The 71,901-nt window shown below is 44.7% G+C and overlaps 1 protein-coding gene and 1 long non-coding RNA gene across 2 annotated transcripts; one reads left to right on the top strand and one right to left on the bottom strand.

The window, feature by feature from the left end:
• The first annotated feature begins 32,616 nt into the window (after positions 1–32,616).
• RCN1 (reticulocalbin 1) lies at positions 32,617–46,030 on the top strand. The gene is made up of 6 exons (XM_025928343.2): positions 32,617–33,044; positions 37,681–37,874; positions 38,881–39,059; positions 40,779–40,839; positions 43,543–43,742; positions 44,887–46,030. The coding sequence occupies exons 1-6, from the start codon at positions 32,791–32,793 to the stop codon at positions 44,992–44,994; spliced, it is 996 nt and encodes a 331-aa protein (XP_025784128.1). The 5' UTR covers positions 32,617–32,790; the 3' UTR covers positions 44,995–46,030.
• On the bottom strand, positions 45,661–49,797 carry LOC147576573 (uncharacterized). Its single transcript, XR_015240932.1, has 2 exons — positions 49,613–49,797; positions 45,661–47,085 (listed from the first exon to the last, which is right to left on the bottom strand). It is a non-coding gene; the product is annotated as an uncharacterized LOC147576573 (long non-coding RNA).
• Positions 49,798–71,901: the final 22,104 nt, after the last annotated feature.

Here is a 71,901-nt window from a genome sequence, read left to right as displayed (position 1 = left end):
ATGTCATCATGACAAAATCTTTATGCCTCCCCCCAGTTCATCCTTTAACTGCCAAGGCTTCAGGAGGGCACAAGTATTGTGGCCTCTTGGCAGCCTGGGTCTGAGAAAGAAGCAGACTCTGATCCTGACTCTCCAATCTTCCAAAGCCAACTAAATAGACAACTTTATTTCAGCCCAATTGCCAGCTGATCTGTGAGCCACTCTCTGGCACACTCCTGGAACATAGTAGGTGCTCAATACATACTGTTAGATAAATGAATGAGCTAGGGAGAGGGGACTGCAGAAGAAGCTGAAGGAATGGTTTTCATAGAAGATTCTATGCAACTCAGAGGGCTTTTTGCTGATTTCTGCTCAGAACCCAGCTCTGGAATGCTCAAGGATGCCATCTGGGATCAGTAGAGATGTATCCTTGGCAGGGATATCAGCATTCTTACTTCAAGGGACTTTGCAGGGAACTGACATCTGTAAGGGGGCAGAGTAGGAAAGAAATACCATAGCTGTGAGGCAATTTATGGAAGATATACTAATTTTTGAGTCTATATGTGATATCCCCTAGGAGTCCTTGACTAACTCAGCATTTGTAGGGGGCTAAGGTGGTGACAGCATAAGAGTATAAGAGAAAGAGTCAGTGAAATTAAGGAGGGGGGCTACTATTACAATGAGTCCATTTTGTGCTCTAAAAAAATCTGTATTGAGAGTGAATTATGTGTTCTATCCCATGCTATATACTTCAGATATGTTATTTTGTGCAATTATCACAGCAACGCAATTAGGTATCTCATTTTACAAATGAAGAAACTAAGGCTTGAAAAGGTAACTTACATAAAGGTGATGGTTATGGGTCAGCTTGACTGGGCCATGGGATGCCCATATATTTGGTTAAACGTTATTCTGGGTATGTTATGTCTGTGACGGTATTCTAGGATGAGATTGACATTTGAATCAATATACTAAGGAAAGCAGATTGCCCTCCCCCAATGTGAGTGGACCTCATCCAAGCCATTAAAGGACTCAACAGAATAAAAATGCAGAGTAAGAGAATTCTTTCTCTGACTGTCTTCAAGCTGGACATCAGTCTTCTCCCACCTCTGGACTCAGTCTGGAACTATACCATTGGCTGTCCTAGGTCTCTAGCTGCAAACTTAGTGGCTGCAAACTTTGAGACTTTTCACTGTAATCACATGAACCAATTTCTTATAATAAGTCTCTTTATATTTGTATACAAATTTGTTTAACTTTAACTCAGTAGTTCCCTGATGTGTGTGTGTGTGTGTGTGTGTGTGTGTGTGTGTGCACAGTATTATTATATTCTGTTACTCAGGAGAATCTAGACTAAAATACTAAGATCATGCAATTATATAATAGACACTCTTGGCTGAGACACCCCACTCCCCTTGCTGGTAGGACCCACCTTCCACTATGAAGACTTAAATTTCCAAATACTCCCCTTATCAGCTTCTCATTCAGGGCACAGGCATGCAACCCATGCCTTGTCATGTGAACCTAAAGGAGAGTTTGGAGGGAGGTAGTCCTGCAAAAGAGTTTCTTTCCTAAAAAAGCAGCCAACCAGGAGGAAATAACTCTATCCAACTTGGTGGAGGATTTCATCTGCCTGGTGCCAGAAACTACAGCAACATCTTGCAATCAGAAGGAAGACATTGCCTTTGTGCTGAGGAAGGCAGAACAGAAAAAAAAGTGTGAATTCATGACATTACTGTAGAGCTGCTGGATTAACCAATTTTGAAATCACTGGCCCTCCAGATTTTTTATATGACATAATATTCTTATTGTTTAAGACCCCTTTAATGTCAATACTACCCAAAGCAATCTACACATTCAACGCAGTCCCTATCAAAATAACATCAGCATTCTTTACAGAACTAGAACAAACATTCCTAAAATTTGTATGGAATCAGAAAAGACCCTGAATAGCCAAAGTAATATTGAAGAGGAAAAACAAAGCTTAAGGCATCACAATTCTGGACTTTAAGCTGTATTACAAAACTGTAATCATCTCCACAGTACAGTATTGACACAAAAACAGACACATAGATCAATGGCATAGAATAGAGAACGCAAGAATGGACCCACAAATATATGGCCAACTAATCTTTGACAAAGTAGGAAAGAGTATCCAATGGAAAAAAGACAGTCTCTTCAGCAAATGGTATTGGGAGAACCGGACAGCAACATGCAGAAGAATGAACCTGGACCATTTTTTAACCCCATACACAAAAATAAACTCAAAATGGATGAAAGACCTAAACGTGAGAAAGGAAACCATCAAAATCCTACGGGAGAAAACAGGCAGCAACCTCTTGACATAGGCCACAGGAACTTCTTATTTGACATGTCTCCAGAGGCAAGGGGAAAAAAAGCAAAAATGAACTATTGGAACCTCATCAAGATAAAAAAAAACTTCTTTACAGTGAAAGAAACAATCAACAAAACTAAAAGGCAACCGATGGTATGGGAGAAGATATTTTCAAATGACATGTCAGATAAAGGGTTAGTATCGAAAATCTATAAGGAACTTATCAAACTCAACACCCCAAAACCAAATAATCCATTGAAGAAATCGGCAAAAGACACGAATAGACACTTTTCCGAAGACATCCAAATGGCCAACAGACACATGAAAAGATGCTCAGCATCACTCATCATCACAGAAATACCAATCAAAACCACAATGAGATACTACCTCACACCTGTCAGAATGGCTAAAATTAACAAGTCAAGCAACAACAGATGTTGATGAGGATGCAGACAAAGGGGAGCCCAGTTGCACTGTTGGTGGGAATGCAAACTCGTGCAGCCACTCTGGAAAACAGTACGGAGGCTCCTCAAAAAATTTAAAATAGAACTACTGTATCACCCAGCAATTGCACTACTAGGTATTTATCCAAAGGTTACAAAAATGCTGATTACAAAGAGCACATGTACCCCAATATTTATAGCAGCACTATCAACCATAGCCAAATTATGGGAAGACCCCAAATGTCCATCAACTGATGAATGGATATATAATGGAATACTACCCAATGATGAAAAAGAATGAAATCTTGCCATTTGCAACAACATGGATGGAACTAGAGTGCATTATACTGTGCAAAATAAGTCAGAGAAAGATATCGTATGATTTCACTCATATGTAGAATCTGAGAAACACAACAGATGAACATAGAGGAAGGGAAGGAAAAATAAGATAAAAATAGAGAGGGAGGCAAACCATAAGAGACTCTTAAATACAAACCGAGAACAAACTGAGGGTTTCTGGAGGGGAGGTGGGTGGGGGGATGTGTTAAATGGGTGAAGGGCATTAAGGAGGGCACTTTTGGGGATAAGCACTGGGTGTCATATGTAAAAGATGAATCACTGGGTTCTACTCCTGAAGCCAAGATGACACTGTATGGTAACTAACTTGAATTTAAATAAATTTTTTTTAAAATGTATGCCCAAAAGACCCTTTAAATGGAAGTCTGTTTCCTGCATCCAAAATCATCCTAACCTAATTAGCTGATTTAATTTTCACTGTACGAACTCACATTAAAGGGCATCAGTTTATCTAGTCACAGGTATAATTAGAGTTTCAACTCGTATTCTTCTTTATTTACAAATAGTCCAACTAAACGCTATGTCTATACATCTATGTCCATATCCATCCCTGCATCCCTTCATCCTTCCATCCCTCCATCCCTCTATCTATCAATCATCTATCATCTATCTGTCTGAGTTCTGTGATAGAAAAAGTTTGGGAAGCTGTGATTGGAGCATACTATAGCTCCTCTGGAGAATCACAGTGAACATTAACGTGGGAGAGCCTCTGAGAAGTTCTACAGTAAAGAAACTTCAACTCAGTATTTCTCACGTTTTTGTTATCTAATCACAGAACACTTTCTTTGAGCACACACTGTAACAGCAACCAAGTTTGGGAAACACACAAGTGACTGGGTAACTCTCTCTCTCTTAAGATCCCACACACACACTTTAAGAGGGCAATTGTTCCCTCTGAAGGCAGCACTTGTTATCCTGAAGCACTCAAGCAAAGCCTCCAGCACAGAGAGGCCACTTGGAATTTGCTTAGCAGATGTTTACATATAGCTGATGTTAATTTCTACACAAAAGGTTTGTTTATGGCCTTGACTTACTGTTTAGGATTCACAACTACATTCTAAGACCCTCGAGTCTGGCCCGTCATCCTGCTTGAGCTAACCATATTTGACACAAACAGTTCCCATTCAGGGTGGCCCTATCCCCTGTTTACACCATCCACAGCCCAAGAGGCAATCTCGTGCTTGTGTGTGAACATAAACTTCAGATCACATGCATCCTAACACTACTTCATGAGCAAGAAATTATTACATCTGGTTCATTGACATTTACTTCTGGGAACTGTTTCCATCAGATTAATCCGTTTATCTAAATGATCTTCCACTCACTTCACTACATCAGAACTCACCAATACATTTTCTGTTGATGCTTTCAGTCCTCCTTTATGTGGCCCAAGATACAGGGTCATTATTGCCTGTGGATCTGCAGACTGGACCCTGATCCAGTCTGCTGTGAGGTGCGAGGGAGCCCAAAATAACATGTACCCCATCAGTGTTCAGGAAAGGGGAGAAAGAGTCAGACAGCTAAATGTGTCAGCGTCAGCCTGTTACTGAGAGTGCTTTTGGGAAAAGTGACTTCGACATGCAGGAGCAAACAGGCCTTGTGCTAGGACAGATAGTGTATGCCACAGTTTTAACAACCAAGCAGGACTCTCGGCGGCTGGTAAAAAAAACAAAGGTTTATTTCTGATTCACATGCCCCCCGTGGCTGGCTGAGGGTCTGTGCCATGTCATCTTTACCCAGGGACCCAGCACTTGGAGCACTCACTACCCGGAACGCTGCCAGTCATCACGGCAGAGGGGGAAATATGAGTGGGGAGACACACACCCACTCTGGGAGCTTCTACCCAGAAGCGATCACATCGCTTCTGCTCAAGTTTCATTGGCCATGTGTGAGCTCCATCACCCAGACCCCTTACCTCTGAACCCCAGAGCCAGACAGATGTGTTCCTCTAGAACAGGCGTCACTGGAAAAGCCGCAGGCTGCATCCCACAAAGAGCAGAGCCAGGCAGGTGCTCTCTGCAGACACACAGATCCCAGAGCACTCGATGGGGCTAAACAGAACTCCCCGTCAGCTGACAGGGTGGACATGGCCAGGCAAAGGCAATCAAATCACACTAAGACTTTTGCACAACAGGTTATTCCTTATGGTCTTCTTCAGTATGAAGTTCCCCCTTTCACTCTTGAACCCCTTCTTCTTCGACATGTCCTCCACCTTCCTCATAATTTACTTTCCCATCACTCTAGCCTGCTTCCTCCTTCTCCAGTGACAGCAGTGAACCGCACTCCACTGCTGGGCACCCAGTGACATGAGCCAACAACCCAGTGGCTGAATCACAAACAGCAAAGGTGATGTTTAGATCAGCGTGAGACAGGCTTTTCTGTGACTGGCCGCCATAGGCTTCCTGTGGGAGCACTGAGCAGGTAGATAAACGAAGAGATAATGTCCCGTGTGCAGTAGGTACAGTAGCTGCTCATTCAATGTCAGTTTCCACCTTCAGTACCTTTGCTTCTTCTGGTCCTCTCATGGCATGCCCTGTGTTTTTCTTTTTCTGTATCCAGATGCCAACTATTCCTCAAATGTCAAGCTTAGGTCCCACCTCCTCAGGACACGTTCATACCTCTACAGCCAATGGTGACTCACCGTGATGCTTTGTCTACATCCCTGTGCTAACCCTTGGAACTCAAGTTGTTATCTGACTTCCATGTGTGAAGATGGACTCTACAAGTTACCTGGAAGCTCTTGGAGGGTGGTGGCAATGCCTCATATGCCCTCTACTCCCCTGACAGAAACCAGGACAGTGCTGGATGCAGAGCAACTTTCTGACAGATAGTTTCTGGAATGACTTGGTATACAGGCTGTGCGGGGTGGTTGGCGAGGTTTGCTCCTATCACAGCGGGCAGGGGAATGAATGAGCACCAGCCCGGGCAGGGTGGACACTTGATCATGCCGAAACCCAGGAGACAGTCTCGACGTGAGTCCATGACTGTGGGGTAAGAGGAGACTCTCTCTTTCGGGAAAACATGTCGGAACTGCCAAGGGGGAGGGTTACTCAGCTGGAATCAGTAAGGAGATAAAGGAAATCTCACACAAATTTTATTTTAATTATTACATTATTCATTTCTCCCAGGATTCTGGGTTTTTCATTTGCTTGCTTTTACTGGACATTTTTTAACAAGCAAAGAGGTGAATTTTGCCCTGTGAACGACCTAGGAGCTGCAGCTGATTCTGGCTTGATGTCAGTGACTTTTAATGAGGTGCCAATGGCAAAGTGACTCTCTTGCCTAAGTTTTGATGTACCAGTAATAACAATTATTATGAGCCAGTTACTATTCCAAACATATTATTTGTACTAATCCATTTGATTTTTACAAGAACTGTACAAAGCAGGTGCTATGAATGTCAATGTCTCAGAGATCAGAAAGCAGTGTAACAGAGAGGTTGGGTTATTTGGCTAAGGTTACAGAGCCTGGAAGTGCTGCAACCAGGGTTTGAACCCCTGTACTCTGCCCCAGAGCCCAAAAAAAGTAAGATATTACCTCTACACTGAAGGGCGAGTGGGGCAAGAATGGGAGAACTTGGGCCTTCTGAAATCAATCACATAGGGCATGGCCTTGAGAGACAGACAGCCTGGGTTCTTTACTGTCTACTAGAAGTTTCATTTTAGGCCAGTTGCTTCACCTTCCTAGGTCTTAGTTCCTTCATCTGCAAAGTGGGGTTAAAAGAAATTAATATATAAGGTGTCTGGCACATAGTAAATGCACAGTAAATGTTAGGTATGAATTGTTCTCATATTCTCTTGTCTCCTAAGACCAGAGTCTTTATTTCATTCAGACTGCATTCCATCTGCCACTCTTCTCACCCAGTTCTGTGACTTGCAAACACAGGAAAAGAGAATCTCTGATGAAATGGAGTTTCCAGGCTGGCCAAGCAGTGACTAGATCATCAGGCACCTCTGTCCAACACCTGCAGTCAGAGGTTCATAGGTCCCTTGGGAGACTCCAGATTCCACCGCTTTAGCTAGGAATAAAGATGTGGCTGAGAAGAAAACAAGTTCCTTGGGTATTTATCGTTATAGTTCGTTTATGCTTTTTTTTTTTACCTTCCCCCTCTCTGGCCCTTAATCAGATATTTCACATTTGTTAATAAATCCAAAGTCCAATGACAGAGCTACAAACAGCAAACCAACCAGTGTTTCCCCATGGCTACTTCATAAAATGACAGAGACCTAATCTAGCTGCAAAGAGGGGCAAGCCGGTTAAATTAGTTTTTTTACAAAAAGAGGAACTCTCTTCCATTGTGTTTTACCTCCAACAATATTGAAGGCAATTTAATAGCTTTATATGCAAACAGCCATGTCTGGTTCTCAAGTAATTGCCTTCCCTGATGTAAACACTGGTTTGGGCTGTTCACTCTTCACCCAGAATAGCTGGGTGAGCGGGTGTGGTCTGGAGAAAGAGAATGCCTGGGTTTGAGCCCCACACCTGCTATGTGACTTTGGGCAAGTCACTTGCCCTCTGTAGGAGGCCACTCAAAAATAATCATGTCCTAATTCCTGGAATTCGGGAATGCTAATATGGGGGAAATTTCGCAAGTATGATTAAATTAACACTTTTGAGATGAGAAGATTAGCCTGGATTATCTGGGTGGGCCTTCAATGCTATCACAAGCATCCTGCAAAGAGATGTAGGAGTTTATGCCCACACACGGAAGGCAGCCAGTGACATGATGGGGGAAGTAGAGAGACAGATCTGAAGATGCCATACTGCTGGCTTTCAAGATGAAGGAAGGAGCCATGATCCAAAGAACGAAGCTCCAGGAGCTGGGACAGAGAGGCAGCAAATTTCCCCCTAGAGCCTCTGGAGGGAATGGAACCGCGCCTTCAGCCCGATTTCCATCCAGTGAGACTGACGTTGGACTTGCAGCTTCCAGAACTTGGAGGGGAGAGGACATTTATGCTATTTGAAGCTGGGAAGTTTATGGCTGTTATAGGCAGCCCTAGGAAGTGACCAGAGCCTCTAGGAGTCATGGTCTCCATGACCACCAGACACAGGATGGGACAGGGCCAGGCAGGTGATGTGGAGGTGGGGGCTGTGACAGAGGTGCTAAAAAGTGAGATGTGGAAGCTGGCTACAAACGCCATAGCAGGGCAATTTCCTGGTGACCCCGGGCAGACCTCCACACATCTGCTCAGCACTTCTTGAGGCCCTCGTGTAACTCTACACAAATCCTAGTGGTATAGACTCTGCAGCCAAAATCTCACTGCGCCTCTAGGTACCTGGAGCAGGCTATTTAATCCCAACGGCTCGGTTATCTGAGCTGTAAAACAAGCTAAATGAGGTAATGGTACAAAGGACTTGGTGCCTTACCTGGCACAGAGAGGTCCCTGAACAAGGTGGGTTTCCTTACGGTCCTCTCAAAGAACAGAGAAGCAGGAGGGGTTTCTCTGGGATCTTCCCCTCCACCCCCTTCCAGCTGGACACCAGTGACAGAAGAAAATGACCTGAACTGTGATTCCTGTAGCTGTGTGAAAGAGTAGCACCGTGGCCACGAAGGTCAGCTTGCAGACCGGGAATGGCCCTTGATGGTGTTCCCGTCAGCCCTTCAATGTTCACTGAACATGTTTGTTGAGCATCTACTACATGCCAGGACTGGTCAAAGCTCCCAGTGAAAGCAGAACAGTATAGCACATGGCCACTGCCAGCTCCAGAAGTGTTTTGTGCAGATTAGAAAAAGTTGCCCTCTCTGGGCAGACACAGCCCTGTTGGCACACAACTTGGCAAGCAGGAAGCCCCTTTGCATAAAGGAAAAGGTGTCCCCTCATCCAAGTGGACACAGCCCATGCAGGGCTCATGGTTTGACCAACAGAGTGAGGACAGGTCCTGTGTACCCTTCATCCAGGTGGCCTGGCTGTTCATAAGTGTCCTGCTAGATGCAGTGTTCCCCTAGTCATGCTTTACAATTTTTTAATTTGAATATAGTTGATACATGATGTTACATTAGTTCCAGGTGTACAACATAGTAAGTCAATTTCTCTAGGCTTTATGCTATCCTCACTACAAGCACAGCTAACGTCTGCCACCATATAACACTAGACGATACCAGACTCTGTTCCCTATACTACACCTTTCATTCCTGTGACTTATTCATTCCATAACCATCAGCCTGTATCTCCCACTCCCCCCTTCACCCCTTTGCCCATCTCCCCACCCTCTTCCCTCTGGCAACCATCAGTTTGCTCTCTGTATTTATAGGTCTGATTCTGCTTTTTATTCGTTTGTTTTGCTTTTTAGATTCCACATATGAGTGAAATCATATGGTATTTTTCTTTCTCAGTCTGACTTATTTCACTTGGCATAGAACCCCCCCTAGGTCCATCCATATTGTTGCAAATGGAAAGACCTCATCTTTTTTTATGGCCGTGTCTTATTCCATTGTATCTATACATCACATCTTCCTTTTACATTCATCTATTGATGGACACTTGGGTCGCTTCCATATCTTGGCTATTGTAAATAATGCTGCAATAAACACAGGAGTGCATCTATCTTTTTGAATTAGTGTTTTTGTTTTCTTTGGGTAAATACCCCATGTGGAATTGTTGGATCATATGTTATTTCTATTTTTGATTTTTTGAGGAACCTGCATATTGTTTTCCACAGTGGCTGTGTCAACTTTCATTCCCACCAACAGGGCAGTGCATTTTTCTTAAAGCTAAATGTGCTCTGTTCAAGAGCTTCTCTTTGATTCTCTCCTTTCAGATAAATGTCCTTCCATTTATGAAATGAGGGTAATAATAGATGGCCATCGAGAAGTGTAGATGGCACTTGTGGGTTTTATCTCTTTTGTGAAATGTTCTTACCTCACAAAACTAAGTTGGCAACTTTGTCAGTTCTCTGGGACATCTTTCTGGCCTGCAAATTTTATAGCTTTGGAAATCACCAACCAATGGGAGGCGTTGCATGGTAAGAAGCCCTCTGTTCAAGCAAAGAAAAAGTCATTGCAAAACACAGAGCCAGGCAAGTACTCTATTAACATCAGTGTCCCTGAGCTGCAGCGATCTGCATGACATCTCAGAACTGCTGGGTTGCTATGGTTATCACTATACCTCTGTAATTACCTAGGACGTTGCTGTCTTTGTGACACATGAGGCCCATGCCATGCAGATATTAAAAAAAGAAAAGATGTTTGCATCTGAGAAATGTACATGTGAGCAACAAACGCCACTACTGGAATGCAGCCGCATGCACACATGAAAACATTCATGCACACAGGAGAAGCACTGCCTCTTGCATGCTTTGGTGATTAGATGTGCCTCATGTGAAGACCACATAGCTGTGAGGAGGCAGGCCTTGGCTCCAGAGCTTAATCTTTCTCTTTGAGAAAGACTGAAAGAAGCCAGGATTCTTTCAATTGCTGGAAGCAGAAAACTGGTCTCAGTGAGAGGGGAGTGAATTGGCTCACCCAACTGAGAACGGAGTGTTTCTGTCAGGAATAGCTTGATCCAGGGGCTCAGTGACAGTAACAGGATCTGGCTTTCTCCTCATCCCCCTGATGCTCTGCTTTCCCCTGTGATCACTGGGCACAGGCTCTCCCCTCAGACGGCCTCACCACGTGGCCGACTGGCTGCCAAATTTCTAGCCTTGGATCCACCAGAAAAAAGGAAAGCTTATCTTTCCCAACAGTTCAAACAAACAAAAGTTCTGCGTCTGGGTCTCATTAGCCTGAGTTAGATCATATGCCTATCCCTGCACCTCCCACTGTAATCAGGGGCGTGCTGAACCCTGAGCTGGGTTGTGGGGGAGCCATAGTTCTCTAGAATATGGTCAGGGTCAACGGATGTGGACAGCCTAGCTTCCTTTTACACCTAAAAGGAGTGGGTTCTAAGAAGTTAGTCCCCAAAGGGACATCGCCCATGCTGCTCATTCTCCCTTTGCCTCTGCCCGCCTCCTCCCTGATCTGTTCTCCCCTTTGAGATGCTGCCCAGTAGGGACTTGGTCCCCAGGCCCCTTGCTGGCTGGCCTCTGATTGAATCAGATGACGGGAGGCACAAGCAGGAGATCTGAGGGAGGGAAGGAAGAAAACGAGATGAAGGTACTTCTTCCCTGCTCCCTCACTGCTTGCTCTAGGACCTCCCCGCACCCCATTCTCACTGGGGCAAATTCATGGGACTTCTTCCTCCTGCCCTGTCAGCCTCCTGCTGCTGTAGTCTCTGGGTACCTCAGTGCCCCCTGTTTGTTCCTTTGACCCTGTACATATATCTGTTCATGGTCCCCTAAAGTTTTTTCATTAAACCAAGGGTCAGCAAACTCTGGCCCATAAGCCAAATATCTACGTCCCAGTCTCTTCTTGCAAAGACAGTCTTACTGAATGGAACTCAGCCTCACCCATCGCCCATCACTTAAGTGCTGTCTGTGGCCAATTGTGGCAGAGACTATGTGACCTGCAAAACCAAAAATATTATTATCTGGTCCTTCACGGCAAAAAAATTACCGACCCCTGGGCAAACCATCGGTGATGGATTTTGTTTCCTGCTGCAACCCTGCCTATTACGTTTTCTTATAAAACTTAAGAGGAGAGTGCTACTTTTGCTGGGAGATTTGCATGTAAATATCAATATAAAAGGTCAACGCTGCTGGCTCAAGGGGAAACCACATAGGGCAGACAGAGACATAGCAATTTTTGTTCATACAGCAAGCCCTGCTCTCTCTCAGCCCTTGAGATGAGGGGGGCAGGACAGAGGGTGCTTCCAGGGCTGGCCCCTGGCCAGCACCCATATAGACGGCGCACCTGAGTGCTCCAGCTTCATCAGAGCATGCCGGCGAACGGGAAAATCAATATGTAAAGAACCAAACCGAAATGCTGGAAGAAAAAGATGAACATTGCTAGGTTTAGAAAATAAAAATGTTCTAAACAGATAAACAGTAAGCATTGCGCTTTGATTTGTACTGTTTTCCAGTCCATAAAACCCTAATATCCACCGACGTTTCATTAAGAGCTTCTATGCCACTCGGCAAGCCTGCGGCAGCTTGAACAGATTGCTGCAAAAATGTTATCCGAGCCGCAGACCCAATCTTTAGCAATGTTTTACATGGGTGCTAAATGGGGGAGAAGTCTGATCAATCATGAACAGAGCTCTAGTTTAGGGGAAAAGTAAATGCTAGAGTTAAATGAACAATATCTATCATTCTGCAATGCAGTTCTTCCAGTCAATCAAAAAAAAAAAAAATGCTAGGCAAAGAGCATTTATGGGAGTGAGGGGGAAAAAAACCCCAGCAATGAACATATGCAACCATATCCTTTGGCTTTTCAGAAACAGGGAGGATTTGTGTTGTGAATAATAACTCCAGTGAAATAAATGTTCAAATTATGTTGGAAAATTGCTCATTTGGACTCCTAGCCTTTCGCAATCTCCAAAGCTAATAATACTCCAGTTTATGAAATCTCTAACTAATATATCAAAACCTCTTCGTCTGTTGTCATACTCAGTCCCCCAGTGGCCCCACTGAAAGTTTTCTGAATGATCAGCCAGCACTGAAGCCACTACAGGGGACACTTTCCTTTAATGATCTCCATTCTGTGACTGCAAGGAAGAAGAAAAAGCCCTAGATAAGAATGCAGCAACCCTGAACTGGATTCTAGGCTAAGCTGAGAAGCCTTCGACAAATTACTGAATCACTCTCTGAGTGAGCCTCAGCTTCTTTATCTATAAAATGGGACCAACTCCCCCTGCTCCCTGCCACCCAGGTTCTTATGAATTCATCTATTTCCATTTGATGAATATCTTCTAAGAATCTTTTATGTGTCAGGAAAGTGCTGGGTGGGGAGGAAGGTGCAGGCCCTGCCCTCGTGAAACTCGAGTGCTGAGAAGAGAGGGCCAGTGACAGCATGCTGCAGTAAGCCTGAGAATAGCCATAGAGACAGGTCTCTGGAAGCACCCAGGAGGCACCTGCAGGCCAGAAAGAGCTTCTGGAAGGAAGGGATCCCTAAATGAATTCTTGAGGAATAAGTCAAAGAAGAGGGGTGGAACGGAGAATATTATCATCACAAGGAAGACGAGAAAGAAAGTGGCCCCTTGGAGGTACTTCAAGCACCTTTGCATGGCCACATCCTGAGGTTCAAGGTGGGGTGTCACGAGCCCAAGGAAGGAAGGAAGGAGAGCTAAGCAGGACCCAGCTATCAAGGGGCCTCCTGGTTCCGCTGCGGAATTTGGACTTAACCTTAAAGGCAATGGGGAGCCCACTGAAGGGTTTCTGCTGGGGGAGGCAGCCTGATTTGCTGTGTTTGAAGAAGGCCATTGTCACCCCCCAACAGCTGCCAGGTGGAAGAGTGAGAGAGGAGGCTGGAGGCACAGAGGTCCACAGGCCAGAGGCACTGGCAGCTGCGGAAGAAGATCCAGGGAGCGGAGATAAGGTAGAAGACGCCTTGTAAGAGGCATGGAGTTGACAGATCAACCTGCTAGACTGGTGGGAAAAGGAGAGGAAGGTATGAAGAAGGACACTAGGATTTGGGCTTGGACAAAAGGGTAGATGCTGGTACTTGTCACTGAGAGGGAGCATGCTTGACCATGGTGCCTGGCACAAGGTAAGGTACACAGTAGGTGCTCAATAAATGTTTGCCAACTCAAAGCAGAATCCTTATTCTCATTCCGCTCCTGCTGCCCCCACCCACTGTACCTCATTCTGTACATCACTGCCTCGTAAATCTTCTTAAAATACCAATTTGTCTGTCAAATTGAAATGGCTCATTTAAATGGCTTAGGATTTCCCCAGGCACCACTCAAAGCCCCTCCGCTCCGCCTCCCTAAGCCAGCTCGCCCACACCGAGCAGTCTTGTTTCTGTTCTACTTCAGCCAGGCCGTCCACACAGTAGCCCCATGACCTGCTGGCCTTCAGGTCTTTACTCGGGCTGTGCCTCCTCTCCGGAGCACCCGCCTCACCTCTCTTTTATTCTGCCACTGCAAATTCAAATCAGAGAATCACAGTGGAGACGAGGAAAAGAGAAAGCAATTCTCTCTGTACTCCTGTTAATTCTGTTAATTCAAGACAGGCATAGTTCTTTGACATCCAGGCGACTCACAGGTCTGAGGTTAAGGAAGTTACGAAAGAATAGAAAACAAGAGGTAAGTTTATCTAGGTTACAAATAAATTGGCTAATCAGACGAGTCTTAATACATCCTCCTAGTACATTCCAGACTCTCGGAGTCCTTTTGATTTTGAAATGCGTTTTTAAAGCATGAGTGGATTATGATTGTCAGGGGGAAAAAGCAGTTTTCTTACAGGCCTGAAGCTGTAAAAACTGCTATTCCTGTTCTTTCCACAAATGAGCCCACTTTAGTATGTCCCGCTGGGAAATGAAGGCAATTGCTTTATGCCTGGGAATTACCAAAGATTTACTTGAAAGCACTACCTCACACTCAGTGGGAAATAAGTCTAAATGAAAGGGAAGACAATTAGCCCAAATGTGCCAACTGCAACGGTGTTGGCTGGCTGGTTGGTTGATTCTGAAAGCCCATTTTTGTTTCTAGAATCAAAAGTTGCAAAAACAAACAACAAACAACAAGACCCCCAGTAGTCATATAGTCCAAAGATGAGAAGCCCATGGGGCAAACGCAGACAGGGTTACTTTGAAGGCCACCCATCTTTGTGTTTGAGCCCTTCCCAGGACTCTGGGACGAACTGCAATCCTTTGGGCCAAGAAAGCCACAGAGCTCCCTAAAACAACCAGCAGACCCAAGTTCTGTCCACCAGGCTTCCCCATTACAACATGACCTACCTCCTGCCCCAAGCTGGTTCCACCCCCTTTCCAGCCACGAGGGCAGTATTTCTCAAACTATGTCCACGAACTACCTGTACCTGCTTTAATACATCCCATGCCTCCTGGGTCCAAATCACTGAAGGTGGGTTCATTCTTCAAGGCTATGTGTGTGTAGTCAGACTAGCAAGGCTCCTTTTTTTTCTCCCGGTAAATTGGCATTCTCCTTCCATTGCTCTCCTTATCCAACTTAGAGTATCCAGTCCATTGTTTTATTCTAAACATCCTTGCAATTCTGTGCCCTACAATTCTACTCTGTTCCCCCAGGAAACTCACTCCTCACGCACCTCAATAGTGTTGTCAAATCTCTTCTACTCTCTTCAAATTACAATTTCCTAATTACCAATCATACAACCTTGTAGCAATCCCCTAATTCTCTGAAGACTTAGATGCTACCAAATGAGAATTCTCTCCTCCTCTAGATACCAACACACACACACACACACACACACACACACACACACACACACACACCAGTCTTCTCTGGCCCCATCCTTCACCTTGACTCTGGATCCCACCCGGCCTTCCTTCTCAGAGCCTTACACTTTCATGTGCCTCCTCTCACCTGTGTTCTTAGTCATATTCTCTTAACTGAACTCTTCCCTTGGCTTTCCTTTCCCATTATAGAGCATCACTAGAGTAACAAATTAGTGTGGGGCCCTCTCCAATATCCAACTTAGAGAATAATTGCATCCATAAGGACATGTTCTACATTTGGATACCACACTTGAATGTTCACCTGATTGTTGCCTATAAATCCTTAATAAAATGAAGAATATGTTCAATACAGCTTTTAACATTTATGATTATGGAAATTTCCAAATATATTAAAAAACAGAGAAACTAGTTTAATGAACCACCATGTACCCATCACCCAGCCTCAACAATTACTACCATTTTAGGGATGTATTTTAAAGCCAATCTCACATATCAAGTGATCACAATATGCAACTCCAGATGATAAGGGCATATTTCAAAAACATAACATCTACCAATTACTACAGCTAAATAATTGACAGTGATATTAATCACCTAACATACAATCCATGTTCCATTTTCCCAACTATCTCAAGATGTCTTTATAAGTTGGTTTGTTCAAAATCAAGATTCAGTCAAGATTCCCATATTGTATCTCACTGTTGTGTTTCAAGTTGTTTTCATCCTATAGTAGTCTCCTTGCCTTTATTTTTTTAAAAGGTTGATTTCGTGGGCCATTTGTTATGTAGATTATCCCAAATTCTTGATTTGGCTAATCATATCCTTACAGTGTTGACAACTTGTGTCTCTATTCCCCACATTTCTGGTAAAGTGGTAATTACATCAAGAAATTTCATTAGATTGGGGCGCCTGGGTGGCTCAGTTGGTTAAGCGTCCAACTTCAGCTCAGGTCATGATTTCACGGTTCATGGCTTTGAGCCCCACGTCAGGCTCTGTGCTAACAGCTCAGAGCCTGGAGCCTGCTTCAGATTCTGTGTCTCCCTCTCTCTGCCCCTCCCCTGCTCACGCTCTGTCTCTCTCTGTCTCTCAAAAATAAAGAAAAATGTTTTAAAAAAAAAGACAACAGAAAAAGAAATTTCATTAGATTTGGGTTCAGCCTTATTTTTAGTAAAGTACTTCATAGATAGTGCTTTTTAAACAGGATGTGGTAGAGACCACTTTTAGAAAAACTCTTCCTCATCTAACATCCTCTTCCATCTATCAACCTTTCTATCTCCTCCCCATCCACAGCCAAATGTTTCCTGAAAGTGGCTGTCTTCACTTTCTTAATTTTTTTTAGCTTCTACCCACACTTTAACCCACTCAGATCTGGCTTCTGTCCCTGTTGCTCCTAGAAAAAGTAATGACCTCCATACCACCAAATCAAACAGACTTTTTTTTTTTCAATTCCTATTTTGTTCCAGTATAAAATTTAGGAGGTTAAAACAAGAATTTATTTTTCTCCCTCATGGTCCTGTGGATTGACTGAGATCAGCTGGGAACTTCTCACTTGGCATCACTCAAAGGGTTGGAATCATCTTGACATTCAAGATGGCTTCTTTCCTCATATGTCTGGTACCCAGGCTAGAATAGCTAGATTAACTGGGGATTGGCCAGGCATCTCTCTCTCTTCTTGGTCTCTCTCTCTCTCTCTCCCTTTCTCTTCCATAAAGCATTTCACAGTTAGTTTGGACTTCTTCACAACATGATGGTCTAAGGATAAACGGACTTTTCACTTGGTGGCTGGCCTTCCTCTGAGTAGGCGTTTCAAGAGACCAAGAAACACTGCAAGGATTCACATGACCTAGTCTCAAAAGTCACATAGTGTCCCTTCTGTGCAGTTTATTGGTTGAACGCAGACAACCCTCATTCAATGTGAGGGATACTACACAAAGGTATGAATTTCAGGAGGCATCCTTCATTGGCGGGGCGGGGGTGCAGGCGGGCATCTTTGGAGACTAGTGGTCATACTTCCTCTTTGACTTTTCAGCAATTATCAGAGCCTTTGGAAACTATCTGTTTTCTTAAATACGCTAGTCCCTTGTTTCTATAACACACCACATTTCTTCTCTCTTTCTGCCTCTCTGACAAAGGTCTATCCATGGTCTTTGCAGGCCTCATCTTCCTCTGCCATTATCTTCCAGGCCTGGCCCTATGCCTCTTCTTTTCTATATCTCTTCTCTCCCAAAGCCATTTCAATGTCCACAGTTTCAATTAATTCCTAAAATGTGAATGATGAAAGTATTAATAGCTCCAACCCAATCTATCTGCTGAGCACCATACCTCACTATCTCAAAATCTCCCTTTGAATATCCAAAGGTACATCCAACTTAGCATGTCCAAACTGAACTCCAAATGGACCTCTACTCCCAACTGGGGCCTCTTCCAGAATTTTCTATATTGTCTAATGGCACCACCATTTCCTCCTTTTGCACAGAAATCTGAGGGTCATCTTCAACATCTCTCTTTGTCTCTCCTTTATTGGTTCAATTTATTCTTTCACCAAAAGACTGTTTCTGAAATATTTCTGCCCCCTCTCCCCCACCTCCATCTTTTATCACCACCTACTATCCACGCTACCATCTCACACATGTCATCTCTAGGGCTATCCCTTGAAGAAGGTGAGATCCAGGGCACCGCAAGGCAGTGCCTAGTTCACCCAAAGTTCTGGCCCTTGAAAGGAGGCCATTCTGTATTGGCATATTTTATTGGCCCCTTGAGATATTGTTAAGGACAGCAACATCAAAATTGAATTTTAGTGATGTTGATTACATGATATTCGTTCTGTTGCTTCCCATCCTAAGTGCAGGGCTCAAGAAAATGCTCCATATTCTCTACCCAAAGGAAAGGCCTGCTAAATGGTCTCCTTGCATCCACTCTTGTCCCTTTAGAATTTCTCACACTTAACTGATTGAGTTACCCAGACACCCCTAGAATTTCTCCATGCAGCAGCAAAAGTAACCTTTTGCAAAATGAAACTATGGATCATGCTCTCTGATTAAAACTCTCTAATGGCTTCCAACTGATCTCAGCATAAAGGCAGAAAGAAAAAACCCAATCCTTAACATAGCCTCCAACACAAATAAGAGACATGGTCTGTCCCCTTCTTTATTGTTATGATGTTTTGACCACAAGTAAGAGAAACTTGAACTCAATAAGGAATCTCAGGAATTATATAGTCCATATAACAGGAAGTCCTGAGGTAGGGTGGCCTTCAGGACAAGTTAATTCAGCAACTCAGCCTATGTCAAGGAAAAAGGTTCTTTCCACATGTCTCCTCCATCCTTGGTGACAGCTTCATCTGCAGGAGGAGAGGATGGCTGAAGCTGCCCCAGGCTTCACATTCAGGTTTGACAAAATTCAGAGGGACAATTAAGGACCCACTTTTCTTTTGACTCACTCTTAGGAGCAAGGACACTTCTCTTGGAAGTCCACAGGAAACTTTCCTTCTCTTCTCACTTGCAAGAATCAGGGCACAAGCTGATAAGTAAACCACTAACTGGGAAGGGGTACACCCCCCCTTGAACTGGGAGTGAAGTTAGTATCCCCTGAGGCAGAAGACTGTGTTGGGGGATGTCTAGATTCCTGAACAAAGTGGGGGTTCTGTTGTGAAAGGAGAAAGGTATAGGGCATGCTGGGTAGACTCTGCAGTCTGATCTCACTCCAAGTTCCCCTGCTTCTCTCCACCGCAGCTACATGAGTCTTCTTTCACACCCTTGTCTGTACCTGCTTCCTTTGTTCAGAGTCTGGTACATCCCCAGGAATGCTTCCTCCCTGAGGAAATACGAAGGATCCTTCCCGTCTCAGCTAGAGCATTACCTCCCCTTGGATTCACCCCTGACCTTTGCAAGATCAAATCTCTCTGCCAGACAAATGCTCTTAGAGCCATGGACTTCTCCCTTGTAGCACTCACCACTGCTGCAGTTGTACATAATTTCTGTGATTATTCCATCAATATTTTTCCCCCATCAGACTGAAAGCAGGGACCATGTCTGATTTTCCTCACTATTGGATCATCAGTGCCCAGTAGTGTCTGACACAGAACCACAAAGAAACAAAACCCAAAATATCATGAGTGGCATGAAAGAGTTTGAAATCAAAGGGAACGATTTTAGTTAAGGTGACTTTTACCTGAGTGTCACATAATCTGTGGTCCAAAATGGGAAACTTTTGAGAGTGAAAGGGGGCTCAGTTAATAGTTAAGCCAGGACAACAAGGTAAACCAAGATGTTTCCACGAACGCCAGGATAGGTGGTTACCCTCTCTGTCCCTCAACATTGTCCCAGACTTCTTTTGTTGTTGACGTTGCTGTTGGTTTTTTTGTGGGTGTTTCATTTGTTTGTTTGTTTGTTTCAAGTTTTTCCAACACTTCTTCAGGAAAGAATAGGGGAGGCATGCATTTCCAAAGGACTACACTGATGTACCTCTCTTGGGATTTCCAAGGTGACCTTGTTTTTCTTGGTTTATGTCTCTGAACCTTTGGGGCACATCATGCAACTAGAGCACAGACTCCTAGAGTATCCATAGTTTGCATATTTTTTTTTCTATACGTCATGGTCATTGAGAAATCTGCTCTGTCACCTGCTGTTCATGGTAATGTAAACGGGTACACCTTTCTGGACAGCAGTTTGATAGTTTATCTTCAGAGTCTTCAGAAAAGGATATACCTAGCAATTCTACTGGTAGGAATTTGTTCCATAGAATGGATCAGATAACACTCAAAAATATTTGTATAAGAATTTACTATAAAAAAGGTCCCCCAATTGTTCATCCTTCCCTGTGTCCACACCATTTGCCCATAATTGTGCTGAGCCATTCTACTCTGTGCAGTTGGCCACATGGCCTGCTTTGGCCAACAGGATGTGAGCAAATATGCCACAAGCAGAGGCTTGCAAAAGTGCTTGCACATTTCTGCTTAGCCGTTGCTCCTCTGAACAGCCGTGAGAACATGCTTGGGCTAGCCTCCTGGAGGATTACTACCTGGAACAGACCAGAAGTGCCCTGGCTGTCCAAGCCATGAGCATCCTAAAGAAGCCAGTAGCCAGCCAGTCACAGACATGAGCAGGTCAAAATGAGAAGGACTGCTCAACCAGCAGGCAGTTGGCTGCAAAGGTGTAAGTGTGCCCAATGGAGAACAGCCAAGCTGAGTCCAGATCAGCTGAACACCCCCCCCTCCAATCTTGCAAACCAAACAAATATTTATTCTGGTATGCCACTGCAATTTTATCAGTTGCTCACTACATAGCATCATTGTGTCAATAGATGATACAATTGCAGTGCATCCAACAATTGAAGAATGGACCAATATCATGCAGCCATTAGGAATGTTGTGTAGATGTATACGGACTTGAAATGTTCACAGTAGACCGATAAGTTACAGAAGGAATGCAGAACATTGTATATAATATGAGACCATTTTCATAAAACATAAATGTTTGTACCTGCAAATGAAAGTGTCAGGTCTAATATACAACAAGATGCTGACATGGTTATTTCTGGATGATAGAATTTGAGATGATTTGCATTTTTTGTTTATCTGCATTTATAGTTATTCTATAAGAACATGCGTTACTTGCATAATTTTTCATAAGGGAGAAAAATATTTTGTTTGATTATTCTTTGGTTTGTCAGTAATAATCCTGAATGCTTTTTGGGTTCTTTTTGCAGATAAGGTCTTCAGTACTCTATTTCTACAATATCCTGTGCAGGAAACTTGGAAACATTGCCTCTTTCAAGATTCACTAGGGAGTGCAGGTAGTAGAACATCCTTTTCTAATCCCTCCAACAAACCTGAGAAATAAAGCTCTGCATGTGGGGGTGGCTTTCACACCAGCCCCAAAGTTTAGAAGAACCCTGTTTCCAGCTCCCCTGCTGGAGCCAAGATACTGTAGAGCTCCCTCCCCCAGAGACAAGGGCTGGGGAAACTGGGAGCAGAGGAGTGCACCCAAGCAACTTCCGACCTACAGGGCTTAGTGACAACCCTTGAACAAACAAAAGGGAACTTTTTCTAAATTCCTAGTAACAGGGTATCAAATTTCATACATTCAGAAAAAGAAATTCAATGCCCCAAGGCAGGCCAAGCATACCTAATGCTAATTCTTCCAAAGACTAAAAGGACTTTTTCTTTTCTTTTTTCTTCTTTCTTTTCTTTTCTTTTTTCATTTTTTTCTTTCTTCATTTCTTCCCTTCCCTTCCCTTCCTTTCCCCTCCGGTCCCCTCCTCTCCCCTTCCTCCCTTTCTTTCCTTCCTCCCTTCCCTCTCTCCCTCCCTCTCTCCCTCCCTCTCTCTCTCTCCCTCTCTCTCCTTCCCCCTCCCTCCCTCTTTCTTTCTTTTCTTGCTTCCTTATCCAACATTTTGTAATGAGACTCTCATTTAAAATCAGCCCTTGGGGCGCCTGGGTGGCGCAGTCGGTTAAGCGTCCGACTTCAGCCAGGTCACGATCTCGCGGTCCGTGAGTTCGAGCCCCGCGTCAGGCTCTGGGCTGATGGCTCAGAGCCTGGAGCCTGTTTCCCATTCTGTGTCTCCCTCTCTCTCTGCCCCTCCCCCGTTCATGCTCTGTCTCTCTCTGTCCCAAAAATAAACGTTGAAAAAATAAAATAAAATAAAATAAAATCAGCCCTAGTTTATATAGCAACTCTATCCCTGCATTCTCCTTGCCAATCCTCAATTTGCAATAAATCGCACATCCACTTTTTTTCTGCCACAAGTGCTGCTGTTGCTCACACCTGCTTCACAAAGCTGGTGAAATCACACGTCAGGCTGAAGGATTCTATAGCAGTCATATAATAATAGTATTATATGTAATCCCACCCCAGCTGGGTATCCTTAAAACCCTGGATTTCTTTTTCTAATTCCTACTGATTTCCTCATCCTTTTCCCTAATTTGAGTAGATCTTAACCTTTTCGATCTTTTTCATGCCCAAGCATCTCTGCTCCCTTCCTCACACACTCTGTGGAATTGACTCCTCACATGTGAGATCCAAGGACTGGCATTCCTCCTTCTCCAACTGTCTCCCTGCCTCCTTGTGTCCTATGAACCCCCCCCCACCCCCCACCCTGCTCTGCTCCAATCTTCCTCCAAAGCTCTTGGTCCCAATCAACAGGTTTCCCCAGGACAGAGGCTCTTTAAAAGCTCGGTTCAGGGGATCAAGCAGAGTCCACGAGGCACTCCAGATGATACAAGATTCTTCTCAAATTAATGCAGATTTTTGCCCTTATGTCAATCTTTAGGTGAGAGTCTCTAGCTTTCACCTAATTTCCAAAGGGTTCTAGTGATTGAGGACTTTGCTTCATCAGTTACCCACACTTTCTTGCATTTTCAGGCTCTTCCCTTCTGACAGGCATCCTCTTCCCTATCTACAAACAACCTAGGGCCGTGGACAAGCATGAAATACAACTGACAGGTTGACAGGTTATGCCAGGTCTGCTCAGGCTGCCATTACAAAATAGCACAGGCTGCGTGGCTTTAACCACAGAACTGTATTTTCCCACTTTTTCGAGGCTGGACGTCCAGGATCAGGCTGCCAGCATGGCTGGCATCTGGTGAAGACTCTTCCTGGATTGCAGACAGCCACCTTCTTGCTGTATCCTCATATGGTCTTTCTTTGGTGTGTGCATGCAGGCAAGGGGTGAGAGGGCGATCTCTCTTCTTCAGCTTTTCTTCTTGTTGTAAAGTCAGGAGGGACAACCTCCAAGCTCTTTACTTGTTGAAGCTGAAACAGGAAACCCTGAGAGGGGCTAGTTTTTGATTGCCTGTCTTTGATTGTCTTTCCCTGACTAGTTTGCTTTGACGGTGAAATCCAAGGTTGGTAGTAACAGTCCATCCACCTCAAGGATACACTTTATATTAGTTGAATCCGTTTAAATTTATTGAGACTTGTTTTATGGGCCAGAAGATTTTCTTAGTAAATTTTGTACACTTGAGAATAATGTGTATTCTGCTGTTGTTGGGTCGTTTTTTAATTTATTTATTTTACTTTTTTTGTTATTGTTTAATGTTTATTTATATTTGAGAGAGAGAGAAAGAGAGAGAGAGAGGGAGAGCATGAGCAGAGAAGGGAAAGAGAAAGATGGAGATAGAATCTGAAGCAGTCTCCAGGCTCTGAGTTGTCAGCACAGAGCCAGATGCAGGGCTTGAACCCACGAACCTCGAGATCATGACCTGAGCCGTTGTAGGATGCTTGCTTAACCATTTAACTGACTGAGCCCCTCAGGTACCCTGGGTGTTGTTGTTGTTGTTGTTTTCTTTTAAACATCAATCAGGTCAAGTATTGCTAGAGTTTCAAATCTACTATATTTTTGCTGATTTTCTGCCTATTGTTCCATTAGCTGTTGAGGGAGAATTTTTAAAAAGTTGTTGACTATAATTGTGTATTTGTCTATTTCTCTTTGCAATTTTTTTCTCCATTTATTTTAAAATTTTGCTGTTAGGTACATAAACATTTAGGATTGTTAGGCTCGCTTGCCTAACTGACCCCTATGTGATTGTGAAAGGACTTTCTTTACTCTTGGCAATATTCTTTGTCCTGAAATATACTTTATCTGATATAAATATAGTCACTCCAACGTCCTTTTGATAAGCATCAGCATGGTCTATTTTTTTCTATCCTTTTACTTTTAACCTATTTGTGTCTTTATATTTAAGATTCACTTCTTGTAGGCGGCATATAGGTGGGTATTGCTTTTTTACATAATTTGACAATCTCTGCCTTTTAAACTGGAGTATTTACACAAATTACCTTTAATAAGATCATTAACATGGTTAAGTTTGAGTCTATCATCTTGCTATTTGTTTCTATTTGTCTCTTCTGTTCCAGGTTCTCTTTTTACTCTTTTATCTGCCTGCTTTGGGATTGAGTACTTAAAAATATTTTTTTAATGTTTATTTATTTTTGAGAGAGAGAGAGACAATGTGACATTGGGAGGGGCAGGGAGAGTGGGAGACACAGAAACCAAAGCAGGCTCCAGAAACAGAAACCAAAGAAGGCTCTGAGTTAGACCCCAACGTGGGGCTCAAACCCACGGACCACGAGATCATGACCTGAGCCAAAGTTGGATGCCTAACTGACTGTGCCACCCAGGTGTCGCAGTTGAGTACTTTTTATGACTATTCTATGACCTTTGTTGGATCATTTAACTCTTTGCTTTCACAGTTTTGTGTTGCTTTAGGGTTTAGAGTATACTTCACATTAACAATGGAAGTTGAAGAGTTGACTGCTAAAGATTAAGACTCATGGAACCAAAAATGACAATATTTACATAGCTATAGTGTGTGTGTGTGTGTGTGTGTGTGTGTGTGTGTGTGTATACATAACAACATTAAAGAAAAGACATGCATGCTTCACATCATAGTGATGGGTCTGGAAAGGTCAGAAGGGTCTTCTATTGCCCTGCTTTCTATAAGGACCACAGCCGAATACAATTTATCTCTTGGGATCAGGAACCACTGTGTGTATACAGAACTCCTCAGAAATAAGCAGCCCCAAAGGGCACCTCGCCAGTCATGTAGCCATATATATTCTTGCTACATGGAGGCAGACTCCTCCAGGAGTCCCAATAAATGATGGTACGAAGTTGTAAAACTTGCACCCAAGTTTCTCAGACCCTTGGTTTCAAGGCAATACTACGATGGAGTGTGTTTCATGACTTGATTAGGGGTCATGTTTACGATGCAGACACATTAGCAAAATGGCTCAGATTAATTCCTACTCCACTGGAATTAAGCCTTACAGCATAATCTTTAATATATCATGGTCTACATCAAGTGATAATACACCACTTCATGTGTAATATAAGAACCTTGGAACAGTGGACTTCCATTTCTCTTCTCGGGTCCTATATCCTACATACAGTTGTTATTATAGGCTTCACGTATGCATGTTATAAACCCCAAAATACATTGTTATTATGTTTGTTTGAGCCATCAGGTACATTTTTTATCTTTTAAATAATAAGAAAAATGTCTTATATATTTATCCTTTCAGGTGAACCATTTCTGGTGCGTTTTGTTTCTGTGTGTTCAGCCAGATTTCTAGCTGGTGATGTTTTCCTTCTGTCTTTTTTGTTTCTCTAGTCCTCTTTTACTGCTTTCTTTTGCATTAAGTGAATGTTTTCTAATGAACATTTTCAGTCCTTTAATGATTTTTTTCCCTGTATATTTTTTGAGCTACTTCCTTCGTCCTTGTGCTAAGGCTTATGTTATACATCTTAACTCATTAGAATCTACTTTAGATATTAATTCCAATGAAATATAGAAATGTTAATTCTATATAACCCTTCTCTTCCCCCCCCTTGGGCTATTATTTTTACATGTATTACATCTATATATATGTTACAAACTCAACAATACATTGTTATAATTATTACTTTGTATCATTTTATGTCTTTTAAAGGAGCTGAGAAAAGAAAGAACAAACATATATTTGTAGCTTTTGTTATGTTTACCTTTTATTTGCCATTTCTGGTTCTTTTCATTTGTCCTATGGATTTGATTTATCACCTGGTCAAATATAGCCCAATATAGCTTTGTTCCTACCCACTGCCTTTATATTGTTTGCCAAATATGTTACATATCTATATGTCATAGGCCTAACAATACAACTGGACACATATTTTACATACACACTTTAAAATCAGTTGTGAGAAGAAATATGCATTTATACTGTCTTTTATAATTACATTATTATCTTTACTGATGCTCATGTAGGGGTGTGTGTGTGTGTGTGTGTGTGCGCACGTGTGTGTGTATTTGAATTGTTGTCTTAAGTCATTTGCTTTTTGCCTGAAGAACTTCCTTTAATGTTTCTTGTAAGGTAAATCTATTAGCAATGAATTCTCTATTTTTTTTTTTAATTTTTTTTTCAACGTTTTTATTTATTTTTGGGACAGAGAGAGACAGAGCATGAATGGGGGAGGGGCAGAGAGAGAGGGAGACACAGAATCGGAAACAGGCTCCAGGCTCCGAGCCATCAGCCCAGAGCCTGACGCGGGGCTCGAACTCACGGACCGCGAGATCGTGACCTGGCTGAAGTCGGACGCTTAACCGACTGCGCCACCCAGGCGCCCCTGAATTCTCTATTTTTACCTATCTGGGCATGCCTTTATTTCATTATCACTTTTGAGACGGAGCTTTGCTGGATACAGGATTCCTGGTTGATTGGCTACAGGATATGGTTCCTCTCAGTGGCCATTTCTGTTGCCTATATTTTTTTTCCCTGTATATGGGTCATATTTTCATATTTCTTTGAATGTCTTATAATTTTTAAATTAAAAAAAAATTTAGGGGCACCTGGATGGCTCAGTTGGTTGAGTGTCCAACTTCAGCTCAGGTCATGATCTTGCGGTCTGTGAGTTGGAGCCCCGCATCGGGCTCTGTGCTGACAGCTCAGAGCCTGGAGCCTGCTTCAGATTCTGTGTCTTCCTCTCTCTCTGCCCTTCCCCTGCTCATGCTCTCTCTATATAAATGAATAAACATTAAACATTTTTTAATTTTTTTTTTTATTTTATTTTTTAAAATTTTTTTTTTCAACGTTTATTTATTTTTGGGACAGAGAGAGACAAAGCATGAACGGGGGAGGAGCAGAGAGAGAGGGAGACACAGAATTGGAAACAGACTCCAGGCTCTGAGCCATCAGCCCAGAGCCTGACGCGGGGCTCGAACTCACGGACCGCGAGATCCTGACCTGGCTGAAGTTGGACGCTTAACCGACTGCGTCACCCAGGCGCCCCTATTTTAGAGAGAGAGAGAGTGCAAACAGGGGAGAGGGGCTGGAGGGTGGGGGGAGAGAGAGAATCCCAAGCAGACTCCATGCTCAACACAGAGCCCAATGCAGGGCTCGATCCCACCACCCTGGGATCGTGACCTGAGCCGAAATCAAGAGCCAGACACTCAACTAAATGAGCCACCCAGGCACCCCTGAATGTCTTGTAATTTTTTTTTTTTTTTTGAAAACTGGTTATTTTAGATAATGTACTGTCACAACTCCAGATACTCATCTTCCTCCTCCAGGTCTTCTTGTTGTTTGCTTGTTTATTTGCTTAGGAACTCGCTGGACTCTCTTAGAGAAGCCTCTTCCTCCACATTGTGAAGGCTGTGGCATTGCTCCTTTGGAAATGCTGCCTTAGACATGCACACAGTCACTGTCACCCTGGAATAACAGTGGTTTAAAGAGAGCTCTCTTTGACTATTTCCTGGGTCACAACCAAATTTAGACACCACTAATTGCCAGCTAATTGCTCTATAGTTTTAGACAATGTCCTGGGGCAAAGACAGCTCCCCAGTCTGATCCCATTAAACTCATAATCCTTGCCAAAGTTTTTGGGGATCAGTATTTGAGGTGGTTCTGACCCCAGGAGGCACCTAGCTGTCTCTTTTCTGGGTTCTCTCTGGTAAACTTGCTGGCTTGTGATTTCATGTGTGTTCTTGTTACTAATTAGCATCCTTTCTTTTCAACTTAAAGAAGGCCCTTTACCATTTCTTATAAGGCCAGTTTACTGGTGAGCTCCTTTAGTTTTTGTTTGCCTGAAAAACACCGTATCTCTCCTTCACTTCTGAATGATAACTTCCAAATTCTCATTTGGAAGTTTTTTTGGCTGTTTGTTTGTTTGTTTGTTTTCCAGCACTCCGTTCTGGCCTGCTACTTTCCTGCTGGAAAATATGCTGATAATCTTATGAGGATTCCCCTGTAACATGTTGTTTTTATGTTGCTACTTTTAATATCCTCTTCTTGTCTTTAACTTCGGACATTTTGATTGTAATGTGTCTTAGCGTGAGTCTCCTTGGGTTCTTCTTATTTGGAATTCTCTGGGCTTCCTGGGTCTGGACATCTATGTCTTTCCCCAAGTTAGGGAAGCTTCAACCATTATTTCTTCAAATCAGATTTCTGCCCCTTTTTCTCTCTCTTCTCCTTCTGCGAGACCGATAATGAAAATGTTACTCTATTTGACATTGTTCCTAAAGTCTCTTAAGGGATCTCCACTCTTTTCTACTCTTTTTTCTTTCTTTCTTTTTGCTGCTCTGTTTGGGTGAATTCCACTGCTCTGTCTTTGAGTTGACTGATTCTTTCTTCTACTTCATCTAGTCTGCCGTTGACCCCTCTAGTGTATATTTCAGTTCATCTATTGTATTCTTGAGCTTTGTGGCATCTGTTTGGTACTTTCTTACATTTTCCAGCTCTTTGTTGAAGTTCTCACTGTGATCATCCATTCTTCCCCCATTTGGTGAGCATCTTTATGACCATTACTTTGCATTCTTTATCAGAGATAAGTATAAATTCCTTATCTCCACTTCACTACAGCTTTTTCTGAGTTTTTAGTTTGTTCTTTCATTTGGAACCTATACTTCTGTTTTCTTCATTTTGCCGGATTCCCTGTGTTGGTTTCTATCTAGTAGATGAAACAGTCCCCTCTCCCAGTCTACACAAGGAGTAGCCTTGTGTAGGAGATGAACCTTGTCACTCAACCCTGCCTCAGCTCTTTGTTGTCTTTTAAACCTTTGTGCGTGTCCAGGGAGGCTATTATATATTTAATGGCTCCCAGTGGTTGAGGATGTACCAAGACTTGTCAGTGTCTCAAAGGGGGAGGATCTCAGCAGCTAGATTCAGACTTACTGGAAACCAAACCCTCAGGCAACAGCTTTTAAAAGTATGCAAATATAGGGACACTGGGTGGCTCAGTCGGTTAAGCCTCTGACTTCAGCTCACGGTTTGTGAGTTTGAGCCCCGCATCAGGCTTTGTGCTGACAGCTCAGAGCCTGGAGCCTGCTTCGGATTCTGTCTCCCTCTCTCTCTGCTCCTTCCCCGCTTGCACCCCCCCCTCAAAAAAAAAAAAGTGAACAAACATTAAAAAACATCTTTTAATAAGTGTGCAAATATATATAGTCCTGTGGGATCACCAGCATAAGCCCTACTGGCCACCAGAGCCAAGCAATGTAAATGTGTCCCCTGGCAACAGCCACCAAAATGGGGCACCGGACATGGGCACCCTCCAGGAAGACACTGGCACTTTGGATTGCAACAGAAGGTGAGACTAAAGATAGAGCCTACCCTCAGAGTTCTCTGGAAAGGATCACAGTTAGCACCTAGATGCCTGTTTAATTAGAACGTTGCCCCTAAAGTCTCAGTCTGATGACGATTAGCTAATACGCCTCTTTCACAGAAAGACTGAGCTTCTGGGTCTGTCTCCTCTTGCTCTTTCTTCCCTGGGGTGTCAGCTGGTTAAGAACTCTGTCTCCTTTGTTCATGGTCCTGTGGGACCCACTAGCATAAGTCCTGCTGGCCACCAGAGCTAGGTGATGTAGAAGTGCCCCCCAGCAGTGGCCACAAAAATTGGTGCACCAGATAGGGCCTATGATGGTGACACCAATTATTATGGTTCCACGGGACAAGGGTTGCAAGCTCCCTGGTCTTCAGAGCCACGTGATCAAGAGAGTCCCAGGCCACAGCCACAAAACTCAGGGCACCACATGTGTGTAAAAGCTCCCTTCTGGGAGACTCTGGTGCTCTGGGATGCTTTCATATAGAGAGGTGAACCCCCTTCACTTAAAGTCTGGGTGCAACCAGCCATTCCTGAGCTGGACCCAGAAGCTGATGAGCCTGAGCCCTTGAGCTCTTGAAGAGCAGTTTCTCAGCTCACTCCCAGTCTTGTGGGTCTTGGGATGCGAGCCCCATTGGTTTTCAAAGTTAAATGTTTTGCAGGCTTGTCTCTCAAGTGTATGTTGTAAAACTTGGGATGCCTGATGTGGGGCTCACTGTGGGTGAGCTGTTTTCTTTTGTTGTTGTTGTTGTTGTTTTTTACTTTAAATAAATTGAGTTTTTGAAATGGTAAAAAAAACCCTAAACTCCAAATAAATAAGGTCTTTTAACAAGTAGCGGGGGATGGGAAGAATAGTTATTTTGTCATTTTAGTTTCCATCAAAAGAAACAGAAAAAGTGTATGCCATCCCAGGGGAAATTATATAAGCTCTTCCGGGTTTACAGCAGTGCTGGAATTCTCTGGTGATTCTCACAGGAGCCAAGATTACCTCTGGAAAAATCTAACTATTGGAAAGCACTAGTGTCTGGCAGAAAGCCAACTAGGATAGGGCAAAGGATGTGCTGTCCTCAATCCTGAGAGTCTGGATCAATCCCAGGGGCCCAGCCTGCCTGTGGCAAAGCCGTGAATAAGCAAAGCAAAGACTATCTCCAATCCCCACCCACTTTCCTATTCCCTTCCTAATCCTCCTCCTCTTGATCTTTCTGTGCCTCCTCCCACTCCTCTTTCTCCCCCCTACTCAATTCACATCCTGCTTGTGTGATGAGCACTGAAGGTACAAAGCCACCTACTCAGGGCCCTTGCATTTTAATAAGGAGCTCTTGTACACCCAGAGTAACGTTTCTCTATTGCTAGAAATTCAAGCCTCTGTACCGGCGGTGGGAAATACATCTGGTCTCAAGCACCACACTTCCTGTCCCACGAAAAGTCAGCTCAGGTTTGGTGAGGCACCGAGGACTACATCCCTGCATCTCACTGCGGGCAGATGGGGATGTACAGCATCACCAGGATAATACCTCAAACTCCTCTGCTCTGTGCCAGCTCACACAGAACCTTGTTCTCCCCTCATATATCCACACCCCTGCTGTCTGGCTTAACCCACCTACCTTCAGTCTCTGTTTAGATGTCCTTTTCTCTAGGAGGCTTTCCCCAGTGGATCCCCAAATCTGGGTTCTGTCCCTCTGATGTACCCCCATAATGCTGAATGCCTTCCCCCGCAGCACTTATCACACTGATTTGCTACTTGGTAAACCAGTACCCATCACAGCCCTGACATTTAACAGGTGCTTAGTTTATTGAATGAATGAATGAATGATCTATTCACAAACCCTGTAGCTGCAGAGACCATGAAGGTCTTATCCTGCATCGTACCTTCATCACCCAGGCCAGTAATTAGGCCATGATGGGCATACAATAATTATTCATTAATTGATTGAAAGAAGTCCTCATAAAAAAGGTACTTGGATCTATGCCAATAATGTCCTGGCATCCTTCTTACAAGAGCAAGAGGCACAGCCCAGTGACCTTTTCTAGACTATCAGGATGGGGAGACAGAACAAGATAAAGGAAATGCTCCAGGAGTACCTCTGTCCAGGGGGCTCCTCTCTTCGACCACAGGTTTAATTTTCTAGGGATGCTGAACCTGAGGCACAAGAGTAGGCCTTCAGACAATCCATGAACATCCTGAAACTTTAATCAAACATTCATGTCAGTAATTATATGCACATTTTCCTGGAAGGAGGCCCTTGGTTTTCAATGAGTCTCCAAAGGCTATGACACAGAGTCATTGCTCTAGACCTGTACCATCCAGCATGACAACCACTGGCCACATGTAGCTATTTAAGTTTGAACATACATGAAAATTTCAAAACCTTAGTTACACTAGGTACATATCAAGTGTCTCAATACCCACTCCACTATTGGACAGCCCAGAGATAGAACATTTTTATGGCTGCAGAAAGTTCTACAGGACTTCTCTATATTGGTAGCATTACCCAGCATTCAATGTATAGGCAAGATTTGTTTGAATTGCGCAGTGTTTTTGTAAAATGAGTTACCGTGGTTCAGAAATGGAAACACAGACCTCTGAAATCCTGATTTGGCGGGGGAGGTAACGGGACTATCTGCCAGGTTGGGGCCTGTAGTCCTGGCAGCTGGTATACACGGGGCCGCTCAGTTTAGCTGGCCCCTCGTCATATCTACTTGTTGGGCCCTCCCCAACATTTGGGTTTGTGCCCTCGTTTCTAGTGGACCTCAGCCACCCAGGTTTCTTTCTAGCCTCTTGTGTTTGTAACTAGACTCCAAGTTTGGGTAAGTGGGGATGAATTTGGTTTAAGAGCGCATCTTGGGGTTGAGGTCTAGGGCTGGGGTACAGGCGCCCAGCTGGAAGTTGGGGAGGGGCAGCGCCTCGTTCCTTTCAACTCTCCATAACTGGAAGAAGAGAAAGGGAATTTTACCCTGAACATCTGTTGCTTGACAAAGAACTTCCCTGTCTTCCTAGGAGCCCGGAGTCCCCAGCCCAGCACGCCTGGGCCCGCCCCTCGCGACGAGATCGCGGGGAGGGGCCGAGGAGAAACCCGAGCCCCGCGCCCACCGCCCGGGCTGGCGACGTGGCTCGGCCTCCCCGGCCTCCCCCCCCCCCCTCCCCGCGGCCCGGCGGCCAATGGGCGCGTGAGCCGGGCTGCCCGAAGCTTCCCTGCCCGCGGCCCGGGGCGCGCCCCTTCGCTCTGGCGCGGGGCGGGCCCGTCCCCTCCCCCGCCGCTGCCGCCGCCGCCGCCGCGCTGGGAGCCCCCACTCCCCAGTCGCCGTCCTCGTCGCTCGCTCCGTGCCTCCCCGCGGGCCGCTCTCCCGTCCTGACGATGGCGCGTGGCGGCCGCGACCGCCTCCTGGGGCTCGCCCTGGGGCTGCTGCTGGCGCTGGCGCTGGCGCCCGGGGCGCTGCGGGCCAAACCCACGGTGCGCAAGGAGCGCGTGGTGCGGCCCGACTCGGAGCTGGGCGAGCGGCCGGCCGAGGACAACCAGAGCTTCCAGTACGACCACGAGGCCTTCCTGGGCAAAGAGGACTCCAAGACCTTCGACCAGCTCACCTCGGAGGAGAGCAAGGAGAGGCTGGGGTGAGGCCGCGGTCCGGGCCGCGCTGGGGGGCGTCGCAGGTGCCCGCGGGGACACCCCGGCGGGAGCCACGCGGGACGCGCGCCGCAAAGCAAAGCGAAAGCGAAATCGGGCGCGCGGGCGGAGGGCGGGGTCCGGCGGGTGCTGCGGAGGCCCGGCTCGCGCTGAATTGCCCGCGGGCCGGGGACCAAAGCGTGGGGACAGCCGCCGCGCCCGGGCGGCGGGGAGGCAGGAACGTGGCAGCGGCAGCGGGAGCCAGGGCGGCGAGGGCCCGCCCCCTCCCCTCGGTTGCATCAGAAGGGAGGGGAGAGTGGGTACAAAAGAAGAGTTTGTGCACAGTGGCCTTTTAGTGACATGAGTTCTTCCCCACCTTCCCAGTTCCCCTCTTCTCCCCCAATTCCCGGGGTGGAGGTTTTGTGACACTGCTAAGAAGGTCTGCAGGATGAACACAAATGGATCAAAGCTGAAGGAGCAGATGAAGGAGAGGGTAGATTCCTGGCGGGTGTTCTTGGGCCGCGGCAGGGGTGTTCTTGCCTCCTGCCTAATAGTAGAGATAGTAGAAGTGGGGATATACAAACCTTGGTGAGAAGATAGGGACATTAGGGGATAGGGAGTGGGAAGTGGGAATGGAAACCAGTTTCTCTTTCCAGCAGATGTCTGCGGAGGCACCCAGTCCTTTGGCAACTGAGGGCAAAAAGCTGGAGGGTGTGGTGGCAGATTGTGAATTTCACAGTTGAAGGCAGTTGAATCAGGAACCAAACCTGGAAAACAAAACTTAGGTACATCTCAGTGCACCCTCTCCGGGTCCCCTGGGGACACACTTGGTCATTGTGCAGAGGTATCTGGGAACCCTTCCATAGAGGAATCAGCAGCCATGGCCTGGTCCCAAGTGGAGGCTGGCGGGGGGGAGGGTCCCAGTAGCCCTGCCTACTGGGCACCAGGCCTCCTGGAACCTGCTTCCTGGGAGTGGAGGATCTTTCTGTCCTGATACATGAAAAAGAACAGCCATCCCTGTGCTGAAGGGGGCCACCAAAGGCCAATGTGGTTGGTTAAGATATGAGGCTAAATTATACCTATTGTGTGGGTGCACCATCTGCCCGCCCTGACAAAAAGATCTTTGGACTTCAAAGTCACCTCCAAACAATCACCTTTTATTTTGCCTAGAAGTACTTTTCTCTTCTTGTTCAGGACTTCACAATGGGGGCCATTGATGAGTTCAGTCTATTGTATTAGCTTTGAAGCACTTGGAAACTGATTTATTCTGGGACCCTGAGAGGCAGCACTGTCACCTACGAGGAGGAGGGGAGGTTTTGGGATTTGGAGTAGGGAACTCTGCAGTTTGCAGTCCTAACAGCTTCCAGTTTAATGCCTTTATCATGACCATAAGCCTAGTGGTGAGAGCTAGTGCTGGTGAAGTTGCTCTGCATTTGGCCCTGGTAGGGACACCTTAACTTCGTTCATGTATTCATGCAACAAACATTTCCATGGCTATTGTGTGCCAGGCACCGTGTTAGATGCTTGGCAGATACCAAGATAAAACCTTATGCTCTAGGCCTCAAAGTACTTCTAATTAAAAGTAGAGGAGGGGAGCCTGGGTGGCTCAGTCGGTTAAGCAGCCCACTTGGGCTCAGGTCATGATCTCGCGCTTCGTAAGTTTGAGCCCTGCGTCGGGCTCTGTGCTGACAGCTCAGAGCCTGGAGCCTGCTTCGGACTCTGTCTCCCTCGCTCTCTGCCCTTCCCCCGCTCACGCTCTGTCTCTCTTTCCTTCAAAAATAAACATTAAAAAAAATTTTTTTTAATAAATAAATAAATAAATAAAAGTAGAGGAGAGAAACACAAGCAGACACTAATGTGTAATTGCTATGATGGCGGCAGGTAAAAACCACAGTGACCACACTCGGGAAGAGGAGCCCCTAGGGCTTCAGGTTGGAGAGCGGGGCTTAGGGGTTTGGGGACACCTGATCAGAGATTGCGGGATGGCTCAGAGGTCGCCAGGTGCACAAGCAGAGGAAGGCATTCCTGAAAACAGCCTGCTTATAAAAGTTTTGAAACCTGTTCTGGGGGATGAAGGCTGTTGGGACAGTAAAGGGACAGGGCAGAAGTGGGAGGTGGGAGGGGACCTAAGAGCAGAGCAGGAAGGATCTCTTTGAGGTAGAGATTAGGTGTTATCCTGTACGTAATCAAAATGTCACCATCCCAAAAACTTGTTAGTAATATCATACAGGCAGGAGGACAGAGAACATAACTGAGGCACAGGTGGAGAGACCAGGGGCAGGGGAGTGGCCACGAGTGCCTTAACCAGGCACAGCTAGTCCCGAGGGCAGGAGACTGTGAATCCAGGCACGTGGGAAGTAGAACAGTCAGTGCTTGCTCTGGACTTAACGTGGGGTGGGGAAGTGGTCTCTGGGGGGACATCTGGTCTCTGGCCTGAGCTACCAGACAGGCAGTGGACACACACTCACCTGTTAGGTAAATCCAGGCTGGAAGGTGGGTGGAAGGTTGGGACGTAATGGAACATGAAAAGCCACCTTTCTGCCCACAGCTCCTGGTGCAGCAGTCCCCTCTGCCCCCCAACCCCCCGCCCCCAGTCTTGGGCTGGATCCAGGCAGTCACCACCTGACCTTAGATTCTGAAAATGTGACAGTTCTAGGGCTTCTGGAGATAGCTAGGCCAAGGGGCTTGCAGAGCGGAGGCCCACAGGCCACACGCAGTCACAAACATGCTATGAGCTCTTAGAAAAAATGTAAATTACTTGCCCACATTTAAACTGAGCGATTTCACATACAGACCCTGATTTCTGGTTTCTCTTGACACCGTGGACTTCTATTCCCATGTGGCATTCATCGTCTGGAGCAGAGATGGGCATCTCCAGGTTGCCCGAGGCTCCACCTGGAGTCTTGGCTCACTTCTGTTACTTCTGTTACCTGCTGGGTGTTCGCTGAGTTCTCCATCCACCTGTGATCTAGATTGCTGTCCTTAGTGAGGCTGGGCACACATTCTCTCCTGTATTCCCCACAACATCCCTTGTAAAGCAGGTGTTCCAATTTATAGTCAGGCAAACTGAGATCCAGAAAGGCTGTGAATCCCTAGAAGGAAGCCTGAGGATACTTGAGGCTTAGTCTGTTAGCTCTGGGACCTGTTAAGATGGCAAATGAAGGGGCACCTGGGTGGCGCAGTCAGTTAAGCGTCCGACTTCAGCCAGGTCACGATCTCGCGGTCCGTGAGTTCGAGCCCCGCGTCAGGCTCTGGGCTGATGGCTCAGAGCCTGGAGCCTGTTTCCGATTCTGTGTCTCCCTCTCTCTCTGCCCCTCCCCCATTCATGCTCTGTCTCTCTCTGTCCCAAAAATAAATAAACGTTGAAAAAAAAAAAAGATGGCAAATGAAGGGACACAGGAAAGTGTGAGTGCTACGAACAAAGCTGTTCGTAGCACTCACACTTTCCTGAGAAAGAGGGAAACGGGCTCCCCAGGTTCAGGTAGGAGACAGTAACTTTATATGTACTAATAAATTCCTTCCCCATTTCTAATTAATGAAAGAGTAACTGTCAGTTAGAACTTCTGTTGACAGTAAGAAAGTTTTCCCGCTGAGTTGATAGACTGCAGCTCTAAGCAAAGAAATAAATCCCTAAGTAGCCTGGCTGACTGCATCCCAGGTAAATGGACTACTGGAACTTTCTTAAGCATTGGAAATGGCTTGTGGGTGTCCTTGAAGTTCCCCACAGGGACTGTATCTCTAGCTTGGGACCCTCTGGCCTAGAGATGGACACTGGTGAGTTCCCAGCCTGAAGTTTACTTTGGACCAGAGTGTGGGGGTACCTCAGTAGAGTCCAGCGGGCAGTTGCTGGACCCCGGGCTAGCTGTGGAGCAGGAGACCCCCCCTGGACATAGGTATCTTCGCCCAAAGGGCAGGGTGTAGGCTCCTGCAGCTGGCTCAGCTGGTCAGGCTTCTTGAATAGTTTTCATGATGTGAAGGCTCTTTCATCCCTGACGTTTTATGCTTTGGCCAACAAGATCTGGTCTTCTAAGTGTCGAGTATGAGTCCAAAGTGGTGATATTTTAAAAAAGAAGAAGAAAAAGAAAAGAACTCGCTTATCTTCTGGTTTACCTAGAATTTTCCTTTTTTTCAAATTTTATTTTATTTTATTTTATTTTATTTTGCATTAGACCTAGCGCCAGAAGACATGGGTTCTTACCCTGTCATACTAAATACTAGCTGTGTGATCTTGGAAAAGTCGTCTCATTTCTCTCAGCCTCTGTTTCCATCACTGTAACACAAGGGAGTTGGACTGCATCTGGAGAAGACTGTTGGGTTTCATCTCACAATCAACTCTGATCAATTGGTGGTGTCCACCTGCACAGTGCTGTGTTGAGAAGGATTCAGAGGCACGCCTGGGTTTATCAGGACAGAGGGCATGGTCCGCTGGTAGTGTCTGCCATTGGCAATGGGGGGAGGACGCATATTACCCTCAGAAAAGATGAACTTTAAGATCCTTTCCAGCACAATTGGATCATTGCTTTTATTTCACTTGCTTATGCATTTTAGATTCTGCGGTGTTTGATCTTTTTCTGGATCAGGATCACACAAGCCTTGATAATAGCCTTGTGGGTTTTTTTTTTTTTTTTTTTTTTTTAACTACAGGAAGATTGTTGACCGAATTGACAGTGATGGGGATGGCTTTGTTACTACTGAGGAGCTGAAAACTTGGATCAAGCGAGTGCAGAGAAGATACATCTACGATAATGTCGCTAAAGTCTGGAAGGATTATGATCGGGACAAAGATGATAAAATTTCCTGGGAAGAATACAAACAAGCCACCTATGGTTACTACCTAGGTAAGAGGTGCTGCCTGAGCATTTGCACAGCTGGGGCCCACATAACAAGCTCCTTGCGGGAGCCTCTCCTCTCTCAACACATCTACTGCCTCCGGGAGATGTCACAACCCCCTAAGTAGACCCTGCTTGTATAACATCCTCCTCTGCTTACTAAGAATGTACAGAGCTCCTTACCCTGAGTGAAGCTGTGGGTGGTGAGTAGCGGGAGGGGTCCCGGGTCCAATAAAAAGTGACTTAGGTTGCTGCCCAATCTGAGCTTACAATCTCAGAGGCACAAAGAACAAAGAGAACAGAGCAGAGATGAAGTGTGCCTGTGCTACAGTCTCAAAATGCTGCCAAGTTTCAGACAGCAAGGACCCAGTGAGCTGAAGCAGTCAGGGAAGGTTTCCTGGTGGAGGGTGGTCTGGGAGCTGGGCCTTGAAAAATGGATATATATTTGGAGAGATAGAGGCAAGTGGGGAAGGTGGGTCCATTGGAGGAGCAAAGGTGCAGCAGTGAATTCAGCAGTGGGTAGGGTTTGGATGTAAGACATGCTTGTTTGTGAAGGTAGAGGGATGTGTGCAAAGCGTAGAGTGCAGCCCCACTGGGTACGTGGTAGAGAGAGGTAGGAGATAAGTCTCAGGAGAGCTGGTGGAGCACACACTCGTGGTTACATTAAGGGAGATTATGAAGGCCAGACAGAAATGTCTAGACAGAATATTGCAGGTACTAGGGAGCCTGTGCGTGTTCTAGGTCAAAGAATGATATTATGAAAGCAGAGTTCTGCGAAGAAAAGCCTAAAGCCAGCACTCCTAACCACTTGCTATAATGCCCCCAATAAGCCGTTGGGGCCTGGATTATAGGAGGGATGAAGGGACAGATGCTAAAGGTAAAATGCTTCAAAGAACTCAATTGGTCAGGACCTTTTTTGTCCTGTGTGTACCATTTGGGCATGAAGGATGACTGATCTGGAAGGAAATGCTTTCCTTAGCAGCCCAGTTTAAATGTTTCTGCACACATCTTGCAGGAAACCCTGAAGAGTTTCAAGATCCTTTAGATCATAACACCTTTAAAAAGATGCTGCCACGTGATGAGAGAAGGTTCAAGGCTGCAGACCTCGATGGTGACCAGATAGCCACTCGGGAGGAGTTCACTGCCTTTTTGCACCCTGAGGAGTTTGAGCATATGAAAGAAATTGTGGTTTTGGTAAGATAAAGAGCCCGGACTGGGAAAAGACCAGAGCAAAATCTGTACCAAAGTCTTGTCCCTTCTTCTAAAGAAAGAGCATTCTTCATTCAACCTGCGGGGAATTGGAGAAGAACTCTGAAGTAGAATACAATGGAATACTTGTCTACCACTGTGAGTCAGGGCAGGCTACCTGCTGTAACAAACAGCCCCAATCCTAGCCATGTAAAACAGAGCTTATTTTTGCTTATACCAAGTCCAGTGCAGATGGCCTGAGTCAGGTGGGTCTTCTGGGCACTTCTCCAAGTACTTTCAGGCTACTTACATCTTACACTCTGCCATCTTGTGGCTTCAAGGTCATCCTGGCAACAACCAGCTGGGAGACAAAGGAAAAGATAGGGAATGAGGAGAAGGCAACAGTCTACCCTTACTGTTCTGGCCAGGAAATGAATCATCTTCCCTTTTACCTTCCACGGACTGCTTCTAGATATGACAAGGCAGGGAAATACAGATGTGTGCCCGAAAAGAACAGAAGGGTTTTGTGAGCAACTAGCTAGTCTCTGTCCATTTTGCACCCTTGAAGGAACTGGGAAAAGACTCTGAAATGGAATGCATCGTTGTTAAAACATATAGAAACTTAAAATAAAACTGTAGCTGGAAGGACACTCCTCTTCGGGCTGGGTCTTTGGAGGATGAATGAGTCTGACCCTAGGCTTTGAGAGATGCTTATAAGGCCTCTGAGTGTAGTTGCTTTCCATAGTGGCTGGCAGGGTCCCAAATGTCTTCATTTGCCATGACAGTAAAATAAATGCCATCATCTCTTTCCTGGGCAGATATGCCAGGCCAGTTCTGACTGCTTTGATGCTGGGAAACAAGTGGCTAAAGTTTTTGTTCATAATCGGCTCTGGACTATATTTTAGTTTTCCAGCTGGTAGGTGGGATCCACTCTTGCTTTATTCTTCCTTCTCATGACCACCAAGACACTAAGGACTGGGCAGTGGCTCTAAGAAACATTTCTTTTTACCACCCAACATCCATTTAGCCACACCTAACTTGCCAGAGGCAGATGAAGATTAGGGAATTGTCCACAAGAAGATTATGTGCCTCTGGATTGATGCTCTGCTCTTGGGTGGCTATTTTCTTTAACCCAGGATATGCCTGTGAGTTGCTGTGACAATGGACAGTAAATTCATTTAATTACTCACCCTCACAATAAACCTAATTAAGAAGTCTAATGGACTAAACATAGAACATATACATTCAAAAGTCAGATACACTTTTATTTTTTAGTTGCTCACTGTTTCGTATTTTTATGACACCAACCCAGCCTTCATAGTCCAGTTAGCACTGGAATCTATTTTTTTGTGATTATCTAGGCTGGTGGTTCCCGAGCTGGGTTCCTCACAGGTACCCCCGAGGATGATTTGGCTGGATGATGGAGACAGTTGGCCTGGCATGGCTTCTTGATAAAATCAGAGTCCCTCTGGGCTTATACATACATTTTCATGTGAAGAGAGTGTTGTGCTGTTACAATTATGGGATGGGGGAGGAGGAACCCAAGCCACTGCCTATTGTTTTACGGATAAGAAACTTAACGCCTGGGGAGGAAAAGAGATGAGCCAAAAGTTTCCAAGCATTTTCAGCCAGAAAAGCCAGAGAAAGGAGAACAGTAGGTGGAATTCTCAGACTTACTTAGAGCACATAGCCATCTTGCATTCTCTGTTCCCCTCTGCTTCCTAGGAAACTCTGGAGGACATCGACAAGAATGGGGATGGGTTTCTGGATCAGGACGAGTATATTGGTGAGTGTGGCCTGGGGTCTTGTTCTTCTGTCCCAACTGGGCAACATTCTTCCACCCACATGTCTAGCTGCTTTGGTCAGACGTCTCTTTTAGCAACAGCTGCAAGCCTGAAGTTGCCATTGTTGTGCCTCCCCACCGGGGAGGGCCTTGTCATTACCAGTCCCTAGTGGTACAACCTCAGGGAGGCATTTATGAGACTTCACACAGCGGCCAAGAGCGGGCCCACGGCTCTGAGAGGTGCCCTCCTCCACACTGTGTAGTTTTACCTTTGCAGAGTGAACGTGGGGACCCGACGGATTTACAGTTAGGCTAGAGCAGACTGACCCTGAAGGACCCTGAAAGTCACACTGTGGGTCAGTCTGTGGGATCTAAGAGCACTAAGTAGATGGAGCTGTGTTGAACACCCAGGCATCTGCAGAAAGGTGCCCCTTCTTAAAGAGGTACATCCTTTTACGGAGCGCACGGTTGCCCCTTGATTAGCCATTGTGTGCCTCTGGGTTTTGATCCTTTGATTGGGAGTACCGAACCTAGCATTTTGTTCTGATGGGCTCCCCTTTAAGCATCAGGAAGTGTGTTGTCAGGCGCCCGAGCACTGGTGGAGTGGGGCTCCGATTAATGCCCCCGGGTCAGAAGTCACCTGGCTGGCTAGAGCCCTCCCGAGCAGCCTGTAGGTCTCCAGGCATAAAGGACTGGGGCAGGCAACATGGCAGCTTCCACTCGACCCTTGTCACTGCCACTTCAGGGCTCTGCTACTTGGTTCCAACAGCAGGCTGCCTTGTGGTGGTGGCTCTTCTCCCAAGTGTCAGTAAAGGCTGGAAAATCATTTGAGGGGTGGGATGCATATCATTTTTGTACTCCTATTTAATAGAGGCAGTTAATTATCTTTCAGCATAATACAGGAGCCCGAGTCGCCATCAGTCTCTAGTCTGTGGTTGTATCACTTTGCCACCCCAGGCACAGGAACAAGTGCCTTCGGTAATGGAGAGCAAAGTTTCTTCTAATCATTAGAAATTATATCTGATCTGCAGGACCGAACGCTGTTCTTCGTCGGCCTGTGGTAACAGACAGGTGGCTCTCACTACAGTAATTAAAGTGATCTTGGTGGCTCTACCTTTGTGGGATGACACATGCTGACAGGCTACTCGTCCGTGCAAGCCGCAGAGCCGTCCTCCGGCCCGGTGCGTGCACGAGGGACAGTTCAGAGCTGTGGACGCCTCACCTTGACAGTGGTGATGGAATTAGACAGAAAAGGCTGACGGATTGAAACAAGCAATGTAGCACTTTTGATTAAGTGTGTGCTCTTCCTGGCCCTCCTGAACTCTGCATTGAAACGGTGCAAAGTCAGGGGCAAAACTCCGAGTGGCTTTGCCTAAAAGAAACATTCCATTCTTCACACTAGGCAGGGAGGGAGGTGGGGGGCATTGTGCTTGAAAATCCAGTTCTGAGCAGCTCACAGTCAGAGAGGCCTGACGTGTGGACTTGTCCTGCAAGTGACTTCATTGATGGAGAAGCCTTCTTTTCAGGTGGGAGGGAGTGGAAAACCAGTGGTGATGTGGTGCACTGGGAACAGCACTGCACTTGGGAGCCCTGGCTTCTCCACTTACTAGTTGTGTGACCCAGTGGGAGTCATGTAATCATGAGAAGCCTCAGCTTCCTCATCCATAAAATGGGAATACATATCGCCCAGGCTTGTAGGATTAGACGATGCCCAAGTTAGCTAATAAATGTGACAGCTCTTTCTCAAAAACAGTCTGCAGATTTCCAGTGTGGGTCCAACGTGTGCTGAAACACGAGTCTTGCTTCTCTTTTCCCTTGATTCACTACCTGCTCTCTCTACCTCCTGACATTTCCAACTTGGGTTTCCATCAAAGAGAAAACTGCCCACAGAGTAGCTGTGTTGTCCAAGAAGATCTAGTGACTTAGCAAACAATGCATATGAACATTGCCTTCTTTTTTCTTTTCCTGCCATTTTGTATAATAAGGATAATAATCCATCTCATATAATTGTTATAAGGGTGAAATAAAATGATCTATGCAAAAGCCCCTTGGGAATGATACCAGCAACGAAAGGAATAGCGGTAAAGGCCATGGGTTGGAAGCAGAGTGCTCCTGCTACTACATTGTCTTGAGCTCATGCTAGCTGTGGGTCCTTGGAGTAAGGCTGTGCCTCGGTGTTTTCATCTATAAAGTGGGAATAATAATAATACCTAATTCATAAGATTGTTAAGAAAATTAAATGAAAAAAGTGTATGTAAAATATTTTTTATATAATACCTGGACTGTAGAAAGTGCTTGATGTTGGTCCTTATTGGTTTTTCACTTAGATAGTGCCAATTTGGGTTGTAGAGTGTATTTATAGAGAGTATCCTATGTAATCTTCATAATAACTCTGTGGTTTTTAAATATTACCTCCATGTTATAGACAAGACAATTTAGGACTCAGTCACTGAATTAAGTAACTTAATCCCAGTCACTGAACTCACTGGATTCATCTTCTGATTCCTAAACTCAGTTCTTTCTATTCTGCCAAGCAGCTTTCATAGTGGATAAATCATTCTGTCATTATCCCCAAGAAACTGCCCACGAGACTTCTGGGTTAGGTCTCTTGATTGGTCATCATCCTTCCAAAAACTCAGGAGGTCAGGTTTTCCTTGACTTACCTTCCCACTTGTCCTCGTAACTAAGAACAACCTTCCCTTCTAGCGGATATGTTTTCCCACGAGGAGAACGGCCCTGAGCCTGACTGGGTTGTGTCAGAACGGGAGCAGTTTAATGAGTTCCGGGATCTGAACAAGGATGGGAAGTTGGACAAAGATGAGATTCGCCACTGGATCCTCCCTCAGGACTATGACCATGCTCAGGCCGAGGCCAGGCACCTGGTGTATGAGTCAGACAAAAACAAGGTACTTCACGTTGTTCTGGAATCGTTCCTTGAAGGGAGACAGTTTACATAAGATTGGTTCTGTTTGCTTCTTTAGTGATAGCATTTGGCCCGTGGCCCATGCAGCTGTGTCATTCTTGACCTACATTACAGACTTGTAAACTTTAGCCAGACCTTGATTTAAAAAAAATTTTTTTTAATGTTTATTTATTTTTGAGAGAGAGAGAGAGAGAGAGAGAGAGAGAGAGAGAGCGTGAGTGGGGGAGGAGCAGAGAGAGAGGGGGAGACAGAATCCAAAGCAGACTCCAGGCTCCAAGCTGTCAGCACAGAGCCGGACGCAGGGCTCAAACTCAGGAACTGTGAGATCAGTGACCTGAGCCAAAGTCAGACACTTAACTGACTGAGCCACCCAGGCGCCCCTAGCCAAGACCTTGGTAACCCACGGTGAACTCAATTGGCCCAGACATTCCTGGATAGTCTGCTATGGGCCACACACTTAATTCACTGCCATCTCCTAGGACTGCAGAACCGGTAACTTTGTTTGCTGTGGGCAGGGCAGGGATTTAAGAGATATACCCTGAGTTGCCCTAGGACAGGTTTGTTCATTCAGCCAGTCACTCAGCAGATAATTTACCAAACATCTGTCATGTGTCAGATGCAAGGATGCCATCCCGTTACATCCCAGGCATCTTCAAGCATGCGCTTACTGCTGGCTCTGATGCCCAGCACTTCAATACCTGTTGGTAGATATCCAAGTAAACAAACAAGATTTAGAAAGAAGTCCTGTGTCTTCCAGTTGGATCACTGTTGCAAGTTCTTGGGACGCAGTAGAGTTTTGCAGTCAGGCTATAAAAGGGGAATGGAATTCTTTGGGACCTGTTTGGGGAATGTCAGCACTGTGTGTAGACATAACTGGATTCTAGCTTCTGAATTCCTCGAGGACTTGCCTGATGTATTTTAGCACAGCTTTTAAGCCAGGGGGCTGTTCCGGTTTAGTTTTTGCAGGGCAGTGTGACGGTGACTGCTGGAGGTACCTAGCAGCTTCTTCATTATGACCTGTAATATTTTAGATGTTGAAAACCCATGAAATAACATGAGCTTCATGCTGAACTATTACTCAGAGTTACCAGAGCTGCTGTGACAGAGGTCTTTCCTCTCTCTTGCAGGATGAAAAGCTAACTAAAGAGGAGATATTAGACAACTGGAACATGTTTGTCGGAAGCCAAGCTACCAATTATGGGGAAGATCTCACAAAAAATCATGATGAGCTTTGATACATACAGCAGACTATGGGAGGCTTTCTTTTCATGTCTGGGATGGTTGCTACAGTTGTCTCATTTACAAAAAAAAGCAAATTTATAACCTCAGATTGGGGTTAAAATTGTTTTTCACTCAGTATTTACTGGAAAATCATTATTGCTATTCTTTCAGTGAGACTTCTCTCCAAACACATTAAAACCTGGGTAAATTGCTATGGGGATACTTGCTAAAACATGATTTTTTAGCTTTTTCCATTAAACATAGACTAAAGGGGAAGAAAATTTGAAAGAGCCCCTATATTCAGAAGTTGGGTGGGTTGGGGGCAATATATGAAGCGACTGCTATGTTATTTTAACCGCACGTTTTTTGCATTTGCCACTGTTGAACGGCCGGTGAGAGAAAGTTCTGATGAAACTACAGTGGTGTCCTCCTGTGTAGCCTTATTTCAGAGCACGTCTAATATTCCAGATTCTTTCTTCTTGACTTTGTACTCTGAGCTGTCACTGTAAATGGTATATAAAACCTCCGTGCATTTTTCTGCATGGACCTGCTAATGTGCACAACAAATCCCTATCTTTGTGCTTTTTGTTTTTACATTAAGAAGCAATCAAGAAAGATAATGTGAAAAAGAAAGGAATTTTAGAGGTAGGGAAAACATGAATGCCAGGCATTCAAAGAGCTATAGGAAAATGATAAACACTTTATTTTACTTGAGAACATTTTCTTGACATGTAAACGAGGTAGGTCTGATCTTTGAAAAATGAATAGAAGTACCATCCATTTCCTCGCTGATCACCAGTAGGAATGAGGCTGTGGGGTCCTGGGGAAGCGCAGCGTGCGGAGCTCGAGCTCTGGAACCTGCGCCGTCTGGTCCCCGTGAAGCTGCGACCCTTGGATCTGCCCCCCGGGACTATACACCGTGGAATGAGGACATGATGATGTTCCAGGCCATTGGCTGAACTGGTAGAAACAACTTTTACAGGTTGACATTTCACCTTGTAAGTAGCAAGTGAACAAAATAAAGGATCCCGCTGAGGATTTTCTACTGTGTCTGTGGTGTTTGACCTCACATGTTCTATTTGTGACATTCTTATTCATATTGAATTAACAGTGGGATGGGATTACATGAGGAAGATTATAAAGGTTCTGGGTTTTAATCCGATTGCTACAATGTTTGGCATATACTCATTATTTAATCAGTCCGTACGTCTTTCTCTGCTCGTAAGGGCATCTGCAAGTCATTATAAGTGTTAGGTCTCTGAGGTTACAAGGCTCTACAGGGTCTGGTTCCTTCCTGTCTCAGCATCTCCCTACCACTCTCCCCTGCACCTCCCATAATCAGCACCACTCACTTCCTGGTCTTTGCACACACCAAATTAATTCCCAGGTTAGGCCCTTTATACTTGCCCCCTCGCCCTCCGATTCAGAACACCCCTCTCCCATGTCCTCAGGGAATTCAACTGGTACATCCTAAATGGGGCCTTCCAGACTCCATCATTTATGGTGGTCACATCTGTGTCCCTGTTTATATTTTGTCTCATTTGCCCATCTTATTTTCTTCTCGGTACGCGTTACCATTTATGCCATTGTTTCCTAGGGTTGATGTACAAATGCCCACAAAGAGGGAGGCTGACAACAACAGAAACTTAGTTTCTCACTGTTCTAGAGGCCGGAGTCTGAAATGAAGGTGTCGGCAGGGCCAGGCTCCCTCGGGGGGATACAGGGCAGAATCCTTCCTTGCTGCTTCCAGAGTCTAGTGGCCCCACATGTTCCTTGGTTGTGGCTGTATCACTCCACTCTCTGCCTCCCATTTTATGGCCTTTTCTTCCCCTCTGTGTCTCTTCTGTGTGACTTGGAAAGTCACTTGTCGTTGGATTTAGTGACCACCCTGATAATCCAGGATGATCTTCTCTCAAGATCCTTACTTAATCTGCAAAGACCCATTTTTCCAAGGAAGATCACATTCACAGGTTCCGGGGGTTAGGAGGTAGACATAGCTTTTGGGGGGCCGCCTTCAGCCAACTGCACCATTTGATATGTTCTTGTTTGTACGCCGTCTTTTGCGCGCTAGGATGTGAGAGCAATGGTCCGGTCCATCTTAGTTGCTGAATGAATGAGAGGTAGTTAGCTTTCGTCAAAGAGGATATTCTTCAGGGGGAAAAAATTGTGTAAATTATTTAAAAATTAGCTAACATTTGCTGAATGAGAAGTTCAGTAATTCGCCTGACTCCACTAAGTGGCAGGGCTAGAACTCAGATCCAGGTGTTCCTGGCTGCAAACTCTCCACTGGTGAGTGCTAAGTTTTACTGCTCCAACCTTTGATTCTGATATATGTTCCCTTTATTTCTTTGCTCACCCACGGTGTGTGATTATATGGTCAGGAAATGAGAATAACTCCTCTTACCCAGAAATAAGCTGACACCTTTTTTTTTTTAAAGCAATGAAAACCTGTCTTTTGAAAAATGAGAAAATAATATCTTGTAACCTAATTAGAAGCATAACACTTGTAAAAGGTGCTAACATTATTTTTCCCCCAAAAGGGAATACTGGTTGATTTATTAAGTTATGCATAGTAAAATGTTAAATATATTTTGAGCACTAAATTTTTCCTTTCAAGTCAGTGCACATAAGAAGAGAACCCTCACAGAGACTAGTGCTTCTGGGGCTGAATTTAACACTATTTAAGGAAAGAAAGCCTTAGCTAGGGGACATAACTGTTAACATGGTGATTTGTAAAGCCTTAGATTTCTAATAGGGTCTGACTGTTTCAAGGAAAACATATTTTGTTTCTAGGTAATATTTCAAGTCGGATTATGGACAAATGCTACAAAATTGATCTGTAATGGGAAATACTGTAATGTCACAAAGCATTATTTATATGCTTAATGTGACTGAAAGCATTAATTGCTAGGAGCCAAAATCTGTCCAAGCAAAACATGAACACACATTTCGTACCTCTTGTCTCTTATGGAGGTTTTTGAATGAATTCGAGTGTAACAAAAATGTGGTTAGAGCAGCAACATCTGAAGGTTTTCTTCACCTGCTTGCATTATTGTAGTTGTTTCTTGTTAGCAAAGGCATGAATCGTATCTGCTTAGAGGTGCCCAGCAAATCGTAGCTGCATGGCTACCTGTTAGCCACCCAGGCAAAAACATCTTGTGCAGTTAAGTGGTGAATGGCCGACTGGATGTTTTTAAGTCTTTCTAGACGGATTTTGTTACCTTTATGATAAAATCCGGCTTCCTCCAAGTATACACAGCTAAGATTTGCCTCTCTCTGGAGTCTTAAAACAAGTTTCTAGTGCTAGAATTTCCCACTAAAAACCAGTGAGGGCGGTAATGTTCACTGCTTTGGCTCAAACTGAAGTATTAAAAATTTGGGCCGTGGAAAGACTCTCATTAGAACTTAAACTCCTGGATTTACACAAACGTGGAGCTATTTCCATAGAACCTATGTGCACTCTCAATTCTGGTCAGTTCCAGAGTCCGAGGCTGGCTAAACACACCCTAGGAATGATGCATCCCACAATCCCATGTGTTTTCAGTACCTCTATCATTTTTCTCCCATAAAATGGAAAACAGCGTGCAAGTCCCCACGGAGGCACAGGAAAGAACGGGAGTGTGAGGACTGGCTACTCTCCTATCTTGGAGGTGCTTGTATAGCGGAAGCACATAAGCATTTCTTTTCTCCTACACTAATAGCTGTGTGCCAGCCACTGTGTCAAGTTCTTACATACCTTTCTCCTGGAACCCTCACAACAACCTGTGAGGCTGGTATTTGTAAGAAAGGGGGATAAGCCGCGTCATGCTGAGGTTAACAAACAACCCTACCGTCTCAGCGGCTTAAAGCAACACAGGTTTGTTTCTTTTGCAAAGTCCACTCTAGGCATGGTGCACGGCGGCTGTGGTGTGGGGGCACCACAGTGTGAGAGTCAAACACAGGCAAGCAAACGTGGTGACTCCTGACAGTACCCCAGGTCAGATCACATACTTCTAGAAGTGGCAGAGCCAGGATACACATCCAGGCTTCTCTAATGGGGGGCCTGCCCTCTTAATCACACCACCATGTTGCCCTCCATTAAAGTGCCTCTTGGTGAATATGCCGCTAATTTTAAAAACTGGTGGCAATGCATGGTGTCATTTGAAAATTCAGGACCCCTGGGATGAGAGGCAGAGTTGGCGGCAAGGAGAGACAGGTCTAAAGCCATGGCTGGACTGAATTCTAGCTCTGTACCCAGAAGTTCTATGATCTCGGCCAAGTCACCTTCCTCCTGAAAAGCCTGTTTTGACTGCACAACATGGACAATAATGACAACAACAATCATACCCAGCTTTCAGAGTAATCACAAAGATGAGGTGCAATAATGTACATGCAAGAACCACATGGACACTGAAAATTTTTCCTAACAACCTTTCTGAGCTGGTCAAATGTTAGTGGTCAGAGACGTCATGCCTACAGACGCTGGTTAATAGTCTCTCCTTCTTGTGTGAAGTGTTCCTAAAGCCTCAAGATCCATCTACTACTGGAGGAAACTGACTGGATCAAATGACAAAAGAATCACATTCAGCACTGTTTTCATCATGGTGAGGGAGTTCCAAAGCTCTGTGTATGTGGCAAAGATTTGGAACTTACTTCAAAAGCAGATCAAAAGAGGGGCGCCTGGGTGGCTCAGTCGGTTAAGCGTCTGACTTTGGCTCAGGTCATGATCTCTCTGCCTGTGAGTTGGAGCCCCGTGTGGGGTTCTGTGCTGAGGGCTCAGAGCCTGGAGGCTGCTTCGGATTCTGTTTCTCTCTCTCTCTCTCTGCCCCTCCCTTGCTCATGCTCTCTCTAAAATAAAATAATAAAATTAAATAAAATTAAAGTAAATTAAAAAGCAGATCAAGAGAGTCTGCACATTCATAAAAAACCTCCAGGGACCCAACTGAAAAAGGTCACACGGGGTCATGTTTTCAGATGGGGAAACTGAAGCTCAGAAAGATTAAGCTTGTAGCTTGCCCTTCCTCAGGACTGAGACAGAGGTTAGACTAGAACCTCTCTCTCCCCTTACTCCAGCTGTTCACTTTAAAGCCTCAATGATTTCATCTGAAAAACGGCGATAATAATCGCAACCTTCTAGAAGAGGAATAAGGATTGGTCAAGGAAATGCCTGTAAAGCACTTTGTGAAGGCAGTGCTCCCTCAGTAAATGGTAACCACGTTTATTGTTACACCTAAGTAGAGTCCTTTCGGCATCAAACATTGTATTTATTTGTGGTTACTTTTAGGCTTCAACCATGGCATTAGTGAAGGAGGTTGTGTTTTTATCAGAACATCGTCAGAGGCTTGTTTGCTGTTTTAAATATATGAAAGAAAGGTGTTGTTGTTTTATAAAGGTCACATCTTTAAAAAAAAAAAAAAAAGATGTCACATGATTATTAACTGTAAGAAGCTGAGGAGATTTATCAGATCATTGATCCCAAACCAGGGAAGTATGTGGCTGTGCTGCTAAGATACTGGTGATAAAGTTGTACATAGAAAGCACAGCCGGGTGACTGAGAGTCTGCTGGACCCCCCACTGGAGGACACTCGGCCAATTACTTCCACTCTGCAAACTTCCTTTTCCTCTTCTGAAAAAGGCAGTGAGAGTGGTACCTGCCCCATTGGCTGAGAGGGCTCAGGGAGACTCTGTAAAGCCCTCTGCCTCTGGCTGGACACAAGCAGATGCTTGATCAGTGAAGCCAGGTGACGCTTGTTATAAAAGCTTGTAAGAAGCTGACAGTCATTTCAAGGGTTAAAAAATATGCTAAGGAATGAAAAAAAATCGTCTAGAGAATAATCTGAACTTTATTTTCTGACAGGCAACGTCTTACCTACAGAGGATTCACACTGAAGCTGGGCTCACTAGCCTCAGAAGGCCCCTCCTGAAGTCTTCTGGAAAGCCCGTTGGCTTGCGGGGGGCTGGATTCACAAAGACATGGACGGAAGACCCATTAGTACAGGCCAAAGAGTCAAAATGGACCAGCTTGGGGTGGCCAGAGAAAAAACCATCCCTGAGGTCCCAGTGATTTACAGAAGGCAGCTCCTTGGTGGCCTTAGGTGGAAACAGAGCAAGGTGGTAATACACCCTGGAGTGACCCACTTTCTCCACAGCCAAAGCAGCCACCGGGACCTGAGGAAAGCTGATGGGTTTGTGGGAAGTGCACTGATTGGTCACCATGAACCCCACCATGGGGGACGTGAGCAAGCTGGTTCTCAGGCAGCAGTATCTAGAAGGTTGAATCACAACACTTATTCCGGGGCACTAGGACCCTCTCTCCCAGCCCAAGGATGTGTGTTTCAGAGTAAAGGGCTCTAGTGTCAAAGGACCACCACTGGCTAGCTGTGTTACCCAGCCAAGCTATTTCACTTTGCACCTCAATTTACCCAACACGAGAAAGTTCATAACCGTAATACCAACCCCATGGGCTAACAGGGAGAATTAATGATGTGTGCCATTTAACACAGTGTGCCATTTAATACACGAACAGTTCCTGGACCTAGTAAGCTCTCATTAAACATGAGCTATTATTAGCATTATCATTTCCATCTTATCCTTAATTCTGATTGTGAATAGCCAAGTACTTTTGTGTTAAATTGAGAGAGAAAACTCATTTGTTATAGTTACTGTGTCTCTTATCTCTGCTATTAGATTATAATCTCTTCAAAGGAGAGTGGTTGTGTCTTGTTTATTTTCTAAGTTTGTTGACTAGAAATGAGGTTGCATTTGAGATAGATTTGGTGGTTGAACAGAATGGGAAATAAAAGCATAATGCTGAGTTACAGTCCCCCCACCTCCATCCCCTGTCACCTCAGAGGCCTATTTACGACCTAAACATTTTCACTGCACTTACTGTCTTCTTTCCTTGAGAGAATTAACATTGAACATGAGAATTCATTGTAAGGGAACAATCAGGGGTTGTATAAAGGCTTGACTACAAAGTCGCTCACTGAATCCCTGTTCACAGAAAGAAGCTACCAGTCTCCACCCAGGGAGGGCACGGTGAGTGCCTGTGTCCAGCCCCCCTGGGCACCTGACGATGTCACCCATTGTGACATTAGATAACGTTCATTTGCTGACATGGAAAACTGTTCCGTGAGAAAGATCAGGTTACAGAACAGTATGTACCATTTGATCTCATTGGTTGTACAAGACCTATCACTGGATGTACTTATTGCCTAGAAAAAACTTTGAAAGGATAGACTCCAAAATGTTTCCAGGAGTCCTGTAGCTGTGGAATTTTGGATAACTTTTTTCTTCTTTTTGTTTGTATGAATTCCCCAGAATGAACATGATTTGCCTTTGAAATAAGAAAAAAAAATTATTTTAAAAAATGTCTGAATATGGTTTGTTTGTTTGTTTTTTAAGCACTGGAGTGTTGAACAGCTTGGAGAAGCAAAGCTCCTTCTGCCCATTAGGATCCTCCCCCCTGAATGCCTGAGTGGCTCAGTCGGTTAAGTGTAGGACTTCGGCTCAAGTCATGATCTCACAGTTCATGGGTTCGAGCCCCGCGTCGGGCTCTCTGCTGACAGCTCAGAGCCTGGAGCCTGCTGCAGATTCTGTGACTCCCTTTCTCTCTCTGCCCCTCCCCTGCTCATGCTCTGTCTCTCTCTGTGTCTCAGAAAATAAATAAACGTTAAAAAAATTAAAAAAAAAAAAAAAAAAAAAGGATCATCCCCCTGGCTACCCTCGCAGAGGAGGCTTCCCCAAGAACACTGGAAAGGGAAACAGAAAACATGGAAAGAAAAGCCTTTGCTCTTCAGCGTGATTCCAAGATCCAGTGAAGATCTAATTCTTGCATTTTCATTCCCATGCTTCTTTCTTGCTATTGCTTTCCTATTTCTCTGCCGCCGTTTTCATTCTTTTAGGACACTGACAGTAAAGAAATAGTGCCTCTTCCCACGGGGAGAGCAGTATTTCATGAGCTCCCTGTACCTCCAAACCCAGCCACCATACTTTAAATAACTGAAATGCAGAGGTACTCTGAAACAAGGTCATCTATGGGCACCTGGTCACCAGGGCTGTGCTGGAGGGGTTTACATTTTATATTCAGTCTTCGAAACAACCCTGTAAGGCAGGTCTCATTTTCCCCATTTTACAAGAAAGAAAGTCAAGTGGAGAAGCTAAATAAATTTCCCAAAGGCATGTGTGCAGTAAGTGGTGGCTGGGGCCCAAACTTCAGGCTCTGTCAGGCCAAAGTGCACACTTTCTCCTCCATGCTGGCTTACTAAGGTGGTAAAGCCAAAATCTACTTTTGAGTCCAGTGCATGAATTGCATATTTTAAGTGTTTCTATGACTTTAAGCATTACGTTTTCTTGAGGCGCCTGGGTGGCTCAAATGGTTAAGTGTCCCACTTTGGCTCAGGTCACGATCTCACAGTTCTTGGGTTCGAGCCCCGCATCAGGCTCTCTGCTGACAGCTCAGAGCTGGGAGCCTGCTTCAGATTCTGTGTCTCCCTCTCTCTCTGCCCCTCCCCGGTTCTCTCTCTCTCAAAAATCAATAAACTTTGAAACAAAAAATGAATTACATTTTCTTTAACTGTTTGTCACGAGTCAGCTTTATCATGTTTGGACAACAGAGCTCCTGTTTATAAGTTCATAACCTAAGCTGATTTGGTTGGTGGTAACAACACGGTCCTCAGTGTGAAATTTTTCTATTATTATTTTTTTTAAGGTTTTAACTTTTATCAGTGTTTATATACATGTACATACTCTAAAAAGTCAAGTTGTTGCTCACGACTTATTCCAAAAAATAGTTCTCTGACTGGTTATGCTCTGGGTGATAGTCCACGTCCAGAAGTTCTTAGAATGAATTCATTCTTTCAGCAACCTCCACAGCACATCTACTGTTTGTCAGGTCCCTGAGGATAGGACACTGAAGAAGAGAACTCCTGCCCCTGTAAGTTCTCGATGTCAGGAGACTGGGGTGGGGGATGGGACGTGGCAAGCTTCATCTTCCCTTTGGCAAGGAGGAGGTACCAGTTGTGTTCATTTCTGGGTCTCCTTCCATGCTTTCCTCCTCCTTTTTCTCTCCCTTTCTTCCTTTCCTCGGCACACACTGTGTGTTACTCTGCCCCAAGCATGTGCTAGGCATTCAAAGAGAGCAGTGAACAAGGCAGATGGTGACCGTCTCGTGCAGCCTGGGCCTAGAGAGGATGCGATCCTGATGCAGCTCGGCAAGGGCTATGCCCAGGGCAGCGGGGGGCGGGGGTGGCTCTGTAAGCTCCTAGCAGGGGGCCTGATTTGATCTTGGTGTCAGGGAAGACTTTCTCAGGAAGTGACAGCTAGATGGGACATGAAGAACAATAGAAACAATTCAACTGAAGACTAAGGGGAATAAAAGGTGCCTGGGCGGCTCAGTCCATTAAGCCTCTGATGTCAGCTCAGGTCATGACCTCACAGTTCCTGAGTTTGAGCCCCACGTCAGGCTCTGTGCTGACACCTCAGAGCCTGGAGCCTGCTTTGGATTCTGTGTCTCCCTCTCTGGCTCTCCTCCCTCACCTCACCCCTCACACTCTGTCTCTCTCTCTCTCTCTCTCTCTCAAAAATAAATAAACATTTAAAAAATTAAAAACACACACACACACAAAGAGTAAGGGGAAGAGTCCTCCAGGAGAAGGAATGGCATACATGAGGGCCCGGAGGCCAGAGACAGTAGGGCACATCCAGAGACAGCACAAGCCCCACATGGCCAGAACACAGACTGCCAGAGGAGGCTGAGGAGGAGGTCAGAGCCAGACTGGGGAGGATCTTGCTAGGGAATTTGGATTTTATCCTGGGCCAATGGGAAGCCAATAAATGGGCTGTACACAGGCAGAAGCAAGATCAAGTTCATTTAGTTAAATGAGTACTGCGACTTTGAATTGAGCAACGGGTTAGATGGCAACAAGAATGTCTGCAGGAGAATAATCAGGCAACTACCACAGTCTTGGCAGATGATGATGTTGGGGATGGAAGTCCCCTTGGGTTTGCCCAGTACGGGGCTCTCCAACACTGGTGTGTCTCAGAATGCCCTAGGGAGCCCCTGAAACATCCAGATCCCCAGTATTGTCCCAGACCTCCCAAATCAATCTGCATCAAGCTAGGATGGCGACAGTGAGATGCAGCAAATGGAATGGAATCAAAAGAGATTTTGCACAAGATCTGATGACAAGTCAGGGTGAAGGAGACGAAAGGGCCCAGGATAGCTCCCAGTCTTGGGCACTTTCTGGTGATTTTATTTGTGGAAAGAGGGACTGTGGAGAGGCTGGGGGGTGAAGGGGAGGAAAGTACTGGGCTCTGTTTTGAATACTGTAGGTTGAGTTGAGGTGCCCACAAGACTCTGGGAGGAGGTGCACAGTAAGAATAATAATATCACTAATGTTTACTTGGCCCTGCACTACGTGCCAGGTCTCCCATTAAGTACACAACTGGATTCTGTTTCCACGAGGCATGTGGATATATGGGCCTGATGCTCAGAAGAGGTTTGGGCTGGAGACAGGAGCTGAGACACTGCATTAAATCTAAACTCAGGGTCTAGACAGGTAATGTAAAGGATTGAAGCCAGATGGGTGTAACACACTCGGGTGTGGTGGGCCTATGGTGAGCCAGAAAGTAAATACCCAGTCTGACCCCACATAAATTCAGACCTTAAAAAAGTACTGGGCAGACCAAATAAAATTGATGTGTGGCCAGACCAGATTTGTCTTTCTGGCCCCCAGTTTGTGTCCTCTGCAAGACATGGTAATTAAGCTGTGGGAGAGGGAGGGGTTGCCTAGGAGAGAACATACAACGGGGTAAACTCACACATGAAAAACTGGCTTTGGCTAAACTCCCCAATTGGTGATTTCTTGGGGGGCAGCAAGAGGCTGATGAAGTGTCTGATTCTGATGCCGCCTAATCACTGTGTGAGACGAATGCCTACTATGTGTGCTTCCATATCCCTGACTGGGTAAACTTTAGAATACAGGGATATTGGGGATGGAAGTCCCCTTGGGTTTACCCAGTACAGGGCTCTCCAATGCTGGTGTGGCTCAGAATGTCCCAGGGAACCTGTGAAACATCCAGATCCCCAGTATTGTCCCGAATCAATCTGCAATGAGGGTTCCAGGCATCTTGATTTTGACAAGCTCCCAGGTGATTCCCATGCACACACATGGTGTAGGAGTTGTATCTCTAGGCCTACCGCTTTGGATAAGGAGAGAGCTCACCGGCATGCAGCTAGAAAGGGACATGGCCCGCCTATGCTCTACTGGTCACCCTAGCCCTTCCTGGGAGTCCATTAACCCCCCACACCCAGACTAAGTCCCAGCCCAGGGTTGGGGACCAATGTGTCTTTGGTGTATTCATGGCTCAGGATCAGATCAGCAATGCTCCTACCCTGACTTTGTACCCAATTCTAATAACTAGATTCAGTCTCACCTCACTCCCCTCTTCCTAAGCTCCTGCCTCTTTCCTTGAGTCCATAACTAGGTTCTACCTTGACCCCTGTGCTGAAGCCCTGCATTGGTATCTCCCCAGGCTCTGGGCACCCCTGAAGCGGGAGATGAACGCACCTGAGGAGCATGGTGCTTCTGGGTCTGTGTCAGAAGCTCTTCTGTCATCTGAGCTCTGGAGAGAAGCATCTTTCAGATGGTAGGAGGCCAGTGGGCATATGGCACAGGCACACCTTTCAAGGGATGAGGCTATTTTTGTCACTCACTATAAATAGCAGAATAGGCCATAGCATGTGGTCAGTTACCTGGAATGCCAGAGTAGGATTCTGGCAAAAAGTCTCTCCCACACTCCCAAAACTAAGAATAAGCACAAGCTTGGCAGCATGTGCCCATGACCATGCCAAGTCCTCAAGGAGTATCACATGGGCAGCAGAAGGGGATGTCAGCTCTTGGGAATCTGTACAAGGAGGGAAAATAGCCTGGGTGGTGTTAGTAGGTTATGGTTACAAGGAGAAACACATGCATTTAGAAATATAGACATGGGAGAAAACACCTTAAATGTGACCATGTATAAAATTAAAAGACTAAGATGATAAAACTAACACTTAGGAATGAAGCGTGTGTCTTTCTGTAAATAATTTATCTTCAGGCAAGCCTATTTGGATAGCACCTTTACAGGATAATTTTGGACTACAGGGCTAATTGAAATTAATTGTATGCAAGTCCCTGTATCAGCCATTCCTACCGATAGTGGCTGGCATACGGAATACTGGTTAAGAGCTAACATCTTTATTTTTATTGTCTTTAGACCTGGGTTTGAATCATGGCCCTGCTGCTGTGTCAGCGAGTCACTCGATGTCCCAGAGCCTCTGCTATTCTCGTCTCTAAAATGGAGATAATAGGGGCGCTTGGGTGACTCAGTCAGTTGAGTGTCCGACTCTCGATCTCAGCTCAGGTCATGATCTCCCGGTTCGTGAGTTCAAGCCCTCTGTCAGGCTGTGTGCTGATGGTACGGAGCGTGCTTGGGATTCTGTCTCTCCTTCTCTCTGCCCCTCCCCTGCTTGTGCTTGCTCTCTCTCTCTCTCTCTCTCTCTCTCAAATAAATAAACTTTAAAAATAAAAATAAAAAATAAAATAGAGATAACAACAGAGTCCTGAGGGTACTTTTCTGGCAATTAAATAAGGTGATGCATATTTTCTACATCTTGGCTGATTTCTGGAACTTAAAGTTTTTTGTTGTTATTGCTGCTTTTTTAGTTTTTGAACTTTGTAAACAGTTTTGGCCTGTAGGGATGGAGACTTACATTTGTCTTTGGGCCAAATTTTTCCCTTATTTTGGGAAGACTCTTTGTGTTAGGACCCTGGTAACCAACTGGTGATCTACCGGGGGGCCTATCGATGAAGACCTCTGCATTGTTCCTTCCAGCGGCTTCACGGCAGGGAACATGAGAACCAGCCAAGCAGCAAGAAGGAAAGCACAGGTTGGATGAGGTCTGGAGATTGCTACAACTTTAGGGACTTCAAGGAAGAGCCAAAGCATGCTTCGAAGGGGAGAGAGGACAGGTCCCGCAACTGAGCCGGCGTAAGTTTGAACCAATGTAATTGTCATAGTAAATCCAGTAAAACTGAACTAACATTTATTGCATTGTTATAACAGACAGGAATTTACTCAAGAGGGACAAAGTCTTGCTTGGTGTCTTTGTGGCAGTGACACAAATGCACCTGTTGGTGGTGCTAATTCTCCTCCATGAAAACTGGTAAATCAATCTAGACTTCATCTTAAGTTTTCCTGACTTAACCACACTTCGGGGGTTGGTGCTGGTGACATGGCAGTGATTGGGTCCCTTCTCTAGCAGAGCTTCCACTTAAAGAGACACAATAATGAATATGTTGATACAAACTGTAGGTGAGCATTCAGCAGGAGAGGGACACGGCTGTATGAGATGCTATAACAAAGAAGCCTCCCCCAGGTGGAGGCAGGTGGGAGTGCAGAGCCTCTAAGGAACTGAAGGGAAGCCAGGGAGGCCAGTGAGGTCCCACCACAGGGCTAGATGGGAGAATGGCAGTGGGTGATGTGGAATAGGAAGGTTGGGCCCATCCATGTACAAACTGGATTATAGCCCAACAGAGTGAGGAAATACTGTGGAGGTTTAAAGGGGAGGCAGGGTCATGGTCACCTCTGCATTTCAAGTGTAGCCCCGTTGGGAACGGACGGGGACAGACAAGAGTTTGTGAAGAGGTACCAGTGAGGAGACGAGGAGATGATGAGAACGAGGCTAGGTGACAGTGGTGGGATGAAAACTCATGGCTCCAGAGATATTCAGGGAGGGGCTCAAAGGACCAAAACCTGGGCCTTGCTGGCCAGTTGGCTTCCAGCCTCCCACAAAGGTCAATGTTTGATAGTAACAGCCCTACAGCAAAAGCAGGGCCTCCTTCAACTACTTTCTAATCTTTGGGGCTATTTTCCCACTTTTTAGCTGAGTATAAATTCAGGTCCAGGTGGGGCTCAGTCAGTTAAGCATCCAACTCTTGACTTCGGCTCCCTCAGGTGATGATCCTGCGGTTAATAGGATCATCTGAGCCCCATTTTGGGCTCCAATGCAGATCCTGCTTGGTATTCTCTCTCCCTCTCTCTCTGCCCCTCCTCTGATTGCATGTGCACTCTCTTTCTCAAAATAAATAAATAAACATTTTTTTAAATTTAGGTCCAGGTTTTTCAAGTACTTCAGGAAGAATATTATTCCAAACCTAAAGGAAATGACCATGCAAATAAATTCATTTGCAAAGTTTTAAGCTGTTTTGCTTCCCAAAGGGCTAAAAGGGATATTTTGAACAACAATGACCTGAAGAATACTGAGTTTTTCCTTTGGTTAGTTTCTTGTGCTTTTTTAGCACACACTGGCTTTGTTTTAAAGGATAAATGATGAGCATAGATAACAAGAAAGATCCCTTAGAACTAAGGTCAAGGAAGACATGAGACTAAGCAAATATCTAAACAAGACTTTACCCCAAGCTATGTTTATCTTGCTACTTGGTAATATGGACAAAAATAAAAATAAATGTGATATTTCTAAACCAGGTTGTCTATATCCAAATATAAGAAACTGATGTAATGAGCTGGTGATAGCTCACATTAGGGAAATGCCCAGACGCTCTGGACTCAGATCATCACCACTGCCATTTCCACAGCGTATGCATTGGGTCCCCAAACTGAGCAAAACTAACGACAATCATCTGCTGTCAGAGCAGAACAATTTCTTCGCTACAGTGTTCTCGCAGGAGGTTCATTCTGGTAAATCAGTGTCAAAATGACAAGAAAATCCAACATGTCTCAAGAGGTACAACATATAACAAGCAAAAATCTCCAAATCTATGTTCAGAAACTGAACGTTAAAGGGCCTGATGAAAAATTCAAGACAAAGTGAAGGGCTTGTAACAGATTCATTAAAACATTTTGAATAAAAACAAGAAGACCGTGACATTATGCTCAATTAACAGGAAAACAACAATCTTAAAGGGTAAATGTGGCAGACGATGATCTGATTTTTTTGGACATCCAGAAGCCGAATCAACCATTAGAGATGACTCTGCAAGAGAGACTAGGGTAGGGAGAAACTTTTAATTTGCACACTAATGATACGGTAGCTGTCATGCCTTTGTCTTCACTGGGGTCGCTCTCGCAGTGAGAGATTTCAAAGAAAGCATCTCTGAAGAGTTACTTTTCCATCTTCTAAGCCCTCACATTCAGCAGGCCAGGGGTGTAGTGATCACTCAAGCACCTGCTGAGAATGACTGAGAGTGGAAGGGAAGAAGGTGAGTGATGCTTCCCCTCACCCCCACTGCCCACAACACTCAGTGAGGTCCCCAAAATCCAGCATCTCACAATTAGTCATGGAAATGTGCAGGAGACTGGGAGGAGCAGCAGTTGAAAAACCTATCTTAAATCCACCAGGTAGCAGAAAACACTTAGAACCCATGGAGAGCAATCTAGAACCCATGCAGAGCAATCTAAATATACCAGAAAAGACTCACTGAGGGCTCTATCTAGAGAAGGCATAGTTACAGGAGACAGAGGACAGAAGATGCAGAATTTTTCTTTTTATTTATTTATTGTTTATTTTTTTTAATTATTTTTTTAAGTTTATTTTGAGAAAGAGAGAGCACGAATGGGGGAGGGACGGAGAGAGGGGGAGAGAGAGAATCCCAAGCAGACTCCACACTGTCAGTGCAGAGCCTGACGAGGGGCTCGATCTCATGAATAGTGAGACCATGACCTGAGCCAAAATCAAGGGTCAGACAGTTAACTGACTGAGCCACTCAGGCACCCTGATTGTTTGTTTGTTTGTTTGTTTTTAATCACCACAGGGTGATGTTGGAAGCTGACAGAACGTCAAGCTTCTGCTCTGGAAAGAGGATAATGCAGGGACCCCAGCTCCAGGGGCCCTCATCAGTCCATGCATGCGTGTGGTTTTAAAGCTTTTTTTGTCACTTGTTTCTTCATAATACTTAGTAATTAATTTTATGGCACAATTAATGAATGCACAGTGTAGAATAAACAGAAAATATAGCTAAACACAAAGAAGAAAATGTAAATTACCCTTTATTCCCTAACCCAGAAATGACCAGAATCAACATTTTGGCACACATCTTTCCAGACTGTTTTTTAGAAAAGGAGATTTTTGTGTTGTTTTGAATAAAAACAAGATTGTACTGCAACATGCTCTCTTCAATCAATTATATATCATACACTTATTTCCACATCAATAAATAAAAGTTTATTTATTTATTGTAAAAGAGAGAGAGAAAGAGAGAGAGCACAAGCAGGGAGGAGCAGAAAGAGAGGGAATCCCAAGCAGGCTCCATGCCTAGCATGAAGCCGGATGAGGGACTTGATTCCATGACCGTGAGAGCATAACCTGAGCCGATACCAAGAGATGGACGCTAAACCAACTGAGCCACCCAGGTGCCCCTCAATAAATATATTTATCATTATTTTAAATCACTGCCAAGTATGACCTCATAACATTTATTGAATCAATCCCCTGACAATTTTAAAAACTTTTTAGTCTTGAAGTACTTTACTGCTTAATGAAAAGTCTGCAAGAATAGTACAAAGGATTCCTGTACATATATTTTTAAATTGTTTAATGTTTATTTGAGAGAGAGACAGAGAGAGAGAGAAAGAGAGAAACAGAATGTGGGCAGGGGAGGGACAGAGAGAGAGGGAGATACAGAATGTGAAGCAGGCTCCAGGCTCTGAGCTGTCAGCACAGAGCCCCACGCAGGGCTCAAACTCACAAACCATGAGATCATGACCTGAACCGAAGTGAGAAGCTCAACCCACTGAGCCACCCAGGCACCCCTCCTGTATATCTTTTATACAGAATCAAACATTTGTAATACTTTGCTACCTGTGCGTTTTCACTAACTTCTATTACTTCTGAACTATTTGAGAGTGCGTCATACATAGCATGGCACCTTCCCCCCAAATACACAGTTCTGGGTGTATTTCCTAAAAACAAGGATAATCTCTTCCATAAATTATCACACTCAGGAAAAGAAATACTTTTTATAATCTATAGTCTATATTCCAAATTTACCAGTTGTCCCTTGAAGAAGAAGAAGAAGAAGAAGAAGAAGAAGAAGAAGAAGAAGAAGAAGAAGAAAAAGAAAAAGAAGAAGAAGGAGGAGGAGGAGGAGGGGGAGGAGGAGGGGGAGGGAGAGGAGGAGAAGAAGAAGGGGGAGCGGGAGCAGAAGAAGAAAGAAACTTCTTTTTTTCTGGTGCAGAACCTGACCCAGGCTCATGTATGGCATTTAGTTGTTATCCCAACCGGGGACAGTCCTTTAATCTGTCCTTATCTTTTATGACATTGATATTTTATGAAGAATACAGGCCAGTTATTGTGTAGCATGACCCCTGATTTGGGTCTGTCCGGTGACTCCTCATGGTTAGCTTGAGCTTACATGTTTTTGCTGGATGCTATGGACCCTTCTCAGGTATCACATCCAGAGGCCCATGCTGTCCATTTGCCTTTTCTCAGCAATGTTAATTTTGATCACTTGATTAAGGTATTTATTGTCCAGTCTTTCTACTGTATAGTTTTTTCCCCTTGTCAATTTTTTTATCATGGTAAAATATACACAACATGAAATTTACCATTTTAACCATTTTTAGGCGTACAATTAAATAGCAGTAAATATATTCACATTCTTGTGAATATATTCATATATTCACATTCTACTCTATAGTTTTTATTTTTCCTTGTAACAATTTTTTTTGTGTAGAAATATTGAGATCATCTTAGTCTCATTCTCAGATACTGTCCTTAATAACCTTTCCATTCATCTCTTACCTCCCTATTTAGTATCCACCAATGATTCGTGCCAAGACAAAAGTGTAAGGCCTTATACTAACTCCAGGCTTCCCCTTTGCCTTTCCCTCAGTCCTGAGAAATGGTTGGAAATTTCCATAGTCACTGGCTCTGAACCTAGGTGAGGAAATACTCACTTGGATGATTTCTAAGAGCCATTGCTGCACTGAACCGTTATAATTCTTCATAAAAATAGTCATCCCTTGTCTGGTATCATGTTTAGATCTTCAAACAACTGTTGGTTCTACTCTGAGCCAGACTCTAGGCTAGATGTCAAGAAATAAAAATGCATAAAGCAACACTGCCTTTTATTGAGCTGCTTACATTTTGATGGGAGAGGCACAAATGGTACTTACCGTGCAATGTGGTAAAGGCCACATGACACTCTGGGCATGGAGGTAGCTCCTAGAGCACAGTATGAACAGAGAAGTAGCAAGTCTCACAGCTAGAGTCAAGACTCATGGAGGTGAGCAAGATGTGTTTGTGGGGACTCAGGGAGTCAGGGGGTAGGGAGGGAGTGGGTTCCTGCACGTAAAATATCAGCAGGGAGCAGGGGAGACGAGGCTAGAGTGGTGTCAGGGCCGGAGCATGGAGTGCCTGGATGCAAATCAGAGAGCTTAGACTTGACCCTGAAGATAATACAGGGTAAGCAGAAGATAACACAACCAACAAGGTTTGATGGATCACCCTGAAGGCAGCAGAGAGGTCAGGTCAGAGGGCAGCAAACCCAGAAGCAGCAATTAGTCTAGATGAGAAAAGAGCCTGGCCTAATGAGGAAAATAGGGGTAAGGGTCGTGAGGAGACACCTGATTCAAGAAATGCCTAGAAGTACCTGAGTGTGGCAATGATGGTGAAGAAAGAATCAGGGTTGACTTTCAAGTTGAAAAGTTTGAAAGTTGAAAAATTGTCCAACATTTCACAGAAAAAAAATCATGAGCAATATTATTTATCTCAAGATGAATCTCTAGAACAACCTTGTCACATAGATAGGACCAATAACTATGATCCCCATTTTACAGATTATTAAACTGAGATGTGGAAAGTCAAAATGACTTGTCAAAGGTCACACAACTATTCAATGGCACAGCAGAGATACCAAGCGCATGTGCAAAAAGATGATATAAAATTATTCAAAATCCTGGAACTGGAGAACCATATGCAAAACAAAAAATATGAACTTGGATCCATATCTCACATCATATACAAAAATTAAAAAATGGACCACAGATTCAAATTTAAGAGCTGAAATTTAAAAGTCATACAGAAGAAAACACAGGAGAAAGTCTTAGTGGTCACGAGTTTAACAAATATTTTCTTAAACAGGATGCAAAATGTACGAGCTATCAAGAAAAAAATCAATAAACTGGACTTCACTAAAATTAATATCTTTTGCTCTTCAAAACTCACAAATACAGAAAATGAACAGACAGCCACAGACTAGGAGATGTTGGACAAACCCTCCCACAAAGGGCTTCAATCTAGAATATAAAGCACACTGACCACTCAACAATAGGAAGACACACACTATACTTTTAAAATGTGCAGAAGATTTGAACAGATGCTCCACCAAAGAAGACACATGAATGGCAATAAACACATGAAAAGATGTTCAATATCATTAGTCGTTAGGGAAATGAAACTGATGGAAATGTAAAATGATACAACTGCTTGGGAAAATAATTGGTCAGTTTCCCGAAGGAAAAAAAAAAAAGTAAAAAATACACCTACCATGTGACCCAGCCATTCCACTCTTAGGTATTTACCCAAGAGATATAAAAGTATACGTGCACATAAATTCTTGTAGATGAATACTTGCAGCTTTATTTATAATTGCTGGAAACAACCCAAATGTCGGTCCACAAGTCCACAAAGTGTGGAACATTCATATGGTAGAAGACCAGTCATCAACAAAAAGGAATGAACACACAACAATGTGGATGAAACTCAAAATAATTATGCTGAGTGAAAGAACCCAGGCAAAGAAGAAGACATTCTGTATGGTTCCACTCACGTAAATTTCCGGAATACGCAAACTAATCTCTAGTGGAAGAAAGTAGATCAGTGGATACCTGGGGGTGGGGAGGATCAGGAAACTTTGGGGTGATATTCGTTATGTCAATGGCAGTGATGGTTTCACAAGTGTGGAAATAGGCCCAAACTCATCAAATTGTATGCTTTAAATGTGTGTAGCTTAGTTTATGTCAATAATACCTCAGTAAAGCCATTTAAAAAAATAATAACAATGGAGGGACATATACCAATATCTTTAGCAATAGCAAATATACCAAAATATTAACAAAATCAGGCTCTGATTATGGGATTGTGAATGATGACCCCTTTATTTTTTATCTTTTTCTGAATTTTCCAAATTGCCCAAAATGATCATGATATATCATCAAAATAAAAAAAAAAAACTACTTTTGAGGAAAAAGAAAGAATTAGGTGTACAGAGACTTGGGGAAAATAGTCTGTGCTTATGAACCTTAAGACCATTGGTTACAAAAATCAAAGACATGACATTTTCAAATGACAAATATCCTCTATTCTTTCCAAATCTATGGTAGGCCAGAGCAGACTATGAGGTGGTTTTATATGTTCCACAAGAACAAAAATATCTAAATCTAAAGCAACCTATGGAGAAGGTACCACATTAACACAGGGTCTCATTCAGCTGGACTGTTCAGCTTAAATGTTTTTTGAATACATCAGTGGGAGACAGATGCAGGGAACAAGGAAAAGAAAGAGACCATGCTAGAGAGCTACAGAAGATGAATTTTTATGTGATGCCATTACCCATCATTTCTAGAGTTCACTCAGGAGTATAAGGTTTAAGGAATAATCCAACATAATTAGCAAGTAGTCTACACTGTATATCCTTAAAAAGAATACACGCCGTAAAGTACAAGTTAGACCATGGAAAATGCTATTCCACATCTGACCAAATATGGTGAAGAATCATTTATCTGGGTTTCCACTCTCGGAAATATTTGCTAAATCTGTCTGTTACTGGGCTTAGGATTCAATTCTGGATTTTTATTAATAGTGAAAATAACAACGTTTTAAAAGCTTTCAGGGAATGCATTTCACTTACTTAGATGGTAAACAATTTTTTAAAGCCCTTGGTGTATTAATCATTTAGATATCAAGTATTGAGTCTTATCAGGTCATTTTTTATGTCCATTTACTCAACAAAAAGTCACTGTTAGCAACTGTGCTATGTCCTAGGATATAAAGAAGCAAATACAACCCATGCCCTTGAGGAGTTCTTAATCCAAAAACTAGGAAATCTATAAACAGTTGCCATACAAAGTGTCTGTGGCTTGGGAGAATAAGAAAGAAGTCAGAGAAGCTATTGAGAGGTGGTAACATTGAAGCAGAGTCTTGAAGGCTATGCACAAGTTCTCTGCTTAGGAAAAGAGACACCTTCTTGGGAGAGAGGCCAGCACAAGGCAGGGAGGCACAACAAAGCGTAATTTGGTGAATGGTGAGAGCTTCAGTGAGGGTTAGGAATAGGGTCCCCTTGAAGGTGACAGGACTTGAATATGAAGCTCCTTTATCCCGTGCTGGAGAGGCTCAGGCTTTATCCTACAGGGAACGAGCACGTGTGTTGGTTACAGCTTTGCATCTTAACAGAAAGGAATTCATGTAAAAGAGAGAGAGATGGTCCCGTGTCTTTAGAGACTTCAAGGGCCGCATGCAGTCAGGCCTAGAACGGGGCTAGAATTGAGGGCTGGAAAGCTAGAGGAACTCTCCTCTACCTTTTGTCTTATTTTTTTATTTCTCTCCTCACATCTATTTGATATTAGCCAGGATTCTTTTGGCCATAAGTGACAGAAATATAACTCAAAACAATCCAAGCCCAAAAGGGAATTTATTGGAAAGGCTAGGCATATGCTTCGACACAAATGCATCTTAAAAGACATTTGGTATGTGAAATCAGCTACTCACAAAAGGACAAACATTGTAGGATTCCACTTATATGAGGTACCTAGAGCTGTCAACTTCACAGAGACAGAAAGTAGAATGGTAACTTCCAGGGGCTGAGGGGATGGTGGGGAGTTGCTGTTTAATGGTTTCAGTTTGGGAAGATGAAAAAGGTCTAGACAGATGGTGGTGATGGTCACACAACAATGAGAATGTACTTAATGCTACTGAACTACATTTAAAAGTGGTTTAAATGGTAAATTTTATGTTCTATAAGTTAACACAATAAAAGTGGGGAGGGGGCACCTAGGTGGCTCAGTCGGTTAAGCATCTGACTCTTGGCCTTGGCTCAGGTCATGATCTCATAGTTCATGAGTTCAAGTCCCGCATCCCTGCTTGGGATTCTCTCCCTCCCTCCCTCTCTCTCTCCCTCTCTCAAAATAAATAAATAAACTTAAAAAAAAAAAAAAAACAACTGGGGACTCTAGGAGTAAACACAAGTTCAGACACTGCTAGATGCAGGAGGTCGAGAGACATCATCGGGATCCTGATACTCTGTTTCACTCTCCTTTCTTCTGTGCTGGCTTCATTTTCAAAAGTGGAAACAAAGATGGCCACTCTCAGGGGCACCTGGGTGGCTCAGTCGGTTAAGTGTCCGACTTCGGCTCAGGTCATGATCTCACGGTTTGTGAGTTTGAGCCCCGCATTGGGCTCTGTGCTGAAAGCTCGGAGCCTGGAGCCTGCTTTGGATTCTGTGTCTCCCTCTCTATCTGCCCCTCTTCCACTCACACTCTGTTTCTCTCTCTCTCTCCCTCTCTCTCTCTCTCTCTCTCTCTCTCAAAAATAAATAAACAATAAAAAAATTAAAAAAAGATGACCACTCTCAACTGAAATTATCTGTGGAGCTAATGCCACACCCAGAAAAGAGCCTCTCATCTGAATGTTCCAGCAGTTCAGGGGTGACTTGGCATGGGGCCATGGACTGCTTCTGAACCAATCACTGTAGCCAAGGAGTAGAGTACTCTGATTGGCCAAGCCTGGGTCATGTGTCCAAGCAAACATTGCCATCCCCAGCCCAAGTTCTGCTTTCTCTTCGGCCAAGAACTTTCAGCCTCAATTCAAAACCCCTGGGCGAATCTGACTAGTGCGGCTTGTCCAATTAACTGTGATGGCGAGAATGGGGATAGTCATAGGGATAATATGGCAGCTATAGGCCCATTTTTGTGCATATTGGGGTAAGTTACAAGGGTTACTGAGCAAGACAGATACTTCAAGAGGTGTCTTTTACAAAAGATAATAGACAATCTTTACAGGAAAGTGGTGTAGGCAGTGTGTATGAAAATAGTTCTGGCAGCTAAACATAGGATAGGTTGGAGCAGGAGAATTTGATGACAAGAGGGTGAATCATAGGGCTGCTGCAGAAAGATGACTCTGAAATGTCTAGCTTAGGAGAATGGAAATATAGTGATACTGTCCACCAAGAATGAAACTATAAAAGGAATATTTGGTTTGGGATGGGGAAGGAAGGAAAGGATGATGAGTTTAGCTTCGGAAGTATTTCCTTCAGATGCCTATGGAACAGCCCAGTGGGGAGGCTCAGCAGGCAGTGGAAAATAGAGTCCTGGAGCCCAAGAAGGAGCGTGTAGCTGGGGCCAGAGATGTGGGAATTGCTGGTATACAGATGGGTGTTCAAGTCATAAAGCATCTGGGATTGCTCATGGAGAGCACTGAGTATAGGTAGAAAAGAGAACAGAGGGCAACACCCTGACAGATGCCCTCAGAGCCCTGCCCGTGGCTGCTCAGTGCTCACTGTTTCCAGCTGTGCCAACGGCATCTTCCTAAAGCTCTCTTTCCCGGGGCTTGCTTTCAGGTTGAGCTTGCTTCAGGCCAGAAATGCCAGGGTTAATCGCCCTCAGCCAGTGACAGGTGGGAGGCAGAGCGTAACTAGCCCAGCTTCCTCACTCCAGTGTGTCCCACCCCATCTCCCAGAGGTCTCCCTGGGATGAGCCCTCGTTGCCCATGGGTCACCTCCTCCTTCCTATCTGCCCTGGCTCCCTTCACGTCACATTCTCACTTGTCTAGTCTACTTGCTTCTCCTAGCATCACCTCCCAAATAAACCACTTCCACCCAAACTCACTTCAAGGTATGCTTCTAGGGGAACCCAACCTAAGACACAGGCACACAAAGAAGAAAGCTCCAAGAAGAATAAGACTGGGGGGGGGCGGGTGTGGTCCAAGCGCTGTGAGGAAATCTAGGAGACAAATGGTTTCCTAGGAGCAAGGAAGGAGAGAATGAGAGGCGAGGTAGGGCTCCACTGGAAATACTTGAATAGTGACAGATCCAGGAAGAGGGGGCTGTTCCCAAACATCAAAGCCAAATGTACCTGAATGTCTACATCTCCATGTTAGAGGTGAGAAAACTGAGGCTTGTCTAGAGTCACATAACTAGAGGATTGATAGCCATGAAATGCAAGCATAAGTCTATTTGACTCCAAAGCCCATCCATTGAGACTGCCTCATGAAGAAACCATGTATTTTGGTCAGAAGAACATAGGGAGTTTGGTTTGGAAATGGGCTAAAAGATGCTTGGAGAAATTCCAAATGATTCGATACCTAGGGGAAGACCAGGCAGGCAGGCCTATGAGAAGGGAAGGGAAAGCTGTGACGGAGGCACATGCACAGGTGCAGATTCGAGAGGTGGCTGACAGGGAGCATTTGGACACAGAGGTGGGGGTGGGGAGCTTCCTGTGTGCTACAACAGACAGCCCATTTCACCTCATCAATGATGGTTTGTAATGATGAAGAAATTGTGAGTGCAAGCATCTATGATCCAATTAAATGGTTTTGTGATAGGAAATGGAGCATACTTTTCAAGTGGTATCCAGTCAGAGATTAATAGGAGGCGCTGGACCGTGGCCGGAAATAGTGCTAGTGGATGGTAAGGTACATTGCATCTGTGCTGAGGTTACAGCTTAGGAGGTAAGGAAGCAAGGCAGTGGCAGGGGGACTCAGAGCCCATGCTTATTTTCTGGAAGAGCGTGAGTAGCAGCAAATAGAACATCACTGTGGCAGCACCACTCCTACATGGGGCCCTTCGTGGCCTCCAGTAGCCAAAAGGCTGTGGCTGGAAGGGTGGTCCCTGGGACCTAAACCTCACCCAAGTACCTGCCTAGAGAAAACTGAGCCTCTTTTCCTCAAGGCTCTTGCAGTTACAAGTGATAGAAAGCTCAAAAGGCTTAAGCAGAAAAGGAGAATTTATTGGCTCATGTAACTGGGAAGCTTAGGAGTAGCCTAGGACACTAGGGATTGGAGTCTTGTTCTCAGAAATTAGCCCTGTCCCGCCTTCCTTTTTTAACTCTGTTTCTGTTTGGTCCTGCAGACATGTCCTCCTGCAGCAAGGCTGCATCAGCCCAGCCTCACACTCATCCAGAAGGGAGCAAGCTCCAGCCTGCCAATATCTGAATATAAATCCTCGCTGGTCCACCTTCACTCATGTGCCCATCTCTGGTCCAATCAGTGAGGCCAGGCAGGTGGGTATCATGACAGCCCAGGCCTTGGTGTGGTGCTGAATTGGCAGCTTCTCCAGAACCACATGGAAGAACGAGGCACTTCTCACCAAGTAAGGGGGTGCTGTTACCTAAAGGAGGAAAGGGATGCTGGATAAATAGAAGCTGAATCCCTTAATTAGCGGAACTTGCCAGGGGATTCTCAGACCCAGAGCAATGGCTAATATCAAGGCCACAACTATTATCAGGCCAGGGCTTTAGTGTCTTGACAAGACAGTGAAGAGGGAAGAGTCAACTACTGTGTGAAGGACAGTTGGTGGTGGTCCACACACTGCCTCATCCAGTTTTCGTAACTATTATCATCTTCATTTTACAGATGGGGAAACAGAGGATCAGAAAGTGAAGCAATTGTCCAAAGTCATCCAGCTAGTAAGTGTCAGAGCTGGTAAATGGAGGCACAGGTCTTCTTCATCCTCTGGCGGTGAGGAAAATGTTGTTTCCTGGTCCCCTTTCTTATCAAACTTCGCTGTCAGAGCCCTACACATATATCTTGTGACCCTTCAACCAGATTTTCTTTGGGCTGTTTCCAAAGCTCAAGATGTGAAAGATGTCTCCGTTTTCATCTCTGGTTTTAGGAGGGTAGGACATGCCATGTCGGTGTCCCTGAACAGACACAGAAAGCAGTAAGAAAAAGGGGAAGGATGGTGTTGCTTACACTGCCAAAGTGGTCACTAGGTCCCTGACTGAATTAACCAGCACTCAGCCTGGCTGTCGAGCCTCCCCTGTTCTTATACCTCGTGTAACAAATAGCACGGATGTGGCGCAGTCAGCACATCAAGTGAAAAGTAGGAGATTGTAGTGAGTCCCAACGTGTCCCTAGTTCCTGCCTCTGATACTTTCTGGCTATATGGCCTCTAACAAATAATCTCCATTAGCCTCAGTTTTCTCATCTGGAAAATGGGTTCACACCTGTTTTAAAGATGCGTTATCCTCATTCTAGTTGTTTTGCCCATAACTTCTGTCCCTTTTGGCCATGGTGGACAAGTGGTATCTTTCTGACCCAAGGGAAGAAAAATCACTAGCTGATAAGAGACCACTGATGTTCTACAGAGAATTTCAACTAAAAACAGTAAGGCTGCTGCCAAACCAGTGGTGGGTGCCTCAGGTGAAAGGCCCTGGGTGAGTGGGGTGGGCACAGCTATTTGGGCCGAAGCGCCAAAGAGATGAGCAGAGGAAGCCAGTCAAGAAAAAGAGAGCTTTGATAAGAGAGAAGCAGAACGAGAACAATGGCACAGCTCCTGAATGGTAGCATAACATGGGAGAGCTGCCCTTGGCTCCTTCCTCTTTGGATTGAGTGACATCCCTATTTCTACTTCATCTGAAGCTTCCATTCCTTACAGCAAACCAGTATAGATCACAGCACTGACAGGAGCAAAGAAGTGGGTGAGAGTTCTGTGTTTCTGACACATAGTAGGCGCCCGTAACTTTAGTACAGTTTTTCCCCTGGACTTAATTGAGGGAGATTAAACTCATTCACACTAGCCCCGTGTGACTACCGCCAGGTCTGTATTTGGGTCATCTTCCCTTCTATTCCAAAAACCATGGTCAAACTAACTCTGCAAGATATACTGCACAATTAGTGTGCACCTCTTAGCCTTGGCTAATTACCTCTTTTATCAATTAAAAATATT

The sequence above is a fragment of the Puma concolor genome, chromosome D1, assembly GCF_028749965.1.
Source record: "Puma concolor isolate L17-30 chromosome D1, mPumCon1.1.hap2, whole genome shotgun sequence".
NCBI lineage: Eukaryota > Metazoa > Chordata > Mammalia > Carnivora > Felidae > Puma > Puma concolor.
Note: the sequence above shows the minus strand (reverse complement) of the source record. Positions and strands in the feature narration are given on the sequence as shown.

Bases quoted from the DNA above. Each gene is read 5' to 3' on its own strand.
- RCN1 (XM_025928343.2), top strand. From the start codon at position 32,791: ATGGCGCGTGGCGGCCGCGACCGCCTCCTGGGGCTCGCCCTGGGGCTG. The intron at 33,045-37,680 runs GTGAGGCCGCGG...TTTTAACTACAG, and splicing joins GAGAGCAAGGAGAGGCTGGG to GAAGATTGTTGACCGAATTG. The intron at 43,743-44,886 runs GTACTTCACGTT...TCTCTCTTGCAG, and splicing joins ATGAGTCAGACAAAAACAAG to GATGAAAAGCTAACTAAAGA.